We start from the raw sequence: 60304 nt of genomic DNA, 5'->3' as shown, positions 1-60304 counted from the left end.
GAGTTTGACACCTGTGCATTATGCTGTGCTTTTATCTGGAGTGTAGTTTTTCTTTGAACAACATGGATGCTCTGCGTTTGTCTCGTTTTGGTTGTTTAGCTTCATCACTTTTTTTTTCCCCCCATTTTTTTTGCGACTCACTTGTCGAAACTGAATTTCACTGCATGTTACTTGTAAATGTCACAAATACAATATTTGAACTGATTGATATTATTTCATTTCATTTCTGATGAATAGCATTTTAGTATATTTGATGTTATGCTATTTTACTGAATTCTCTGAATAAGTCAAAAGAGGAAATGAGTTTGAAATTCAAATTGAAATTTAAAGTGCGTGAAAAATCACTCCATGATGCTGGGTGTGCTCTTCTCATTTTTACATTAGGTGGTCAAAAAATGTATTTAAAAATTGAAAATGAATTCGAAATTGTTTCATGTAAGAATCAATTGCAATTGTCTTTCAATTCATTTTTTATGAGCTATGCATTTTAATTGAATCGTGAATCATTTTGATTTTCCTATATTACTTTAGCACATTGTCAATGTTCAAACTGTGCAGAATGTTACGATAGTTTACAATGAAATCAAATGTACTTATTATTACATTATAACCACTGTCTTAATTTTGATGAGCAATTAGTGTATTTTAATGTTCGTCGTGATGGGCTCAGCATCTCTCTCTCTGCCCCCTTCCCCCCACCACCCCAGTGGTGCTTGAAATAAAAAGTTCGAGAACCACTGAATTTGTTCAAATAAAGCTGGAGGCTTGCTCTGAAAAGTAAAAAAAAAAAAAAAAAAGAAGAAAACGTGTCACTTTAACGAGCCGTGCTGCTGACTAGTGGCTTTCCCTCCGTCATATATAAAGCGGGCGCCCCCGCCTTTTACCGCAGTCCCCAAAATGAGTTTCGCGGTGGAGAGCCACTTTTTCGGGCCGAGCGGACTCCGCAAGGCTCGGCCCGCCTCGGTGTCGTCCGGCGGCTTCCACTCCCAGCGCCGCCGCCTCGCCTCCAGCCAGCCCTCCTCCGGGGACAGCCTGGACACTCTCAGCGGGAGCGAGAAGGAGATCCTGCGGGCGCTCAACGACCGCTTCGCCGGCTACATCGACAAGGTGCGCAGCCTGGAGATGCGCAACCGCGACCTGGAGGCGGAGGCGGCGGCCCTGCGGCAGCGCCAGAGCGGGCGTGCGTCGCTGGGGGACCGCTACGAGCGGGAGCTGGAGGACCTCCGCGGGATGGTGCGCCGGCTTAGCCGCGACAAGGGTCACGCGGCCGTGGAGTACGAACGCCTGGAGGAGGACATCCAGCGGCTGCGGGCCCGCCTGGAAGAGGAAGCTCGCGGCCGGGAGGAGCTGGACGCGGCCGCGCGGGCTCTGAAGAAGTACGTGGACGAGTGCCAGCTGGGCCGAACGGACCTGGACAGGAAAGTCGGCGCCCTGGACGACGAGGTCGCCTTCCTCAAGAAGAACCACCAGGAGGAAGTGGACGAGCTGCTCGCGCAGATTCAGGGCGCGCAGGTACGCGGCAAGCCACCGGAGCGCAATTCTACTAGTGTACAAGTAGCAGTAATGTGTGACATCTGTGTGCGGTAGTCCAATGACTTGGGTGCACTAATAAATAGAACTTACTTTTTTTTTTTTTTTTCCAACATTACCTTCCAATCCAAGATGACATTTCAGTGCTTTCATAAAACATTTGGGGAAGATTAGTGCAATGAATAAACCAAACTCGTAGAATGAGTCATACTGGTAAAGTATTCTGCGCACTACCATGACAAGGGCACACTGGTAGAACAACTACTGGATGTCTTATTAGTTTTTCCACGACTATATGACATTTCTGATCAAAGGCACATGAGTAGAACTCCAAGTGACGATTTCCCACTACTGCTTTTCCATATTTCTGCGCACTAGTAGAAAACTTGTTTCACTCATGTGTTTGGTTTTCCTCTCTTACCCTCCAATACTGTATGAGATCTCCACAAACTAGTACAATGGCTAAGGTGCACTAGTACAATGGCTGTTTTCTTAATCCACGACAGTTTAATAGCTTACGAGTGAGGGCAAAACGTACTTAACTAGTGCATGGACAATTCAGCACACTAGTAGAGTAACAAATAAATATTAGTACGTCTTTCCATATTTAGATGACTTTTGACCTGCGTGACTCGTCCAAAGTGGACGTCACCGGAGCCTTGCGGGAGATCCGCGCACAGCTGGACCGCCACACCACCAAGAGCGCCATGCAAGCAGAGGACTGGTTCAAAGGTGAGATAAAAGTGCCAGCACACAGCTGATGAACTGCGGTGCTAAACCCATTTTCGAATGACCTTGCATTATTTATTATTTGGTGAGCAGCAAATATGAAATCTGAAGTTACGGAATGTCAATGGCTGTTTGTTGATTTGTGCCTTGCGATTGGTTGGCGACCAGTTCAGGGGCTACCCCGCCTCTTGCCCAAAGATGGGAGTAATGGGCTGCAGCACGTTTGCGACCCTAGTGAGGATAAGCAGCATGGAAAATGGATGAGCAAATGAAGTTGTGGAAAGTTATTCAGCACATTTGATGAAATTAGTGCAACTGCAACCAGTTCAATGTGTAACCCGCCTCCTGCCCGTTGACGGCTGGGATAGGCTCCAGCACTCCCAGCGACGCTCGTGAGGATAACTGGCAAAAGAAAATGGATGGATGGATTTGCTCAAATAATGTCGAGAAAGAAAAAATGAAAAAAAAATGCTTGTTTAAAGTGGGGCGGCACGGTGGAGCAGCTGGTGAAGTGTTGGCCTCACAGTTCTGAGGTCCCGGGTTCAATGCCGGACCCGCCTGTGTGGAGTTTGCATGTTCCCCTCGTGCCTACGTGGGTTTCCTCTCACACCCCAAAAACATGCAACAATAATTGGACATTCTAAATTGCACCTAGGTGTGATTGTAAGTGCGGCTGTTTGTCTCGATGTGCCTTGCGATTGGCTGGCAACCAGATCAGGGTGTACCCCGCCTTCTGCCCGTAGACAGCTGGGATAGGCTCCAGCACCCTTGTGAGGATAAGCGACAAATAAAATGGATGGATGGATTGGTAAAAGTGAAGTAAAGTCAAATTTAAGGAAGTTAAAACAAATTCATTAAATCAGAACCATGAAGTCGGCACATTTATATTTGCATATTTGCTTTAGTGGACCACATAAGATGATGTGGCGGGCCAGATGTAGCCCCTAGGCTTTAGGTTTGCAGTAGCATTGAAACCGATTTTGCATTCTACAGAACGTTGAAATGGCACCGATGCAAACCTGAACCCAAGCAATAAAATAAATGGCCTTCATATGGCAGCACCAGACAAGGATGCAGTGCTGGATTCAGGTTACACACAGAGGCAACAATAAGTAGCAGTTAACAGATGATTTTTATTATTTTTTTTTTTAAACCTAAACCTCAACAAGTACTGTATAAATGCTTCAAGGTTACAGTCAAGGTTGTCTCATGGATCCCTTAGTGTGTGTGTGTGTGTGTGTGTGTGTGTGTGTGTAGGAAGGGGGGGGTGTCTGCGGGTGGGCTATGCCAAGTGACCTTCAGCTTGACCGATGTTGCAATATTCTCTATTTAGAAGGCTGACATCATCAGAATCAAAATCAGTACGATACAAAACCAACACGGTTGGCGCTACGACCTTGTCTATGTGATGTCACGCTGACTGCGGCGGTGAGCGGTGAGGGTCATTCCCATTTCCAAGAGGGAGGCGGGATAGGACGCTGGGTCAGACACGTACAAGCTACGACCTACTAAAATGCGACGCGGCTAGTGTGGGATTGATTTCGTATGCCGTATTTTCCGCACTATAAGACGCACCTAAAAGCCTTTAATTTTCTCAAAAGCCGACGGTGCGCCTTATAATCTGGTGCGCCTTATACATGGATCCATACTGAGCCTTTCGTGCAGCTCCATCTAATGGATGCATAACGTAACTCCAGCCTCTACTGTAGCGTCTATTCTATGCGCCTTATAATGCGGTGCGCCTTATATATGGGGAAAAACGTTATGGAATGAGGAATTCGTTGAGGGTGAGCCTTATAATGCGCTGCGCCTTATAGTGCGGAAAATACGGTACATTGGAAGGGTGTCAAACTCATTTTTCTTGCACCGCATTGTAGTTCTGGCTTCCGATCAGAGGGACGTTGTCACTGTGAAACAATAAAAACATTTCATCCTCTCATCATATTTACAATTTTTGAACTAGTTTTGGAATCAGAAATCAAGGGCAATCTGTTTTTCAATTGGTAACAAAAATGCTTGTAATATCTCAACTTCATCATTTATGATAATGACATTTTAAAATTTTGGTACAGAATCATGAAAATTGACCCTCTATGTTTGGTTCCGCAGGCTATAAAAAAATCATGCGGTGGGCCAAATCTGGCCCCAGGGCTGAGTTTGACACTTGTGGTACATTGTGTGTGTTGCAACCGAACCTCGATCATTGAACTTCGGTTCTCGTAGTGCGCATGGAGCGTCTCGCCGAGGCAGCCAGGTCCAACCAAGACGCCATCCGCGGGACCCAGGAGGAAATCGTGGAATACCGCCGTCAGCTCCAGAGTCGCACCATCGAGCTGGAGACTCTCCGAGGAACCAAGGAGTCCCTGGAGAGGCAGTGCGTGGAGGGCGAAGACAGGCACCAGGATGACCTCGACTCGCTCCAGGCAACACGACCGCAAACGCCGACGTCGCACCGGGGAGGAAACAAGACTTTGGTCTGTTAAATCTGCAGGTCATGTTCTGCTTTTATTCCACAGGACACCATCAGTCATCTGGACTCAGAGCTGAAGAACACCAAATGGGAGATGGCCAGCCAGCTGAAGGACTATCAGGAACTACTGAACGTGAAGATGGCTCTAGATATTGAAATAGCCGCCTACAGGTTGGTGTCCCGATACAATAATTCACGTCGCTCATTCCGCTTCTCAATGCTTCCGTGTCGCCTCCAAAAACAGAAAGCTACTGGAGGGAGAAGAGAGCCGCCTCGTGTCAGGAAGTCCATATTCCTTCTTGGAAAACAGGATTTCGGCACATCTGAAAGTCAAGGAAGACAAAGTGATTGTGGAAGAGCAGACAGACGAGACCCAGGTCACGGAGGTGACAGAGGAGGCCGAGGAGGAGCAACAGGGTGAGGAGTCGAAAGAAGAGGAAGGCGAAAAGGAAGAAGAGGAGGATGACAAAAGAGAGGATGCGGACAAGCCAAAGGAGAAGCCAGAACCGCCAGAGAGAGTTGTGAATTCTCCTCGGGCTAAATCTCCCCCGAAATCACCAGAGAAAGCTTCCAATTCTCCCCAGCCAAAATCACCAGAGTCCAAATCGCCACCGGCCAAATCCCAAACGCCCAAATCCCCTGCACGCTCGCCGAAATCCAAATCCCCTCCAAGCAAGTCCCCAAAGTCAAAATCTCCTCCTCCCAGGACACCTGAACCGGCAGAGGAGGAAGTCAAGCCGGCGCCGGCTCCCAAAGACGACGCCAAGGGCGAGAAAAAGGCCGAGCCTCAGCCTGCTAAAGACGAAAAGAAGGATCCGTCGGCTAAAGAAGATAAGGTGGAACAACCAGTGAAGGAGAAGAACAAGGAGGAAGAAGCAGAGAATAAAAAGGAGGATGACAAACCTGAAGAAAAGAAAGAAAAGCAAGCGTCCGACGTGCCAAAGAAGGGGGAAACTCCAAAAGCTCCAAAGCCTGCTGAGAACAACGCAACGGCCTCCGAAGCCAAAGAGGAGGCTTCTACCCTGGCCGAGGAGCCCTCCGCTCCTAAACTGGCGAAGGCGGAGCCAGAGAAAACCGAGAAGAAGCAGGAAGAGAAACCTGCGCCGAAGTCTGAACCCGTGAAACCGGTAGAGACCAGTAAAGGAGCTGAAAACGACGGGAAGCCGGAGAAAGTGGAGAAGTCTCCTGGCGCCGAGTCCAAAGACACAAAGGAAGAGAAGGCCAAGAAGTGACGCAAGGGTGGACTTTACGGATGAGAGCGGCAAGGATGCAAAAGCATAAGAAAGTTTTTTTTTTTGTTTTTAATTTTGACTGTCCTGCACCTTACGTACGCACCGTACACGCCAATAATGTATGTAGGCGACACTCCTTATCACGCACTTTAAGTGAATGTGGCAGCTGCCATTGGACAAAACAAGTGCGTCGACGTTGTACTTGCGCAGATGCCAAGCTGAACATATTCACCACACATAATACAGGGATGAGAATGACCAATTTGGAAAAACACTCAAAATGTCCGCCTTCGGGGGGAGTTCAAAGGGGGGGTGCGTCCCCCCTAGGGCGCAAAATCTTTTAAATGGTGACCTCTGGTTACGTCTAACAGTGTAAATACAGGGCAATCATAATATTTTCAAAACTTAAAATATGAATCCAACCAACCAATATAATATTGCCAAAACTTCAGACATAAAAATGTGGACTGAGTGAAATTTATATCAAATAGGCTACTGCTCTTACTAGTTGTACTTCAGAAATAAGTACACGAGTAATTTGTTGATATATATTTATGAAATATGAAAGTGAGCGATAAAATGCGTGATCTACAGGGCCAGTGCCACAGTTAGGCCTAATCGTATTAACAGTTGTCAATTATATAATATTTGAGAAATTTACGTCCAACTTACCTTTGTGTTTCCTCGTGTGGTTATTTTTTGCTCATCGGCTTCCATAATTGATCATATCGGAATGCAGAATGCGTAGCACTCTTCCGGGAACGTCCATTTTTTGTACGTGTTCGGTCAGACATGTTGATCCAGTTTTCGTTCCTATCCGCACGGTTACACTTTTTTTACCCCGTGATTTTTATCATTTTCCCTGGCACAATCTTCATCTTTCCGCGACAAGACTTTCGCCATAGTGGCAAACGTGCGGACCGCTCGATAACATATGCATACGTATGTCTATAAGTTATAACTACACCGTAGTAAACAGAACGCTTCTCAATGAAATGTTAACATCGGAGTGAAAATGCCGACGAAATACCGCCAAAAATGGTTGTTGTTATTATAAACACCAAATTCAATGCAAACTGATAGAAATGCCCTGTTCCGCTGAAACTCTTTACGGATTTACACGTATCACAAAAATGACAGATGAAAAATTCTCATCCCTGTATAATATATTTAAATATATACAAATATCTATGGTATATTTATATTAGTAATTAGTAAGACAGACCAGTTCGCTTGCTGTGCACTTTGTTTCTCCTCACAGGTGTGATGTCTCACTCCTCCGGCCTGCGATGCTCTTGACAATATCGACTGTGATCTGTAATAATCTGCTAAACTGAACAATCTGCAGCACATGACAAAAATAAAGAACGGGCGACACCATTTTGTGGCAATCCATCCATCGCGGGCATTTGGTGACGCTTCATCCGAGCCAATGTCAAGTCCGAAAGGTATACGTTGTATGCTGCAAGACTTGTCTGCATTGCAGGGGAAGGAGAAAGGGTGGAGACGCTGCACGCGTCCTCACGTCCCGCAAACCGCGGTCATGTATAAATGAGGAGCAGTGCGGCATACTAGCACGAGTCAATTTCATATTTAGTTGCAGATTTCCATCACATCATTGACACACACGGCAACAACCGCAATGGCGCACACGTCGCTAAGAATCGGCCAATAACGGGAAATCAACTTAGTCGCTCAAGTTAAATCCATCCATCTATCTTCTTTGCCGCTTATCCTCACGAGAGGCGCCGGGAGTACTGGAGCCTATCCCAGTTATCGACGGGCAGGAGGCGGGGTACACCCTGAACTGGTGGACAGCCAATCGCAGGGCACATAGTTGGACTCACAATCACACTTGGGGCAATTAAGAGTCCAATTAATGTTGCATGTTTTTGGGATGTGGGAGGAAACCAGAGTGCCCGGAGGAAACCCACGCAGGCACAGGGAGAACAAGGCAGGTCCGGGATTGAACCCAGGACCTCAGAACTGTGAGGCCAACGCTTTACCAGCTGATCCACCGTGCCGCCTCAAGTCTCAATAAAGCTGGGGTGTCCATTTATGGATCTGCTATTGGCACCGGTGCAATTGACTGACATTGAAACAACGTGTCTCTCTTGTATGCACGATTCATTTTATATACCGTATTTTCCGCATTATAAGGCGCACCTTCAATGATTGACCCATTTTAAAACGTTTTCCCATGTATAAGGTGCACCTGATTATAAGGCGGACTATCAGCTTTTGAGAAAATTAAAGGCTCTTGGGTGCATCTTATAGTGCGGAAAACACGGTATTTGATTGCGATATGTCCTAAACAATAGAATGAAAAACAAAGCCAAAGTGTAACCTGACTGAATGTTCCTCGATACGCGTTTGCAGCTGTACTCAATGAACGTGCGTGACAGTGAAAAATAATCGGCGCGCTCACATTCTATAAATAGAACGGCGGTGAGGTGCAAAGAAAACGGAAAATTTCATCAATTCAGACATGCAAAAACAGCGCAGTCTTTTTTTCCCCCCAAAGAAAACAACATACTGTATTGATTTATTTTCAAATGGTGTCAAATGAAAGATTTTAAGAAAATGTCACCAGTTCATCTAAAAAGCTTCAATTGTCACGATGAGTTAAAATTTGCAACGAGAATCGCAGGCCAACTTTTAGCGATGACTGAAGAGGCCCAGGGGATGGTTGTATTTGAATGGCTTCAGACGATTTGGACCCCTGGGAAAAAAAAACACAAGTCAGATATAAAGGTTCACCAAATAGCGGGAAGTTTTATTCTTTTAAGTACACACTTGACAGTGCGCAGGCACATCTTTTCCCGGGGAAACTCCCGCGGTCCTTCCACGCCGTCGTCTTGTTCTTCAGTCTCCAGGTAGACGTCCAGGCACACGCACAGGCGGGAAATCTGATTGGTCAAGAGCTGGTAGCCTGGACGCGGCCCCTGCAGCTCGTTTTTGAACACGTTCACCTCGCTCTCTATGGCCTAGACTCGAGAAACGCGAGTCAGCTCGTTTTTTTTTTTTGTGTGTGTACAGGACATGAACAGTGATCGCAAAATGCTTTTTACCCGGAGGTTGTCGTCAGTGCGTCCGCTGCGCTCTCCCTTCCAGCTGAGAGCCAGTGAGAAGAGAGGAGAGATTTCTGGGTAACGAGGATTCATCACCACTGCGGCCCGGAGACGAGCTATCCAGAAAAAAAAAAAAATAAATAAAATCAAATAAAGATGGATATTATAAAAGCAAAAAAGTCTTTGAAGCACGCAAGCAAGAAGAAAGGTTACCTGTGCCTCTTTCAATCACTGCAGAAAAGTACATATCGGTCTCTTTCGCGAGACCAGCGTCTGCCACATGACGTGTAAATGGAAAATCCTAAAAGATGAGATACATTTCAAAAGATATTAAGACATGATTGAAAATACAGAATATTCACAACAAGCCCTGAGACACCTCACTGTAGAGACAGAGATGTTGAAAAAAAATATATATTATTATATATATATAATATATATATATATATATAATTTTTTTTTTTAAATAATGCTGTGGCGACCCCTAACGGGACAAGCCGAAAGAAACATCTATTTCCATCCATCCATTTTCTTTGCTGCTTATCCTCACAAGGGTCGCGGGGAGGGCTGGAGCCTATCCCGGCTGTCAATGGGCAGGAGGCGGGGTACACCCTGAATTGGTTGCCAGCCAATCGCAGGGCACATGGAGACAAACAGCCACACTCACAATCACACCAAGGGGCAATTTAGAGTGTCCAATTAATGTTGCGTGTTTTTGGAATGTGAGAGGAAACCGGAGTGCCCGGAGGAAACAAACGCAGGCACGGGGAGAACATGCAAACTCCACGCAGGCGGGTCTGGGATTGAACCCGGGACCTCAGAACTGTGAGGCCAACGTTTCACTAGCTGATCCGCCAGTCTTAAATCATCACCTATTTCTATTTGTTAATATATTTGATGTGGGTCGAGGGCATAGCTCTCAACTTCTTCCACACCAAAGATGACAGAGGGGGAAAAAAAACCATGTCCCAAAAGCTGTTCCCACATGTTAGAATCATAAGATGATCCAAAATGTGTAAATTCCCAAATTAACTCAATACAAACTATGCAGGATCATTTAATCATTAAGGACTCTGAATACTGGATGCACCTAAAAAGCTCCGAAACGGATTAATTACGAGTTTTCCTCAATTTGTCCACATACAGTAGTGTATGGATGATCTTGTGTGTGTATACCATGTACTCTTCATGCGTGATGGTGGTCCACTGCGCCAAGCGGGAAATAATCTTGGCTGGAAAGAGGTGCAGACACTCATTGGTGACAGGGATGATGTTGTGCTCTGTGGAGAAAAGAAACAACCTCAACCACAACCACAACTGAGCGGCTCTTCATTAGCACCACTTAACGTGCGCAATCGATGGTAACTTCACCTAAAGAAGCAAACTGCTTATGCAAAGCCAAGCGGGACAGGACCCGGCCCCGCAGGAGCTTCATGGTGGTTTCCATATGGCTAGCACTCAAAGAACTGCCCAAAAGCACACCCTGGCCAAACAGGTGACGACATTGCATGTCAAGTACTACTTTCTTATTACTAATTCCACAATGAAATGCTAGTCCGACAATCCTGAGAACGCAAGAAACTTGGTTGTTAGAATTGTGTATGCACTCACTTCTGAGGAATCACTTGGAAAATGCAGCCCTCCAAGGCTCTGAACCCACTTGTAGGGATGGCCCAGCTCGTCAACATAGTCAGCGAATGAAACGATTCTGTGGACGTGGAGTGACGTTTGTTCAACGAGACTTCAATGCTTTGTACACACCTTGTGAGCACTGTCACGACCTCCTTACCCAACTTTATCAAACTGATAACGGTTGGCTGGATTGGGCGTTTCTCTTCCGTGATCGTTCGAATACAGACAGCTGATAAGGGTTTCAGATTTGACCAGCTCCCTATAAATCGAGAGTTGGTTATTAGTAGTGGAGAGATGTTGGTTTACTGTATGTCAATACGCACAAGTGCACGTACCCTGCGCTGATGGCTGTGGTGAGGTCTGTGGATGAGGAAATCTTAGCTTTGACCGTCATAATGTTGAGGTTTATCAGGTAGTAGAAGTACAGATTGAGGACGCTGCCATCTGCATAGATAAATAAGACATTTGATACACCTTGGTCCAGGGCTTGTTCCCAGGGTTGTCCCCTGAGCACCCACGAGTGCATCAGAGGACACACGGGTAAACTATAGAGCTCGTGCACGTGACGTCACTATTTTCACAGCGCCATATCGCCGGTCAAAAAGAGCTGCTCGACAGTGTGGGTGGGTGGGTGGGGGGGGGGGGGGCATTGAACCGGAGCAGAATATTCACAATACACGAGACATGTTGTGCTGTTGGTTGTCACAACAGACGAGACAGATATTCAAAAGAGATCATTCCATAGAAATCCATCTGAAAATACCAGAAAAGATCGATAGATTTTGGCAATTAAACGTGATGGATGGGGCCCAACCAAATGCACACGACTGTGTAGCCATCACTTCGCTTCAGGTGGGAAATAATCTTCTCAATCTCAAATTCCCAAGAAGGATTTATAATGCCAAGTTGGCTCATTTGAGAACAATATGTTTAAGAAAAAAAAATAAAATGACAGGGAGTCGTCTTCAACGTGCACGGAAGCGTGGTGCGGCCACACGTTCAACTTCGGTAAACCTCTCCCCGACAGACTATTTTTTTTAATATGCATTGTTCTCAAATGAGTCCAATGCGTACTTAAAAAAAGACAATAAATGTCGGTGATGTTTACGTAGGTTAACATGTGCCCGCAACACGCTTCCATGTACGGGAGCTAAAGCCTATCCCAGCGGTTTATTTGTTTTTTTTAAAATACGCATCGGACTCATTTGAGAACAATGCATATTTAAAACAAAAAACAAACAAAAAAAAAACCCCGTCTGTCACGGAGAAGTTTACCCAAGTCTAAAGTGTGGCCGCAACAAGCTTCCGTGTACAAGGAGCTGACTTGCTGTCTTTTTTTTTTTCCTTCCCCAATCATAGATAATGAGTAATATTGGTATTTGTATTGAAAAAAATCTGAATAGCTCCATCACTATCTGGGATTTATTCTTGATTGAGAACAGATCGAGCAACAAAGTATTTGTATACGTTCAGACTTTGACGCTTTCAAACTCTTCCATGTAAATCTGGATTACTTACTCACCAGGTATGCGTGTAGATCGAATTGTCCAAGACAAGCGGAAGCGGTTTAACAGTCCACTTTCTTATCGGGGAAAACATCGACTTTGGCATTAAATATGGGTCCTCTACGCCAAGTGTCTCTCATTTTTCCACGTACCTTCGTTTATCATCATCTTCTAAATGTTTAACAGTATGGGACAAAACTCTGGGCATCGTGTTATAAGACGTAGTTTCGCGCCGTCTCCAACCGACTTAGCATTGAAGAATTCTTTGCTAGACCGACAGTACGGCCAGTCACGTGACTTCGGTGACGTAGGCGCACAAGCTCTATACCGATGATCCACACAATGTCCTTCGACCGTGTCAAATGATGGGAGAAAATAGGGGGTGGCGGCTGAGCGGAGGAAAGGTGTTAAAAGAGCTCAGCGGTGTTGTCCAAAGAGCGCTCATGAGAAAATGTGCTTGCAGCACCTTGAAACGCTGCAGAAGCACAAAGACGTCTGCACCGCTCTCACCTCTCTCCTCCCCTTTTATGTTTGTGAAGCCTGCATTGCACCTCTCATTGTGTTCCTTTAAGCACCAGCAGGAGAACACAACAATCAAGAGATGTAATAACTAAACTATGATCAAAGCTCACTATACCTGCTTTCTCTCACACACACACAAGAATGTATCCTTGCTTATGGTTGGATTCCTTTCAGTAAATTTCTGATTTACGATGCCGCAGAGTCAGTGTGCGTGTTTGTCCTCAGTCAACATGCAGCAGGCATCTTAAGCAGACTTGGCCTTTCAAGCAGTCAACAACGGGAAATACGTTACCTTTACACGCCAGGTCGAAGGAGAGGGACAGCGGGTGCCTCTTGAGCATCTCTCGCCTTTTGTCATCCAGCTGGCCACCAGCGGTTGGCCGTCTCCTCTTCTGCAAAGTGCAAATTATGGTGCTTTTCACATTGCGGTACAGAAATCACAATTATATACAGGTAACATACAGCATTAGTGACGAATCATCTATTTTTATGGTGAGTGACGTCGTGAAGGCTCCATGTATTTTATGTACAAATAAACAGGTTGGGTTGAACTGACCCAGTCACGCTTGGCAAAAAAATAAACCCAGAATCCCTCAACTGGGATCAATATTTTCTTCTCCGTCACTCAGCTGTCCTAAATGTGACAGTTGAAGCTTCGGGGAGGCTTTGTGTGTCAGTTTGCAGCCGTGGTTGACCTCACAAAAAGTGAAATTAAATTGAGCTTAGACTCACAGTTTTTTCCTGCTCTTCCTCTGCATCAGAGTCACTGTCATCATCTGCGTGATATAAAATGAGTGCTATCAGTACCACGGAAGTGCAGCATGTGTTTGCGTACATGAGAATGGACGTTTGCTGTCATGATGACAAGCACATTTATGCATGTCCTTACCCTGAGAATCCTCCGGAGGTTTAGACATTGCCTTGGCCTCGTCCACATCCCCACTGATAGACACGCTCAGGTTCTTGTCTGAACGAAAACATCAAATCACTCGGAATGAAGCCTTGCACTTAAAACTCCAGGAAAAAACAGAAAAAGTTGGAATGGGCTCCGCAGTGTCCAAGGAAGCTTCCTCACCGCATGCTTGGCCGTATGCGTTGGCTTGAACAAACAGGACATAGAGAGGCGGCGGCAGGTGCTGAGCAATCTCGCTGTGTTTCTGTGTCTGTTCAACAGGCATGGCGAGGTACTCTTGCACTGGGAGAGAGGCCTTCGAAAAGCAAAAAGCAGCAAAAATCCCAATGACACCAAGAATACAAGAACACAATGCACCCAAGCAACCCAGCCTCTCCACCAGGGATGAAATATGGCTTGAATATAAATGGACTATTGCTGTTACTAAAAAGCAAAAATGCCCGCAATGTGAGCTTACACAGGATTTTAACCAAGATACAGAACATTACATTTTCAAAGGAACAAAATGTAAGCTCCCCTGATAGCTTTTCATGTAATTTGTTGCAATTTGATGCCCCCCCATTTTCACCAATTACAGAAGTTATCCATTGCCAGCCAATCGCAGGGAACATAGAGACAAACAGTCGCACTCATAATAACACCTAGGGGGAATTTAGAGTGTCCAATTAACGTTACATCTTTTTGAGACGTGGGAGGAAACCGGAGTGCCCGGAGAAAACCCACGCAGACACGGGGAGAACATGCAAACTCCACACAGGCGGGACCGGGGTTGAACCAGGGTCCCCAGAACTGTGAGGCCAACGCTTTACCAGCTAATCCACTGTGCCGCCAAGTACAGAAGTTATGTTTTTGAAAATTGTAAACAGTTCATAAAGTCGGTGAAATTGCCCATTAAAAGTCCCACTTTGTAAATTAAAAAGAATAACAGACAAAGGCACTGGATGACTCTTAAACCTGCATGATGGCGTTCAGGCCAGGCTGCAAGCTCCTCAGGTGTTCCTTCTTGACCTCAATAGTCTTCTGGATCTTCTCCTTGGTGGCCTGGGACTCTTTGTACTTCTCTGCCAATCTGCATCAATTATTGAATACATTTTTTTGGTACACCGTGCAGGACGGTAACTGAGCTTTTGTGCACAAATGTTTGAGTACCTTTTCCTCTGTTCAAGCTCCCAGTCTAATCGTGCCAGTGTGAGCTGGTGCGGATCGTTTTTGGTGAGTTGCGGCCTGGAAATCTCCTCCGGCGCATCTTTGTAAAAGTCTTCCTCACTCACGAGATCGATATCCTCATGCTTAGACCTGAGACGACAAAAAAGATGCAAATTTGTAATGTGAAAGGCACATGTCAAAAGACAAACAATCAGAAAAGCCAACGAGTCATTCAAAGAATGATCAGGAGGCTTTCCTACCTTGACTATACTTTATGATTTAGTCTGAAATACATTTAAATTTAAGGAGGTATTCAGGACTTACTTAAACTCCAAACATTTGCTGATTTCCTTCTGAAGATGCAGAACTTCATACAGAAGATTCTGCAACTGGAGGTGCAGCACGTCCACTTTCTGCTTTGCCTGTTGGGCAAAATCAAAGCAATGGCAGTTACAGTACATAAACGCAGCCCTTTCAAAATAATTGCCCAATTGCACAGCCTTAAGAGTGTGCATATCATGAATGGTTGGTCTTGTTGGTTTTCTGAGAATCGACTGAACCTACTGGTATCTTTTTTGATATGTAGCAGAAAAAAATATACTGAAAATTCATCTGGTTAGTCACATTGAACTGTTATTATTTTGAAAACTACTGTATGTCAACCCACATGTGCGTAACATTGATCGGCAATAACGTGCAAATCAAAACATACTGAAATACTTGGATGGATGGGCATACCTCATGGGTCTGGTCTCTGCCTCTTTTAAGTCGCATGTGAGCGAGACGGTTGAGTTTTTTCAAAGTCATGAAGTGGCTGCAGCTCTGCAAGCGTCTCCGTTCAATCTCGGCAGACTGCAAGAAACATTGCCAGTGAGTTGCCTTTGTAAGGTTAAACAAGATAAGGAGATTTAAAAAAAAAAAAAAAAAAAAAATCCTGATCAGATTTGTTGAATAACTGAATTTCCTCTAAGAATCAATATTTTCTGTGAAAAACTATATGATAAAAAAACTCTCACAAATGTAGGGAATTATATGCAAATTAGTTGTACACACAACTACACATTTTTTCTGACAAATATTGAGACTATAAGTACACACCAAAGAAACCAGCAAAGTAAAATTTCACAAATTAAAATCGACAAGTCAAAAATAATCAAAGTTCAGAAAATGATTCTCGTGCTTGTTGGGAAAATTAATAAAAAAAAAGCTTGATTTTCAAATGAGGACGTACTTATTTATGTTGAGGATTACAACATATACATGAATCTCAATGCCCTCAAAACACATTTAACCCATTAAGTGCAAGTGCGCATCTCACCCCCTCTTTTGCCCCATTGGCTTTGAGCTTCTGTATTTCACCCATCAGAGCGGCCAACCCTTCACACGATTCTTTAAATTGGAGGAAGTCCCCCTCGTGGTCCCTGCCATCAAGCTCCACCTCCTCGTTGTAGATGCGTACATCCTGGAAACACACATAAAGGGAGTCATTGAGCAAGGAAGAAGCAATGCCCCAAAAGTATGATTCTGAAATGCAAGTCGTAATCATATTTGAACGTGCTTGGAACATTCTTTTCTGTTACTTGGTCATAAAAACAGGAACTTTTTTCAAAATAATCTAACATATCAATTCATGAAGTCAAACATCCAAAAACCTTATTGATACTTTATCGGGACTATGTGTTCAACCTTTTAAAAACAGCCCCTAACTTTTGTCCAAACTCAATTTTCTCAATACAATAGTATTGCATACTGTATGGTAAATTTAACAAATTGTGGTAACATGTCTAATGACTCAATTATTAATCGCGGCATTCTTTTTTTGCTTCTCCCATCTGGTGCGTGATGCAACAGCAAACAAACTTAGAATAAAGACGTTAAACATAGACAACAGGCGACACGTTTTAACTAATTTCCATGATCAAAACCAAAATTGTGGACCAAGGCAAGTTTGTCTATTTTGTCGTGCAAAAAGCAAATGGGTTTGCTGATTTTGGCTTTTGTATTGAAGATAAAACTCATTGCAATGCTTCCTTTGATGTTCTTTATTTTAGCAATATTTTGTTAAAAACTGTAACTTCGATAATTGAACTCGCAACGATCATGGGAAATTTCCATGACATTTTAACTCATTTGCCTGGTTTCAGTGGAACTAAAATGGCTTTGGATGCATCAGTAATCGGATTTTTGTTGTTGTTGTTGTGGAAGAAGAGGACTGGATATACAATTTATTCAACTCATGACATCTAACAGCAAGAAAGAGTTCAATAAAAATTGAGTACTTTTAGTTTTGGCATTCTTACTATTGCTGAATATGATGAGAAATGCAGTCCACAGATTAATTTGATTATCTTAACTAATACTTACAATGAGAGATCTAGACTCTTATACAAGAAGCTAGACCTCCCAGAGTTAACTACAAATATTAAATAACACGAAAATTGCATGTTTACGTGTATCCTAAATGAATTATAACTTTTAAGCACTTAAAGCTAGTCTCAGTTACCTGGTGGTCTACGTCACCTCTTCCTCGTTTCACCTCAGGAGTTCCGGCTTCGTTACGAAGAACTTTAGCCTTTCGCTTTTTCAGTGCGTCAGAAGACATTTGTGCCTGGTGGTATTATGCTGGTGCGGGAAATACAAATATTTAGCAATACTTCACAAAAAATGTGACACGGATATTCCTTCATCTTTGCTAAACAATGGCGCTAACCTAGCTAGCACACTGACAATCTTTTGAGGACAAGCTAACCCGCTAAATAGAGCCTTCTCCAATATAAAAACAAAAAAACCGCAAACACGTGTCATATTTGAAACTTCTAGGCACACCCTTACGTACCTTTACGACGTGGAAAAATATGTAGAGGTGAAATTCTCACATTAAAAATTGTTGGCCGCGGACAGCGCACCGGATGCAGACGGAAGCCGCTGAGTGCCGATAGTTCGGATACTATGAATTTATCGCCACCTACAGGAGAATCATTCGCAGTAAACTACAAAATGCTGTACAGATCTTCTGATTTAAATACAAATTCCTTTTCTTTTCTTTTTTTTTTTAAATCCATATACCAGTTGTTGGTTGTGAGGTTTAGCGGCTTTGAAAATGGATGGATAGATATTCACTTTACAGTTTGTATAAACTAAAATAATGGCAAAACTAAATATATATATACAGTATATACATAAAAAGCATTTATTTGTAATTCTAAATATATTTTTTTGAAAGTGTACAAACATTGTGATGCTACTTGGTGGAATTACACAAAAAGAGAACATTTATTCCGCACCGCTTCATTTTTACATGAGCAGCAGGCCTATTCATAATCACTTAGCCATATCTATCAGACTCTGGAGAGATGTGGGAACCCACGTCTTCTCCCCTTGCACAAATACGACCCCCCTGTCTATGTAGATGACTATACGCCCAAACGTGTACAGCTGTTTGCCTTCATGGCGTTTTGCCACTATGGGCATGAACACGATATTGTTCTCCTCTGCCTTGGTCTGGATGAGATCTTTAAAGTTTGTGGGCACGGTGGCGGTGGCCCCCCTGTGAGCAACACTTTCGGCGTCCCTGCGCTCTTGCATGGCCTCGTAGTGGATGTCCTTTCTTCTCTCCGTCTGCGTGAGGTAGGCAATGTTTTCTCTTGCACCGGGTTGCATGTATCCACCTGTTGGTAAACACAGAGAGCACATTGTAATGTTTTCCCACTCTTAACTATATAACTGGAAGAAATGCTGACGTGAACTTGTATCGCTATTTATTTCCTGAAACACACCCATTCCTGAAGATACCGCACGGTTCATGATGTCCAGCGCTTCGTTGAACTTTTCTTTTATCAGTGTCTGTGACAACAAGGCGTCACTGAACATGGTTTTCCAACCGAGGTACCACTTGGTAATTTCCTCATAATTAGGATTGTTGCTCAACCATGAACACAGGACCTACAACGACACATAAAACAAATGATTAGTGTTGGTCTGTCAGGTGCACACATTCTTTGATTGTGAAATGTCCTTACCTGCAGCCATTTTGGAAAGAAGTTTTTGTCCAGCAGGGAGACCAGGCTGGAGGGGGAAAGCATGCCGTCCCAGTCCATCACCCAGTGAAAGGGTTCCATTTGCTGCTGGTGAGGATTTATAACCAGCTCCTCCAGACACAGAGCTGAGGGAGAAATAGAAGCAATCATATTTCAATGACGGTAGAGGACAAAAACGTAGAATGAACAGCAAGAAGTAAGATTACCTAGTTTAGGGATGATGTTTTTCACCATGAAGGCCTCCCAAGCACCCGGAGTAAAGACATCTTTCCACGGTTGCAGGATGAGGCGTGCCGAGGCGTCGCTGGGGTGCCATCGCTGCAAAGCATTGGCTAATTTGCTCCTGATGGGCGCGTAAAGAGGCTCGAGACGTGATTGGAGCAGAGGCAGCCAGGGGTGGATCCAAGAGTGGATGGGCACTGTGTCAGTTAAGGGGTTCCAGGTATCCACCTGTTAATCCCAAAACAAGGTTTCAAAAATGGTACACATACAAGGTAGACCGATTTAAAATCACTCTGGTATTATATAATAAACATCAATGTGCTTTGCCTCTCGCTGCAGCCGAGGTAAAATAAGATGCTCGAGCAAGTGATCCGAGATCCAAAGCGGAAGAAGAGGAGACCACAAGTCAACACAGTCCACCATTGGCCCGACCATGCGAGGCTGCCATCCGGACAAAGAGGACCGCATCACTGGGACCCAAACTTCCCAAAGCAGCCTGGGAAAAATATACACAAATATAATCAAAACAGGTTCAGGGGAAATCAATGAGGATGTTCAACATGTCTGCTATTACCTGTGGTAAGGGTCCATCTTTGAATCTTGCCCACCGGTGATAAGGTTTCTCGATTCGAGAATTGCCCTCCACCTGCCAACCTCTTCCAGGCAATAAGAAGAGTCCTGAAACAAACAAAAGCAGTCTTGCAGGGGTTAACTAAATGACTACTACCAGGCTGCATTATAAAGAGTGAAAGGGACACAGACCTTCAATGGATCCCAGCAGAAGAGTTTCTCTTTGAGTAATGGATGAACAACAGCTGCCGCCAAGTCAGCCAAACCCATCGTATTATATTCTTCATAATAGTCCGTCTGCAAAGTCTCAAAGATGTGGGCGCACTCCTGAAGGACGTCAAATTAATCGTTTTCAATCACAGAAAACAAACAAATTGCTTGTAACTGCCCATAAAAATATCGAGTAAATGTTTTCATACCTGCAAAGTGGGTCCCTCCCCTGGCGCCGTCTCGCCGCATGGGAAACGGTCGACTAAAGCCAGCACCGCTTCCATTCTGTGGATGGCGTCTTCCTCTTCGTCCAGCCTGCTCTGCAGCGCCTTCGACTCGTGGCTCAGCGACACAACCACATCCTTTTCGTGCTGCAGCCGGCGGGCCGACTACACAATTTGTGGTGAGACCGCAAAACATAATGTTGGTGTGCAATGGAGTTCAAGACTGGCCACGGCTGAAAATATTTGGTGGTCTTCATTGTTCCCAAGTAAACACTTCGCCCCAAGAACTGTACGAAAATCTGCTTTAGATAGTAGTAGGGTTAAAGGGAATCTTACACTTTGACACCGTCTACACTGCACCACACTCATCAATATCAGATAGGTCCCGTCATTGGTACTGCAACTTTAAAATAAAGATTTTCATCAGATATCATTTAAGGTTGTTTATATCGGCAATTTTGAATGCTCCCGGTCACTGACAGTTTGGCGAGTCACATGACCTACGTGCGCAGATGTGACATGTCATGTGCTCAACCTGAGGGACGGTTACGTTCCTTCACAGTTATGGCCCGCGCTGATTTCTCGGATTTATCCTCATCTGATGAAGAAATGGAAGTATCGGTTGTCCGGGAAGACGGAGGAATACGTCCATACAGATTGGAAACGGTGCCTGTCAATAATGTTGAATATTGGGATGGTTCTTCGGACGGCAACGACGTGGAGTCTGACTACTCGGGGGCCTACGCGTGGGACATAAATGCGGAAACAAAGGGCCCGGGAGCTCCGGTGTGACGGTCTGAACGCTCTCCCATGCTGAAAAGTCTCCTTGTGATTAATGTGCATGCGTTACTAACAGGGGAATTCTCGGTACGTAGTGGACACTTACTGAGAAATCCCCTGGTCTGATAGTTCCCCTTCTTCTACACAGAGGGAGCTAACATACGTTATAACCTAACCCTAACCTTAAAACAAAAGTTGATAAAAAGATATACACATATATGTACGTTTGCTGCGTTCGTCTTTCTGAGACATCCATAGTGAACATGAACACTCGGTGAGAAGTTGTTGAATGGCACATGTTGAAGCATGGATGGGGATCTTTCAGACTGGCTGTAAATTTACAAAATATATGAGCAAGCGCATTAATATACGCTCATGCGCGTTAATCACAAACAGACTTTTCAGCACCGGGAGCTCTCAGACCATCACAACGGCAGCCGGCCACGAGCTCGCTCGTTCCAGGAGCCTTTGTTTCCGCACTTATGTCCCCCACGTAGGTCTCCGAGTAGTTAGACTCTGCGTCGTTCCCGTCCAAAGAACCATCCGAATATTCATTATTGATAGCCACAGGTTCAAATCTATATGGACGTATTCCTCCGTCTTCCCGATCGACCGATACTTCTATTTCTTCATCAGATGAGGATAAGTCCGAGAAATCAGTGCTGACAATAACAGTGTAGGAAGGTATCCCAGTCTCAGGTTGAGCACATGACACGTCGCATCCGCGCACGTAGGTCATGTGACTCTCCAAACTGTCAGCGACCGGCAACATTCAAAATTGCCGGTATAAACAACCTTAAATATCTGATGAAAATCTTTATTTTAAAGTTACAGTACCAATGACATGACCTATCTGATACGTTGTTATTTTTCAATGAGTGGCCTTCCCCCATAATGCCTTGTTTCAGTGCAGCCCTTAAGGGAGACTTTCCCTGCCTTGGCGGATGTGCCGACTTTAGGAGTTTTGTGTTTTTAATCAGTGGTGGTAGCAGCAGAAATCCAATGAATTGTCTGTCAAGAACCGATCCTGTTTCTGAAAAACGTCATCGATAGTGTAAAATGCCCTACACGTTGGTGCCGTGTGAAGGCCATAAAGCTTCGTAAACTGGAGCTGAATTGCAGATTTGGACACAAATTTGCAATACCACGTGATTTTCCAATGTCGATTGGTGACGCTTGGGCCAAGTAATGATATAATTACAAAAACTGCAACGCATAAGCTATCAAATTTCGATAACCTCGCATCTTTCCAAATGATACATGAAATAAATACAAAAAAACCCGATGTGTATAGTGCCTTTTGGCATCTAGATCTTATTAGGGTTGTAAGATTTTACCCCATACGCTGGCCAAGTTTGGTTTTAGTGTTTATCTGTAAGAAGTTTAGTCGTACCTGCAATATGTCTTGTTCCGTAAGGTCAATCAATAGTTGGAGGTTATGTTCAAGTTCAGGAAGTGCAAAGCCGGATCCTTTCTGATCTCGCGCGGACATGCTTGGTGGACCCTCTTCAGGCATACTGTGCTTGTTGGACATCTGACTGTAACTAGAATATACCTTTTGCTCTCTTCCAGTCATATCAATTACCTGCACATGGGAAGATATTGAATCAATGAAACTAGGAATGAACGTTTCTGCACACCGCATTTATTTACAATCGGCAGAGGTGCTTTCCAACATATCATTCAGTCGATATTACAGCAAGTCGTAAAAATAAAAAAAGAAGCAGTTTACCTTGACTTGCGCCAGCTCACCAGCAGATACTCCTGTGCTGCGCCCGGCAAGTTTGCCTTTAGCCTTCAGTTCCTCGACAGTTTTGTAGCTATACTTTGGTTTCTTCTTCGCTCCAGTGGCAGCCGGATCTTTACGCCATTGACCGAGTTCCTTCTGAAACTCCTAACAAAACACGTGATTTAGAATATCACTACATACAAAGTCAAGAAGTAAATGCCACGACTATTTTCACATTACCTTTTCCTCCTCCTCCTCCGAGTCGACCACAGGAAAATCCTGAATACTCTGTTGGGTTCGTTCATTGCCATATGCACCCACAGCTCCCTTTCCTTTGCGAACCTTCGCCTCGATAGGATTGATAATACCTGGCGCATCAAAGAGGGAAATGGTCAAGAAATTGCGGACTGTAATCACCCATAACCCAAAAGTAATTACCCATAATTGTGTATACCTTGAGCATTCTTGCCCAAGCCTCGGCCCGGTTGATAGCCCATTTTCTGCAGCAGCTTTTGCCCAATTCCCTTCGTGTGTTTCTCCCAGGAGCCAATTCCTTGTCCAGCCTGGATACCACCTGCAAACCTCTGAGACTGGTTTCCTCGTAAATTACCCTGAAAAAAAGTGTTTTCCCCCACAAATCAAACCAATGAATCCTGTTGGAATACACCGCAGCGAATAACAAACTGTAACTTACCTTCTGAGGCTTCTTTAATATTGAAACTCGAGGAGGTAGTGGTGTCGAAGGAGTGTCATCATCTGAATTATCAGAGTCGTCTTCTTCTTCCCTTTGCTGTTTTTCATCAGATGCGTTTTTTCTTAATCCTGCACTCACAAAATTGACTGGCGCAGTGTAGTCTTTAGATCTAGAAAAACAAACACTTGCTTTAATGTGTTACCGGTGCCCCCTTGGAATGATTATGGTTAAAGTTTGTTTACACAAAGCCGTGGCTTACCTCTTTCCTCCAAAACTGGGTCTCTCATCATCAGAGTCCCCTTCTGCCCAGATGCCATAAGTCATTTGCTCCTTGGTCTGTCTGTGTCTCCGGCGGTCTGGGTTGAACTCATTGGCCAAATCCCAATCTGTGATCTCGAAATTTTCAATCTCTACGCCTTCCTCCTCCGCCTCCCTCCGTCCGTACAGGTGTGACATCGACATTCTGGAGCGAATAATGTTGAAACATTTCACAGCCAGATAAATAACAAACACAATCAAGTTTATCAACATTATAAATGTAACAAATGCTTAAAAGCATACCAATGAAAATACATTACAGACATATGTTTAGTAGTTTGAATTAATAATAAAATCAATAATCACGTATTGTTTTGTATCATCCATACAGTCCAACGTCGTAACGTGTAGAAAGTGATGGAAAAATAAGCACGTGTTTTGATGTACGTAATAGTAGTAATACGTGATATAAGTAAATAAAAAAACGATTTACATTACCTTTTTTTTTCAAAGATCAGACAAGATTATCATGTTGTTCTTGTAGCAGTAAATATGGTTCGATAGCTAACATTAGCAAGGTTCTTCACGTACTGCACCGTATACCGGAAAACATTGAAGACTTCCGGGAGAAAAAGCACTTCTTATGTTGACTCTTTTTTTTTTTTTTAATAAAATGATATGTTTACCCGTGTAGGAATAAATACCACTCATAATGGATTTCTGATGGTTATATATGAATCCAAACAAAAAAAAAAAACATGATGAATATTACTAGCCCTTGAGCCGGAAATCACTCCAGAAGGAGAAATCTGGTGTCACACAAAAACATTCCCCCGCGACACGCTAATTCTAAGTACTAAAAGCCACAGATTCACTAAGTTTTGGCTTTTAATCAATAAAAAATAATATAACACTTTAATTCCCTAAGATGTCTGACACGGGTGGTGAGTGGCAGGTTGCACGTCGACGGAAAGGCGTATCCAGGAATTTGAAGCCATTGCAAATGTCTTTAGCACACTGCAATGAGCCACTTGATGTTGGGAAAACTCTTAAAAGGATAAGGGAAACAGTGTAAGACATGCAGCAATTAATGAAACTGAACAAAAAATGTTTTGTTGAAATTATTTCGTACGCACATGTTAACTTTCCGTTATTCCCTGCAGGGCTGAAATGAGATATGAAAGCTTTTGGAAAGAATGGAAAGGTAAGTTTAGACAATGCTTTAAGTTGTTTATGTAGCACACAAATGGAATAAGTTGCCAACAGCAGTAATCTCAGCCCCAAGTTTTAATGTTTTTAAGTCCAGGTTAAAAGCTCTTCTTTTTTTTTTTTTTTTTTTGTACTGCTTTTAGAATACTTCCAATTGTAAATTAAATTTCTTGCACTGTGCGCAGTTATAATTTTTTAAAAAATCTTTCTCTTTTTTTAAACGTTTAAGCATTTTATCCCCTTTGTTTTTAAAGTCTTTAAATCATGTAAAGAACATTGAGTTACTTTATGCACTAAATATTTAAATTTGCTTCGCTTCTGAATCATACCTGTCAACTTTTCGGAGCGCCAACCTGTATAAACTACAAAAAAAAACCTTAGAGAGAGCAAAAAATCCATATAACACATCGAAGAAAATTATATGTCAAAATAACAGGGAAAAAAAACCCACAAAGTTTTTCAATGATTTTTATTGTAGATCTCCACAATGATAATATCTGAAGTTAATGTCTAATTATCAATGTCTCTATAGTGGCATTACTGTGTTCAGAATTGTATTCATGTGTAACTTTTTTCACCAACTCTAAATGGTGACCCTTCGGCTCGAAATTACAGCATCCATCCATATTGACTTTGCATTGCAATAATGAAAAAAATGGTGACAAAATCCATATGATTTGTGATATATACGACCGTATACGTAAGATTCACCAGAAAATCTGTATGAACTACGGCTAAACCGTACGTGTTGACAGGTATGCCGAATATTTGTTCTACTCAGAAGGTGAAACAACAGATTCGGTGACCATTGTCGTTTCCTGTCTTCTCCCCAGAGCAGATGCTGGTGGCAGCATCATTCAACCAAAAAGACACGGAGGTCTCATCAGGCCAGCTGCAAGAGACTTCATACCCCAAAATATGTCCACTGGAGTGTGTGTGTTATGGCCTGGGCACCTTTTCCACATGCGTTTCCGCTCGGTACCAGCTTGCCGTTATGCTCCTGCTCCTGGATGCGGCAAAGGTGTGTGATGCTATGGCGTGTCTAAACATTTATACTAACATAACTTCATGTGCCTGTTCTAGATTCCATTAAAAGACTGTTTTGTTTATGACCCCGCATTCTCCTCTGGAGAAAAAGATGTACTCCGAGAGTTGGGTCTGACTGTGCTCACGGACAATGAGGTCGGTATGCTGAGGCGCACATAGTTGCGTATATTTACCTTCCATTTCACTGCTTTTTCTTTCTCCCCTTATCACGTGCAGGAGGGGAAGCGACTGGCCACCAGGCCTACGCTGTTTTACCTCGTGCATTGTGGGAAAGCGCTGTACAACAACCTCTTGTGGAAGAACTGGGATCCAAAATGTCTACCACTTGTGGCGATAATTGGAAACAGCTTCAGTGGCATGAGGGAGAGGTTTGTAAAATACATTTCGTATTCGAAATAATCTTGTAATGTGATATTTATTTTCTGTTGTTGTCTGGACAGAATGATCGAGAGAGAATTTAAGCGGGACTACGGCTACATCAGCCAGGCAGTGACTGTGTGCGAGGAGATGCAATTGAGCTGTCCGTCTCATCTGACTGACGTCTTCAGCGACACTGCACTCATCACTTTTAATTGGAGAAACCTCAACAGTCTCAACCAGTCTACCTGGACAGAGCCGCCTGAACCACAATATCAGCACTGCTCTGATTTGGAGATAATACAAAGAGAATCTCTGAATGGAGAAAGGACATGAACTACTTGACCAACCCTTTCAGAAGGGCAGGGTCGTGCTGATGCCAACCTCCTGTCCCTGCTACACAGGACCAGGCCTTCAAATCCATTCACAATTCAATTCTTAAAGCTCCAATGTCATGAAATGCATGATTTTTAGTATGTTATTTATGAAAAAACAGCAGCCAGTATGTACCCATCAGTTTTTTTCACCACAAAACATGATTTTCACAAATATGGCTTTTTGTAACTCCCGCCATGAAAATCCTCTCGAAGGATTTGTTTTCGAGAAGAAGCAGGATGTGACGTACAGGGCAGTTGCGCACTCAAGCGGTCTCCTCTGTTTCTACTACTTTTACCTGATGGAACGTAGCTCGTTGTTCCTTCGTGTTAGCCAAAATGCCGGCTCGTTGTATTGCTGGATATTGCTCCAACACTCGGGAGGATGGATTCGCCTTTTATACTTTTCCAAAAGACCCGGTTCGTCGTGAAAAATGGATTGCACGGGTGCAAAGGACGAGAGCTTTGTGGGTTCCAAATGACAGCTAGGTGTGTATACAGCTACTAAAAAAAATAATAGTTGGGGGGGTGACGTAATCTGTAAGTCAGGGGTGCTAAATGTGTCGATGTGCCACCCCGGCCGAAGCCGTGATCGGCGGATGCGGCTGCAGCATGTAGGTGGATCGAACGGGGAGCCAGTTTGGTCGTGGCATCGTCGTCGGTCGGGGGCGGTGTAATTCATCGCCGCCGCAGAGGTGGATCGGGCGATCGGGGAGGTGGTTAGGCCGCATGCGGTTCGGCCTTAATCCGCATATCATCTAAATATGGGTCGAAACGATCACGTCACTCGGTTGTGAGATGTTCTCTTCTTCGAAAAGAGCTTCCGTGTCAGAACGGGCATGTTCGTCTCCCACAGTAGGGCCCACAGCGTGTTTTCAATGGCGAATGTCCTGGTGTTCCGTCACGGACAGAAGATGCAGCCAATATGGCGACCACTTGGACGTCGAATGAGACTTCTGCAACTTTGCGCACGGATGACACGTTCTCCACTCATTTTTTTTTTTTTTGTATTCACATTGAAGTGAATAATGTTATATGTATTTTTCATTACAATATCTGTTTTAGAATGTTCATAGCCATGACACTTGACCTTTAATTCATCATTTTAACTAGGTTTATTACTTTGTGTCGCTTCTCTATATTTGTAAATCCTTTTTGCTTGGACTTTGAAAAGAGCTGTATGAATAAAATGTATTTTGGTAATTATGAATGACAAGGTGGTTAGCCTGAAAAAATATGCATTAATTGGAGACTAAATTGCCCCTAGGTGTGACTGCGAGTGAGACTGTCGTCTGTCTCTATGCGCCCTGTGATTGGCTGGCAGGTTAGGGTTAGGGTTAGCCAGTTTAGGGTGTACCCCGCCTCATGCCTGTTGACAGCTGGGATAGTCTCCAGCACTCACGTGACACTTGTAAGGATAAGCGGCTCAGAAAGTGGATTGAAGCATGGTTAATATGAATAACAAGACAGTTAGCACATCTCTCCTTGCTGTCGTGAGGATTGGGGTTTAAATCCCCCCCTGTTTAGACTTTGCATGTCCTCTCTGTGGCTGTCTGGGTTTTTCCCGTGTACTCTGGTTTCCTCCCACATCCCAAAAAACATGCAGGGTAAATTACCTGTAGGTGTGAATATGAATGGTTATGTGCCCTGTGATTGGCTGGCGACCAGTTCAAGTTCCCACTCTTGGCTGAAGATAGCTACGCCTGCGACCCTAGTGAGGATAAGCGGAATGGAAGGTAAATCAATGATAATTTAAAAAGTTCTCTGCCCAAAAGCAGCGCACGGAAGGAGAATAGATGGTTAAGTACATGAACACTATTAATCCTATGATTACATGCAGCTACACAGAGAACGTACATATTTCTTGCCAGGAAAGGGCAATTAAGTTAAACGCCCATTCATGCATTTCTGAGTATGACGAAATAAATACAACTGTTAAAACTACCGGCAGCCGTTCCAGTTGCACCTCCCTTGTTGTGCGTTGGCATTTCTGGCATCGTGCAAGAAGGTGCGGTTTCATCTGCGTTCCTGTTTTCTTTGACGGGAGTTGGACAAAAGAGGGTGTGTTGGCACCAGTAGATTACAGTTGATCGCAAAAATTTGCCGCACAATTTGGAGTGTGCAGTATTTGAAAAAGAATAGAAAATGGACTGCAAATTGGTGATCTCTCCTTATGCATATACATGTTTTATATGTGTATGTGGTTAATTAAATTCAACTATGCTTGTCCTCATTAGGGTCACGGGTGAGGTCAAGCCCATCCCCACTAACTTTGGGCGGGAAGCAGGTTACACCCTGGACTGGTTCCAGAGCTAAAACCAGGACCAGGACAGATTACCATCGCACTCACATTCTCATCTCTGAGCAATTAGAAGTCTTTCGTTAGCATGAACTTTTGTGGGTTGTGGGAGGAAGCCAGAGAGTACCCAGAAAGATCCCACGTAAGCACGACAAGAAGTTTGAATACTCCGCGCGGGAAATAAATAATTTTACCTCAGAAAGTGAGGCAGACGTACTAGGTCCTCAGAACTGCGAGGCCAACGCAACAACAACAGACAGTTATCTTCAAATGATTTCCTGAGCGATGATTTTGTAAAAGTGTTGAAAAGATGAAAATTCAAACAGGAGTAAGCACCATGGTAAAAAGTTTATTTTTTTTTTAAAAGAAAAGTAGCGCTGGAGCATAGCAGACATCTCGTAGTGAAGCTCGTTATGTCTCCGTGTATTTTACAGTGGGCTGCTACGTTAATTTCTAATGTGTGATATTTTTACACTTGATCTGTTCCATTGACTGCGACGCCCTCGAAACCGTTGCTTCCCGTCTCAGCAGCCGCTGCCATGTTTGAGACGACGTCTGCCCACGTTCCCTTACTCTTCGGGCTCCCAGTAACGTCGTCTGATTTCTTCTCATCAGGTGTTCGGTCGCAATGAGTCTCTTCAGTGGCCTCGACGCCATTTGGTGCACTTGAGTCCCCGTGAGCAAAATCCTCCATTTTGGCTTCAGCGTCGAAAACCACACTTTGGCCGGGCTCCGGCTGGCCTCCGTCCGCTTCTGTTTTCTCCTCTCCCACGTGAGCGTTCGCCGAGGTTTCCTCCGCTTGCTGACTATCCCTCGTTTCCTCCAGCGTCAGACTTCCTCCGTTCGGAACTTCCTCGCCCGCGCCGCTTCCTGTTTCTTGGGCTGGCTCCTCGTGCCCGTTCATAACCTCGAAGAGCTCTTTTGCTGCTTTACTCATCAACTCTTTTGTCACGGCTGCCTTCAGTTCTTTATGTTTCCGCTTGTACTCCTGGTACCTGTCACTAGAGGGAAAAAAAAAAAGCACTTTAGATTATTGAATAGCTTTGAGGATGGATGTTTTCTTCATATGGATGAGTATAAAAATGGTTTTAACTAGCATGTGCTAGCACAATAATAACATCAAGTAAGTCACCATCACATATACTGTATAGTGCTCGTGCATGTGACGTCACCATTTTCACGGCGCCATATTGCCGGTCAAACAGAGCTGCGCCACATTGTGGGAGACATTGAACCAGAGGAGAGTATTCACAATACCCGAGACCTGTCGTGCTGGAGGTTGTCACAACAGACGAGACGGATATTCAAAGAGATCATTCTATGGAATACCAGCTGAAAAGACCAGAAAATATAGATGGATTTCGGCAATTAAAGGTGATGGATGGTGCCCAACCAAAATACACAGACGCCTGTGTAACGATCACTTCATTTCAGGTAGGAATTATTCTTCTCAAATTACCAAAAAGTATTTATAATGCCAAATTGGCTTATTTGAGAGCAATGCGTGTTTAAAAAAAAAAAAAAAAAAAAGGTCTGTCACAGTGGTTTACGGAGGTTAATGTGTGGCTGCAATCGCTTCCGTGTACGATTCATGGAGACGACTCAGTCCTTTTTTTTTTGTCCTCAATCGTAGGTAATGAATGAAAGTTTGTGTAAAGCCAGGGGTAATTTATTTAAATATTGGTATTTGTATTGAATACCAGCGGAAAAGATCGATGGATTCCGGGAAAGGTCAACGTGTCGCCGGACACACTTCCGCGTTCACCAGCCGTCAACCGTTGTCTTTTTTTTTTCCCAATCATAGTTAATGAATGCGAGTTTGTGTAAAACCAGAGGTCATTTATTTAAATATTGGTATTTGTATTGAATACCAGCGGAAAGGAAAGGATCGATGGATTCCAGCAAAGGTCGTGTCGCCGGACACACTTCCGCGTTTACAAGCCGTCAAAACCTCTCACTATGTGGAATTTATTCCTGATGAGAACAAATCCAGCAACAAAGTACAGACTTTTATACGCGTTAAAACTTTTCTGTTTAAATCTCGACGATTTACTCACCAGATCCTTGTGTAGATCCAGATGTCAAAGACAAGCGGAAACAGTCCGATTGCTTATTGGCGAAAACATCGATTTCGGCATTAAATACAGGTCGTCTATGCCGAGTTTATCAAATTTTTCCACATACCGTCGTTTATTTTCACCTTCTAAATGTCTGACGGTATCGGACAAGACTCCGGGCGTCGTGCTATAATACATATTTCCGTGTCGTCTCCAACCGACCTAGCATTAGCAATGCTTAGCTTGACCGGCAATATGGTGACGTAAACAAAACTCATGTGATTTTATGACGTAGGTGCACCACCCCTATAATTTTTTCATCACAGTAATCATTCACCTGATAGCAATCGTCTTGATCCCAGAGACCAAAACCATCTGCTCCAGAACGGTCTCACTTGTCGGGGACAGGCACTAAAGAGCAGTGTGCACAAAGAGATTAAAAGACCGTCCCCTGCGACGTTTAAAGAAGTTGTTTCTTACCTCCACCGCGTGTTCTGTAGCATTGGCTCCGGCCTTTCTGAGGGAGCGTTCCACCTGCACGGCCTGCTTGGTGATTGTGCACAGAAACTCTTTGCTGCATCGTGCCTGAGGGTGATCCTCATCAAACTGTGGAGGAGAAAAGATGAAAGGTTAAATCCAATTCATTCTAATTGAGTTTGGTGAGAAAATCCTGCTGACCAAGGTGGTGAAAGCAGCGAGGGCCTCTTTTTCGTGATTCATAGCCCCTCGGTAGTCGCCTTTGCTGCACAGCCACTGGGACACCAGATGCTGACTGCACAGAAAAGTGGAAAAAAATATATAGAAAAGTGATGATGTTGGAAATATGGCCAAATAATGGGATTGCGGAAACAAAATCTTACGTGAGGGCAGTGTGCACATTTGTTGGGCCAAAGAAGGAATTATTGAGTCTGAGGGCATTTTTGAAGTATTTCCCTGCTTGGTCCCCTGTTAACAGCAGGCCAAGACAACTCTGCAAGGATAATAATGTAAGGAATATTTACAATGGGGATATGTTAATTATAAGAACAATGCTTTGATTTCCTACATCTAGCCTGGCAATGTACGGGTGGTCTTCTCCGTGGATGGTCAGCAGAAGCAGACGTGCTCTGAGCAAACACTTCTGGGCCAGGTTGGTCTCCCCGCCGGCAAAAACATAGATAGCTAAGAGTGCCTACACAAACAAAACCATAAAAACAAATAAATAAAGATTAGAGCCTTATGAAACAGCGTTGCCTCTTTAGAAATATGTCAATATATTATTTGCATTCAACTTCAGAATGACAGAAAACCTTTAGCTTGGTTAAAAAAAAAAAAAAAAATAGTGATGGGTGAAAAATAATTTTTCTTTCTTTTAAAACTTACATATTGGTGGATAGTGTTGTGGTGATCAAACCCGAGCACCCTCTCACTGATGATCACGGCTCTCAACTGGACACTGCGGGCCTTCGGAGCAAAACAAGATGTTTGATAATAATGCCACATTACGTTAGTTACGAATAGCTACAACTGCCGATACTGTCGTTACACGTTAATAAACTAAATCAGACATTCAAATGTAAAAAAAAAAAACATCTACTTCATGACACAAAAAAATTCTCTCGCTTCAACTTTTTACACAGACATAACTTAATATTGTGTCACAAATTTAAAGTGTTCTTCTATTTATACAAGTATAACAAATTGCATTTTCAGACTCTAGGCGTGAAACAAAATTAGATTTTTAAAATTGTACTTATGAGCTCATTTCTTTTCTGATATTTAATAGTGCTGCTAATAATAAAAGCACAATTACAGATAGTAAAATGACCAGATATTAAATGCAAGTGTGTATAAAATTAAACATAAACCTTATCCATACATTTTGCTGGTAACCAACACTTAAAATACTGAAAAGATTGTTTTTTTTTTAAATAATGTTTTTTGTTGTTGTTGCTAGACAAACAAAGTCATTATGATAACAGAGTAAAAGTACAGGGTATATTTTACAAAAATAGATTTAGAAAAAAAAAAAAGTAATTGTACAAAATTGTAGCCATAGATTTGGCCAATAAACAGGTTTAAAATAAAGTTTTCCTCATTTGGAAATAAAGATTTAAGCATTTATGAATTTGTGGATACAGGAAAATGGATTCAATAAACAGATGTTTCCCTCTCCAACTTGATGACAGCTAATAGTTTACTCCTGCGCCAATGCATAAACAAAAACATAGCGCTTAATAAATAAAGTGGAGAAAAAGTGAAGAAAATATAAACAAATCTTTCCTTTTTTTGTTCCTATTTTTCATGATTTGAAGTCAACAGAGGGCAGTCAAAGGCACACCTGTGCAATAATCATCCTGTGACGTGGACGGATTATCCCAGCAAAAGAGAAGCGCTCAGATTTAGACAGATTTGTGCACAATATTTGTGCAAAATAGGCTTTTGTGTTAATAAAAAAGGTTTTCGATCTTTCAAGTCGCAACCTACCTCAGCAGCTTTCCCCTGCAGGAACGCTAACTTGGCTAGCAGGCTGTGGCAAAAACAAGCCTCGGGATGGAGATCGTCACAGACTCTACCGAACAGATATGCGGCTTCTTTTATCTGTTCGTAGGCCTGATCCAACAGACCTGCCGCCGGGGACAAACGTTCATTTTGAGGTTGAAGGTCAAGGTGTCAAACAAACACCTCAGTTCGTGGGTTTCCTTTGACCGCCCCACCTTTCTGAAGGTAGTTCTGCGCAGCACGGAATGCCTTCGACGCATCTGAAGTGGGGGTCTGAATGTGTTTGACAATGGGGAAGAGGTTGATGATGTCGTCTGGTCCGATGGGAGCTTTGCTGTGGCTGTCGAAGAAGTAGTCCCTCAATCGCAGCTGGTGGAGACGCAGAAGAAAAAATGAACAGACGTCTGGATCACGCTTTGGTTAAGATCAAGTTTATGAAAGATTACGTTTGGGGAGTTTGAATTACACAAAACAGATTTACGGTGAAGAAAATAAGTATTTGAACACCTTGCTATTGAGAGTTCTCCCACTCAGAAATCATGGAGGGGTCTAAAATTTTCATCGTAGGTGCAATGTCCACTGTGAGGGAGATAATCTAAAAAGAAAAATCCATTCATCACAATGTATGATCTTTTTAACGATTTATTTGTGTGATACAGCTGCAAATACGTATTTGAACACCTGAGAAAACCAACGTTAATATTTGGTACAGTAGCCTTTCTTTGCGATTGCAGAGGTCAAAGGTTTCCTGTAGTTGTTCACCAGTTTTGCACACACTGCAGGAGGGATTTTGGCCCACTCCTCCACACAGATCTTCTCTAGATCAGACAGGTTTCTGGGCTGTCGCTGAGTGAGTTTCAGTTCCCTCCAAAGATTTTCTATTGGGTTTAGGTCTGGAGACTGGCTGAACCTTGATATGCTTCTTACGGAGCCACTCCTTGGTTTTCCTGACTGTGTGCTTCGGGTCATTGTCATGTTGAAAGACCCAGCCGCGACCCATCTTCAATGCTCTGACTGAGGGAAAGAGGTTGTTCCCCAAAATCTTACAATACATGGCCTCTCCTAAAATAGTGCAGTCGTCCTGTCCCATGTGCAGAAAAACACCCTCAAAGCATGATGCTACCACCCCCATGGTTCACAGTAGGGATGGTGTTCTTGGAATGGAACTCATCATTCGTCTTCCTCCAAACACGGTTAGTGGAATTATGACCAACAAGTTACTGATTGTATGGGGTGGACAGGTGTCTTCATGCAGATAACGACCTCACACAGGTGCATCTGATTCAGGACCATGGAGGTGAACTTTTAAAGGCAGACTAACAGGTCTTTGAGGGTCAGAATTTTAGCTGATAGACAGGCGTTCAAATACTTATTTGCAGCTGTATCACACAAATAAATCGTTTAAAAAAAAAAAAAAAAAAAACCATACATTGTGATTTCTGGATTTTTCTTTTTAGATTATCTCTCTCTCACAGTGGACATGCACCTACAATGAAAATTTCAGGCCCCTCCATGATTTCCAACTTGCAATAGAACAGGCTGTTCAAATACTTATTTTCTTCACTGTATATCCATCAAAACTTGGTACGAATAGGCGCTTACTCTTGTGCTTTTTGTGATACCTGTACTCCCGTTTTCAAACAGAACTCTCTAAGCAGTGAGATCTTCTGAAGCCCGTAGCGTTCAACCAGTTGGTTCAGACCAGGACTGTCAAAGAGGGGGGGGGGAAGGCAGTTGATGTAAAACTAACAACGGTTTGTATTCCAAACGAACTAATCCAGAGCAAAATAAACAAATAAATGACAGCCTTACCCAAGGCTGTCAGACTGGCCGTATGTTTCGACAGCATCGTGGGAGAGCTGGTTCCATAGCTCAGTGGCGGTGAGCGTGCTCCAGGGCGTGCTCTCGGATGCCCCGGGACCTCGGCCGCGGCGCCGTGACTTCTTTTTTGTCTCCTCTCCCAGTGTGGTGACTGTGAAGTGAGGGACCAGCAGGCAGCACAAGAAGTGACTGATCGCCGCGGCTAAACACGGCATGTCGACTCCCTGCGGAGACGAACGTTCAACACGCATTTCACGATGTATTCAGGATGTGGGATTCCACAGAGAACCAATTAAAGGTACCTGGAGGAAGCTGTTGAAGACTCTCTTTGCCGAGCGCATTAATATTTCACACCTGACTATTCTCTGGTGAAGACAAGGAAAGTCAATACATTTTGCAGTTATATTAAAGCTAGTTTAACTGAATTTCGCTGGCCGAACACACCATTAAATGTCTTAGTTGCTCTTTGTGTTTGGACTGGTTGATTGTTTTGATAACATGGCCGAGATAGCGTAAGTTGATGCCCCTCTCGTGTAGCGCTTCCTTTAGGGAAGCTCCATCCATTGGAGTGTCACTGCTTTGCAGGCAACACTGCACCTGCAAATGTGCAGATATACAAACTGTTTATTTGCCATTTATAGAAGGTATTCTGTAAGTCTCAAACGATGGAGGTTTTATAAAGTAGTAATTACATAAATCAAATGGATGTACGTACAAAGGCTGGTATCTGGTGGCTGACGACGAAAGCCGCGGCTTCTCGCAGTAACTTTTCTTGGATCCGTAGCGATTCACTTTCGCCACTGGGGAATGATACTCCTGAATGAACAGAACAAAAACAAAAAATGTGTGAAGTTTTACTTGCGCAAATTGACTGCGTCTATTCGAAGACTAGTTTCTCTCGGTACCTGGAGAGAAGACATTGGGGCAAAACCGCATCTCAAAGATGATTTCACTCAGAGAGCCCACTTCTCGACAAGCAGCTCGCACTGCCTCCGTGGCTCGAGAGTCACCTGCAAAGAGAAATATGTATGGAAACGAGGTCAACTTTCCGCAGTATGCGCCAGCTGTTACGCAATCTGTCACACTTACAAGCTGTCGCACATTCTTCGAAGCCTCCGTTGTTGTCCAACTTCTCTCTGACGAGCTGCGTGAACTGGGTGTGTCTAATGCAACCACAATACTTTAATGGACTGCAAAGAAGCAAAATTTTTCACGAGAACCAGTTCAACTCACTTGTGCTGGATGAAGGCCTGCATCAACTCTGGCCTCAGCCTGCACAGGCTGTGGGGAAAACTCTTCGGAAGGCCAAAGTCTTTTCGGTAATTTAGTGGCCAGCCTTCTTTTGCACCGGTGCTCTTCTCCCCAGCTCCTTTGCAGCTTTCTTTCTGCTTCTCTTCTCCACTTAGTGTCTCACCACTGACGTCCGGACAGTAGTTGGCATCAGATGGGAAAGTCCGAAACACATCCAATATGTAGAACCGCCCGTCGGCCCCCAGCAGTCCTTGCGCGTCCACTGATGTGAACAGCGGTACCCGGTGACCGTTGGCCGCTAAGACGACGTGTTTCTGGAGAGAAAGCGCTTTGGAGGCGTGAGCCAGGAGTTCCAGTAGGCGTCTGCGATGTGGGGACTCCTGCAGTCCAGCATTCACTCCGTAGAGTAACCCCCTAAACCAAAAACAAATTGACTTACCCATTCAATTAAATAGAATGAGAATTTCACTGAGGCATAAACATTGTCCCCTATGCAATCAGTAATTGAACGTAAATGATCTATAGTTAAATTTTAATATCACAAATGAGGTCAATATTTCCTTGATACATCGTGTTTCTTTAGGATCCGAAGAAACACTGTTTTTAAAAAGTTGTATTGCACAATAAATTGGAACCTGATCTGGTGAGCCATAAATATCTGGTATGGTGCCCCTAAAGCAGGGGCTTCAAACTTGTTTCTATCGTGGGCCACGTTGTAGTTACGGTTTCTGCTGCAGGGACATTATGGCTGAAACCATGAAAATCTTTCATTGACCCATCGGATTTACACATCAAAATTTACCAACTAGTTTTGGAATCAGAAATCAAGGGTCATGGTTTTTTCAACTATTGCTGATGTTTGGTAACACAAAAAAATGCTTGCAATATTTCAATGCCATCATTTATGTTATGCCGATTTGAAATTTTGGTCTAGATTCTACAAAAATCCTGAAAGTTGATACACACGATTTGCCTTCGCGGGCCACATAAAATCATGTGGTGGGCCACATCTGACCCCCGGGCCTTGAGTTTACCACATGTGCCCTTAGTGTTTAAAAAAAAAAAAAAAAAAAAAAAAAAAAAAGCTGGACTGGTGACCAGTAATCGCACAAAAATCGACACCAATGAATACAATCTGAGGCCGATTGAACCGTGCTCTTAAAAAAGGAGTGTACCGTGACCCGGGAGCGGTTCCCTCATCCTGCTCCGTGCCTTCCAAGCCGGGAGCCAAACCTTGGGCTGACAGCCGCACTCCTCTGTAGTCCACAATGGCCGTAGGTAGAGTGTGCAAACCCTGCAGCCCCTGTAAGTCACTGTAAGCCTGCACCCCTTTCAGCTCCAGTCTCTGAGCGGCCCTGCAATTACACAATGTGGAATCACTTAAGAGTAATAAATCAAATTGAAACAGTACGCCAAAAAAAAAAAACACATTCAGGGGCTGTGACATACTACAGTAATTCCAGGTGTGACGGTCTGAGCGCTCCCCCCGTGCTGAAAAGTCCCCTTGGGATTAATGCGCATAGAATTTTTGGAATTTTTCTACTTTTTCTACTTCCGTGCCAGTCTGAAACTTCCCCATTCATGCTTCTTCCGCGTGTTCATTTTCACTCTGCGTGCATTTCGCTATGGATGTCTCACAAAGCCGAACACAGCGACAATATAATGTAATTTCAGCACGTGAAAATGATATGACACTTACTTTCATTATCCAAAATGTAATTTAAATCTAACCCTAACCTTAATGACTGAGCCCGAACAATCCTCTTGTTGATTCTTGTTCAATGCTGGAACGTGCTTTCCAATTGATGAATAAACTATACGTTCACATTTGTTTCTGTATTCTTTCATTCGCTGTGTTCGGCTTTGTGAGACGTCCATAGCGAAATGCACGCAGAGCGAAAATGAACGCGCGTAAGAAGCATGGATGGGGACATTTCAGACTGGCACAGATGTAGAAAAATTAAAAAAAAAATTCTACGTGCATGCGCATGAACTTGAAGAAGACCTTTCAGCACTGGGAGCGCTCAGACTGTCACACCGGCCTACAGAGCGCACCTGGTTATAAGCCTCAGTACACAGAAAGAGTTTAACTCTAGCGTGGCGCTAGCGTTAGCTCGGCGCTAGCATCGGCTTGGAGCTTGCGTTAGCACCACATCACCGCACAAACCGCAGGGTTGAAAGCGTGTGAAAAAAGTCGCGGCTTTTAGGCCGGAAATTACGATATATAGTATATAACAGTATTTAGTATTCTGTATTTTGCCCTTACCTGCGTCCCCTCTCTCCACCAAACACAGCACTAGCTGCCCCTTGGCTCATGAACAGGCCCCCAAACAAGAAAGCTGGATCCTCGGGGTTACCATTGACCGGCTCAACAAAGCCTTCCACCACAGTCTCTGCCCCCTGGGACACGGTCCTCACAAATGCACTATTTAGCTGGGAAGGTAGTATTGCCGTGTAAGTGCGTGTCGAGACCTTCGGATGACAACTGATTTCTTTTTTTTTTAAGGTTACCTGCAAGAGAGCTCGCTCCCTCTGCAATCTCTCTTCCAGGCTTGTTTGTGGACGATCTCTGGCTGCTTGCAGCTCCTCATTCCAGTCTGGAGGCTAAACAGCAGGACTCAGTGTTACTATTTTGATAATAACTCATTAATTACCACTGTTATGACTAACCTGGTTTGCCGGTTGATCATCTACCCCCAGCCTGCTGAAGGTGTTTTTGTGGGTGCGTGTCGCACAGGGAGGGCCGAGCCAGCACAGCGTTTGGTAAGGAGTGGGCATCATATTCACCTGCGATATCTGATGCCTTACAAAAGCGGAGAAAAAAAAAGAAGACCAATCTCATTGCAAACAATTTTTTTTAAATGATCATTTTGTTAAAATTCACCTGGTTTTGGATCATATTGAATCAACTTTGGTGAGATTCTGGGAGCGTATATATTAGTCAGTTACTTCGGAAAAGTGTGAATTTGTGTGTGATGGATTGTATTAATTGCTGTTGGGTGATTACATAAAAACTGCACAACCAATTTACTTATTGCACAAGAAATTATTACAATTTGGAGATATTCAAGTAAGTAAAAAAAAAATGCACTCTCCTATTTAGTTAAAAAAAAAATAATTCCCTTTATCACACAATAAACACTGAAAATTTTTTTTTATAGACACATAGAGACAAACAGCCGTGCTCAGAATCACACCTAGGGGCAATTTAGAGCGTCCAATTAATGTTGCATGTTTTTGGGATGTGGGAGGGAACCAGAGTGCCTGGAGGAAACCCACGCAGGCACGGGGAGAACATGCAAATTCCACACAGGTGAGGCCGGGATTGAACCCGGGACCTCAGAACTGTGAGGCCAATGCTTTAACAGCTGATCCACCGTGCCGCCCCACAGTGTTGTGTGTTATGAAATTGTATTGTAGCGTTACCTGCTTTTAGTAAAAGCTTGTTTGAAGGCAGGACTAATGTGACACAGCAAGTCAGTGAAGCAGTGGCACACCGGTGATGATTGGGAAGGACGGTGGTCAAACACTTCTGCTGTGGATCTGAAATGTATTAAGACATTAAGCGTTAAAGATATAATCTATGATAATCAAAGTATAAGAATTCAAGATAATGTTGAATTGTTACCTATTAACAAAGAAGCCTTTTGGGCAAGATGTGACGTCACAGCTTTGTCCCTCCATCGTCACCACAGTAATGTACAGGTAGTCTCCTTGCAACTTCCTGTGACCTGGAGGAGGGTCCCAAGAGCTAAGAGACAAGTCCCGAAGGTAGCTTGACACCTGGTGGCAGCAAAATTAAAAAAAATATATTAAAGACAGCCTTTTTTTTTCCCCTATCAGATTGTACAGTATCCACCTCTGGCTGGGAGCTATGTGGAAGTAGTGCCATCAGTGGTCTGTCTGAGGAACCAGGAAGGAGGTACTCAGGGGGTGTCGCATCATTGTTGGATGTTTCTGCTTTGGGGTTGCTTGCGGAGCGTTTCAGGCTTTTTCCGTTTGGTACGTTTGTTTCTGAAGCAGCAAAAATGTACAAGTGTATCACTGCAATGACCTTCTGTCATAAATAAACAGTTCAAGGTATGTGTGCCCACCTGGCGCGTGTGCGTGCGTAAGCGTTTCCAGTAAGCTCGGCGAACGTCCTTCTCTCAACGCATCCTGGGGTCCGGATGCCCTCAACAGCTCTAGGACGCGAGCCAAATGGTGCCTTGCTGATCGGGCGGTGAAAGGCTCTGGAGAGACATTCGCAGTTAGCGTAAAGGTCGCAATAACCTTTGTGGAGGAGGGGGGGGGGGGGGGAATCACCATTATGGAGTGGGCAAGTCTACATTTCAGTGTGAGCAAATTAAAACTGTAACCCCGACTGTAAATTTATTTCTGACAGTATGAGTTAATTTGGTTAGCATTTCAGAAGTTGGAGTACTATAAATCGGGTAGGTAAAGCGGCTGTACTCGGCACTAAGCACTAACACTCTATATTACGGAAAGAAATTCCAGCTCATTAGAAATTACTGGTAGAAACAGAGCGTTGTACCCTCAACCAAACGCAGGACGGCTCCAGGTTTAAGTCCCTTGACGTTTTGCAATCCTGCGAGGGGGTCGAGTGTCGCGCCAGCGAAGGCCAGGGACAGGTTGGAGCGGGGGGCCACCTCATCTCTTGACAGCAAAGTGGAGAGCGCATCTTGAACCAGCCAAAATCTAAGAATCTTTGCGCACAATGTACAACAGACGAGAATCGTCACCCATTTACTGCATATACCTGCACAGTATATAACTAGTGGTTGCACCATTAGGTACAACTGCAAGTGACATACAGCTAAACTATCATCTCTTTATATAAAAGAAACTCGCATGGGGAGTAAAAGTGTCTTTAATGTTCATCATAATTGGCTGCGTGAAATAAAAGTTCCTGAATCAGCGCAGTCGAGTTCCTTACCCCTCCAAAGTACTGCATACCACAACAATACGTGCATTTTCAATTAACACCTCTCTTGACAGAGCCTTTCAAAACTAAGAATTATCCTTGTAAAGCAAAACACACGCTCTTTTTTTAACCCTCAAAAGTTATAATATTAAGTACACTTGCACAATCTAATGAGATTTGACAGAAAAACAAGCGTACGAGCCGTGTTCTGCAAATATTACACTGAATAAATATGAATGCTAAAAAGTACATTTATATATGCATACACACACAACCATCCATCCATTTTCTTTGCCGCTTATCCTCACGAGGACCGGGGTTCGATCCCGACCCCGCCTGTGAGGAGTTTGCATGTCCTCCCCGTGCCTGCGTGGGTTTTCTCTGGTTTCCTCCCACATCCCAAAAACATGCAACACTAATTGGACACTCCAAATTGCCCCAAGGTGTGATTGTGAGTGCAGTTGTTTGTCTCAATGTGCCCTGCGATTGGCTGGCAACCATTTCAGGGTGTACCCTGCCTCCTGCCCGTTGACAGCTGGGATAGGCTCCTGCACTCCCCGCGACCCTCGTGAGGATAAGCGGCAAAAGATACTGGATGGATATGTATAATTTTTTAAGTGTGCTGAAGCTGTTGTGATGTACCTGAAACTCGAACGGCTCCACTCCAGCTCCCTGGATCTTGACGGGGAACGATGAGTCATCTTCGTGCTTGATAGCAGGAGCATCTTTTCTATGAGCAACACTGGTAACATCTGTTTGGAGGGAGAAACCAGAGCTCCACATCTGTCTTCGTACTGCTCATTATATGCTGAACATTCAATTGAATTTACACAATTGAATACAGAGAAAATGAACAAATCAATTAACCGATTGAGGAGTGTTGTGGTACACACGCCTGCCTTTGGTGCGGGCAGCGTGGGATTGAATCCCGCTCAGTGAAGGTGTCGATATCTGCCCTGTGACTGACTGGCGACCAGTTCAGGGTGTAAGTCCGCCTTTCGCCCGAAGCTAGCTGGGATAGGCTCCAGCTTTGCTGCAACTCTTGTGAGGATAAGCGGCTTGGATAATGACATGACACTAACCGATTGTTATCTTTATATAATGGCGTGAGAAAATCTCTTTGAATGAATGAATGAGAGCTCCTGTTTCAATCCCAATGTAGCGATGAGCAACATAAAACTTTGGAGGAATTTTCTCGTTGTGGAGGTCTGTATCGATGTGGTTGCTCGTCTCCAACCTTTTTCAACTTCTTCTTCTTTTCCTTTCGGCTTGTCCCGATTAGGGGTCGCCACAGCATTTCATCTTTTTCCATCTACGTTCATCTTCCTCTCGAACACCCACTGTCCTCATGTCTTCCCTCAACTGTTCATTAGAAAACAAACTAGATATGAGACTGAATCAATAGCGCCTCTGCAGGTTAAATCCTAGTGGTGCACTCCACTTTTCCTCCATCGCTTCAAAGGCAGCGTTACTCAACAAGCAATTTAAGAACTGAATTCTCAATCCACCGATTGTTTATTAGCGCTTTCATGGGTTTAACGATCGACTGCAGTCAATGAAGAAATGAACAAGTAGTAAATATGACTCGTGGTTTCCGCCCGAAGATGGAGAATGATTGGAAGGTGAAATTGAATTCAGGCAAATTAAAAAAAAAGGTGTGTCTTTACACATGCACACGCATACCCTCACACACAGGGGGGAGCAGGACCTTGCATGCATAACCTACATTGTGACTAAACCTGTTGAATTTGCCCATCAGCCTTCATGTCATCGAGAGCTGGAGGGACAACCACACCCAGCAGTGGCATGCGTGCTGCACACTGCAAAGTGCTCAAACACAAACCAAGCACAGCTTTAAGCCTCACGGTGAAGCCTACACACAACGCTTGTGCATTCTACTACACTTTCTCCAAGTGCTGCACAAACTCCTTTCGGAGGAATGTGGCCATTCTACAATAAAAAAAAACAAAACAAAACAAAACAAAAAAAAAAAAAACGCCTGCTTGTCAGCGTGGGAGTCCACCTCTGGAAAGCACCCAAAGAACAGTTTCTTTCTTCACCATCGGTTGGCGGAAGCTTGCTCCTCTTTTCTGGCATTCGGCCACCCGCCTTTTCTTTATTGGAGGTGACTTACTACTGCAGAATCCTGCATCGTTGACAAGTTTATTTTGGTGCCCACACTAAACATGTTGAAAGCTTATTTACTGAAAGGTCACGAGCTCTTGGAGATCGCATCAGTTTTTGAATGCTGTGCCCAAAAAGCCCCCTGCATTTATAAAGGGAGTAGGAACGCCTTAGGGTACTCTCACCTGCAGACACGCCAGCACACATTCAATCGTAACCACTCCATCCTGTCTAAAAGGGAGTGTCAAAGGTATGAAAGTTGTAACAGAAAGAAAACTCCTTTATTTTTAGATAGCAGGTTTCGCCTCTTTAAGTATTGTCACTATGAATTAAAAAAAAAAAAAAAAAGCAACAAACAAACATACTCTCATAGCAGCAGAAACATGTTGAATGTCCCACCCCTTCTCACCTTCCACAGGGAGGATCCAAAGAAAAAAGGAGGAAAAGAAAGCAAAAGGAAAAGACAAAGCTTATTTGTATTACTCACCATTTGTCTTGGCTTGAGTTCTTCCTCCTGCTCCTTTCCTCACTTTGTCCTTCATGTCTGTCTCTTGATTCCCCTTTTTATTTCTTCCTTTTTTTTTTTTTTCTTTTTTTTTTTTGCTTGACTATGTTGGAAACCGCTGCAGTCTTGCTCCGAGCTGGAATGCAACAAGAGTTTCCCTGAAAATGTGCAGCTGGACGGCTTGTAAACCCCGCAGTGAAAGTAAATGACTGCGCTGGACTGTGACTCCTGCCCCTTCTGCTCTGCAAACTCAACTTATCTGTTCTGTGTGTGTATTTAAAAAAAAAAAAAAAAAAAAAAAAGCCCCACCCTCTTGTTGCTCCACACAGTCAAATCTACTCTGCGTGTCTCCCACACGTTGGCTTGGGTGTGTCCACGCATTCTATCTGTACTCACTCTTCCTACTCCAGGCATGTTTCACTCCCTATCAGCCCTGCAGGAGAAGTGAAAACTTGAGTAGACATTTTGATTGGTAGAGATGAGACCTCAGTCCTCCAATGAATCACGCATTTGGAAATACAGTGCCAGCAACCTTAGCTGACATGCATGACTAAGTGGTGGAGTCATATTTAAATGAAACTACTACAAGGAAATTGTTGCCCTTTTTTTTTTTTTTTTGCACAAATGTTCCCTGTGACGTGGTTACTCGCGGATCTACACCAAGCAAGACGGACTGACATCGTTTTAAAATGGAACAGGATTCCATCAACATACAGTTTCAGAGGAACGACAGAGAAGTCACCGAGTAAAGTCAACTCAATTCCTCAGAAATGCTCTATTCATATTTAGAAAAGAGAGATGGATGAAGACTAAACCCCACGATTGTGAAATATAATCGCCAGTTGTTTGCAGTACTGTACTCACCGTGGAGTCAGAAAGAAAAACGTTTCGCTCCCGTGACGTGTTCGTTTTATTTGGGGGTGGTGGCGAATGGTGCCTTCATGTACTCATCGTAAATACAACTTCTACAATATCTGTTAAATTAGTTTGTACAGCAGGTTGCTGGGTAAACACGCCGGTACCACAATTTTACACCCAAAATTATTTCACTCAGCAATAATACAAATAATGTATTTTCTATCGATAACAGATCACATTTACTTGTCAAATTCACATTTAATTTTAAAATTACACAGACTACCTAAAGGCAGCACCACTGACAGTACTGTACTGTAGTCCGTCCTTGGCTAATGGCTAAGCTAACTCGCGCATGCTAGCAAAATATCAAGTACAAAGGCTGTTCTGTTTGGCTTTTTTGGACGGTGTCGGTGAGTTAAAGTCCAGCTTTTCTGTTGAACCCATTTAAAAAACAAACAAACAGGATGTGAGACCCTTGAAACTTCGCGGTCCGTATCGCTACCTAAACCGAGCTAGATTATATACACAAACATTCTGCCTTAAAACTGTAATGGTGGACTAATAATATTTTGTTAAAATGTGTTTTAAATGCTATAAATGTTACGACCCGTGTGATCTATGGCCAACTGTTAGGTCACATTACATAGTATAGTAGTTGGTGTCCTTTATCCCATGCTCGTGTCAATGTAAACTATTTGTGAACCTCTAATCGTGGAGATTGACAGATAAGAATGTGTTTATGTTCCCCACCCCCAGGTTACGGCATCAGATTTATCCCAAGACTGAATTAATGTCCCTCAGTCCTGCTGACCAGGGGGGTCTATCTCGGACTGCCTCCCCCACCGGAGATGAAGACCAGCTGAACAGCTCTGATCAGGCTGGGACTGCAGGGAAAACTACTCATGTGGACCAGGTGAGTCCATATTTCATGTTATGCAGCCTACCATGAGTACTGTGTTGATTTTCACATTGGTCAGGCTCAAGTAAGAGTGGGAGGGTGTTGAGGAGTTATTTTTATTTTTATTTTTTAAATGGATTGAACACATTGATTGACTGAGGCTTTTATCAAGAGTTACAAACTCCGGCCTGGATTGTGGTTGTTGGTCCAGACTGATTGTGGCAGCTGGCCTATCTTTACTGACGTGCATTATCAATCCTTTAGCTCACATAAACTTCAATCAGTTATAACGCTGTTTTAAAATCAAATTCAGTTTTGTGGTCCGTTTTTCCATTTAGTTTTTTGTCTTGATAAAATTTAGATATTAAATATTTGCTTTGGGGTTAGTGTAAAAAAAACAACAACATAATCAACAAAATAAACAGTGACATTTACCTCTTTGGTTCCTCTACTGTACCAAGTGGTTTGCACATGTGCCTCACAGTTCTGAGGTTCGGCATTCGAGCCTCAGCTCCAGCCTTCCCGAATGGAGTTTGCATCGTTTCCCCAGTGGGGTTTCACAGGTACTCTCGTTTCCGCCCACATTCCACAAATTGAAGATTCTAAATCGTTCAAAGATGGGAATGTGGTTGTGAATAATTGTTTTTACTGGACAATCCCTGCAATTGCCTTTTCCGATGGCGATCTTAAGCTCCACCCCCTTAGCCATGTCCCACAAGCTTTCAAAATGGCGATTGAACAGAACATGTTTGAAGTCGATTCTCTGTCGCGTATTGCAGTTAATATTGGGGTATGTTTTTTTGCCAAATCCGTCAGATTTGTCCAAGAGAGTTCTACAGAGAGGTCTCAACTATTTTACGCAAGGATACTTACACGGAATTAAGATTTTGGACGGAACAGAATGGAATGTCAGAGTTACAGCGAAATGTTGGTGATCGATGCAAAAATGTTGATGCCTCACAAACTTCATATTGAAATCCAACTGGATCAAATAGTGGAATCGTACTGTGCATATAAGGCAGCGTGAGTACTTTTTACTTGGAAAGATCACGAGCAATATCATGGTAGCCTTTACAAGTGCGTAGTGGGTGTATTCATTTGACTTGGCTTGTCATGGAACCCAGTGCTCTGTCTTAAATCTCCGATGTGATACGAATAGGCAAATAGACATTTCTCTTGCATGACATTTCGCATTTACGTATCCCTAACCCGAATCTTCGGCATAAAACATGACACATTTCGTTCAGCAGGTCAGTGATACGCTAACAAAGTGAAAATTGTTCTCCTGCAATGTGTGAAGCACTGATAATAACTAAATCAAACTCAGAGAAGATACTTCTCTCTCACTTACCTTCGAACATACAGCCTCGTGTTTGTTGATATTCTCCACATTTAGTTGTACGCGCGGTCTTCCGCGAGCCTTAATACATCGTAGACACTTCGTCCAGTGGGTTTTAGGCTTTGGAAAATGAATCAATCTCGCCGAATATCTTTCATCAGAATTGCACGTTCCCCAAGCACATCTGAGGGCCATTTTCTTCGTAACATTAAGTTTTCCAAGCGCATGCTACTGGCAACCGGCATTGCTTGTAGGACAATACGCCGAGAGGGGCGTGTCAAGACAATGCGGCTATCTGATTGGCTGTTATAGTACGAGTCATTGACAGGTCGGAAAGGTCCATTGCCTGGCGACCGTTCCATGGTGTACAACGCTTCTTGCCAAAAGTCAACTGGCATTATTGGCTCTTGCTTACCCATGGCAGCAATCAAGCTAAGCAGTTAAAAAGAGCTCATTAGAAAATGGATGGATGGAAATATGTACATTTATGTTGCATTTCCAAGTATTTCATAATCTGCCCGTAAGGCTGTGGCTGGTTTAATGACAGTATGTCAACATTAATTTGTGAAATGCATATTAGAAGTGAAGTAACCCACTAGCGAGAGTGCAGCAATCCCTGAACATTCAATAAAAAGAACAATGTGCCTCTCCGCAACAAATCCCGACACCTTGCACAACTCCCGAGTCCGTGCCAGGCAGGACTGAAATAGTGTATTGACTCAGCATTGTCACAATTCACACCACTCGAGGCCCCGTCAATCTCGCTGCTCGGTAATTCTTATTTACTGCGAGAGTTGGTTTGTGCTCCTGTTCTAATGGACAAATATAGCTGCTAAATTCTTTACTCACTGGGCGACAGAATGAAGACACTGCCCTTGTGTCTCAAGAAAGAATAGTTTGGCTATACAAGGAAGTCACATACTGCTCCTTTTTTATGGTTTGACGTATTTAGTGACACGGTATTGCATCTACTGAGCCACTGGAACTTTAATTACTGTGAGGAAAGCACGTATTCCCTAATTCTTAATCATCTTTCTGTAAATGTCAACACCCTCTTGACTTGTACACTGACTTGGCAATTTTGTGACGAAGCTGTTGTGTCAAGCCACGGAAGGCGCCGGATGTCTGGAAACAGAGCAGTACACAAGATGTAACTGTGTCACTCGTACAAACGAGGGAATGCTGGATTAGAGGAGGGCAAAATAGAACAGAGATTCATCTGCCTGACCAAGCGGAGACCAAGTCCGCCTGAGCCGTTCCTGTCCGCTGTTCTTTACTTTGGCGGCTGGTCTTATGTTTCTTTTTCAAAACAGACAGAGCTCAGATTTTTGGAATTTACTGTGGAGGTAAAACACAGTTGAACATTGTGTTTGTGAATGTGATTTTCTTTTTCTGACTTGCATAGTTATCCTTTTGGCTTTTTCGTTTTTGTACTTTTTTGGTTTACAGGTGTTGCCACTTGTGGATGAAAGCTCTCCCGGTTCGACGTCTTCCTTCGAAATGCTCGACGTGGAGCCTGTCCGGCCTCCTTACCAAAAAGTGCAGCCTCATTGGTTCTTCTACAAACAGAGCGATGACAATGTACTCTGGCTCCCTTTTAGCAAAGAAGACTCCGACAAATTAGAGACTGCCGACAACGCAAGTAAGCGTGCACTGACTCTCTCTAGCTATACCATTACTCACTAAAATACTAATTACTGCTGCTGACAAATTCAAATTTAATATCAACATATTTGAACACAAATTCTCTCTTTTTCAGAGCTATGATTTACATATGTAAACATAGTGTATTGATTAGAAACTTACAAAAATTGTTCCATTGATACTGAATGCGGCGGTACGCTGGTAAAGTGTTGGCCTCACAGGTCTGAGGATACGGGTTCGATCCCGGCCCCGCCTGTGTGGAGATTGCATGTTCTCCCCGTGCCTGCGTGGGTTTTCTCCGGGCACTCCGGTTTCCTCCCACATCCCAAAAACATGCAACATTAATTGGAGACTCTAAATTGCCCCTAGGTGTGATTGGTTGTTTGTCTCTATGTGCCCTGCGATTGGCTGGCAACCAGTTCAGGGTGTAACCCCACCTCCTGACCGTTGACAGCTGGGATAGGCTCCGGCACTCCCCCCAACCCTTGTGAGGATAAGCGGGTAAAAAAATGGATGGATGGATGGATGATACTGAATGCATCAATTAATTCACTAAACTCCATTTTATTAACTCATTTTTAATAATGATGCTGCATCCAAAGATATTGGAACCTTTAAAATACATTTTCAGGACTCAGCTCCAACTTCTGAAACAAGTAGGGAAAAAAAGAATATGAAAATGTTGAAGAGTCAAATTATCCATCCATCCATCCATCCATCCATCCATCCATCCATTTTCTTAACCACTTATCCTCACAAGGGTCTCGGGGAGTGCCGGAGCCTATCCCAGCTGTCAACGGGGAGGAGGCGGGGTACACCCTGAACTGGTCGGCAGCCAATCGCAGGGCACATAGAGACAAACAGCCGCTCTCACAATCACACCTAGGTGCAATTTAGAGTGTCCAATTAATGTTGCATGTTTTTGGGATGTGGGAGGAAACCGGAGTGCACGGAGAAAACCCACGCAGGCACAGGGAGAACATACAAACTCCACGCAGGCAGGTCCGGGATCGAACTTGGAACCTCAGAACTGTGAGGCCAACACTTTACCATCTGCTCCACCGTGCCGCTCCTTGAAATATTACAACATATATACTAAACAGAATGAAAAGATTACCGATATATTGTGACCATAAAAAAAGTGTGTAAAAATGTGTAATAGGTAATTTCATTTCTGAAATAGTACATTTCTTGTTTTAATTTTTAGAAGTAATTATAACCAACCACTTATATCATAAAATAAGACATTGTTGAATCTTTTTATTTATGTAATCTTTTTCTATTGTATAATTTAGGATAATCAAATTATGCAATAAGACAGATCTATGAAAAATGGAAATAAAATTAAATGAAAACTGTATTGTTAACCAATTTTGTGGGGGGAAAATAACACCAAGAGTAATGCAACAAATGTATTGGGACCCTTGATCATGTAAATGTTGTTTTCGCTCACCCCTTGTCTTACGTGAATATTACTTGGTTATCAGGAGGAAACGAGGAGGTGGTTGTTGCTGTGGAGGGTGAGCGCTATGACGTACATGTCAAGGAGAGGAAGTGCTATCCCGTATACTGGGAACAAGCTCCCTTCGAAGTTCGCCGCTGCACGTGGTTCTACAAGGGAGATAAAGACATCAGGTTCATGCCATACTCGGAAGACTTCAGCAACAGTCTGGAGGTAATCTGAGACGACTGAAGCTTGTTCAAATATCACCCGTTCCTCAGTACGAAATAGCCAAATTGCTGAAAATGAACTTGACAGGATGCCTACATGATCGCCGTCACATTAGATGAGTGGAAAAGGAAGCTGGACTTTCCCACGGGAGAGACGGTCATTTTGCACAATCCCAAGGTGAAACCTGCACCTCAATGGCCATCACAATTACATGAAAAACAAAGCTGCAGTCTTCATTTTTAAATACTGTATTCTTCTCTTCTGCTCCTCTTTCAGCTGATAATGCACTACCAGCCATTTGGATTTCAGGAAGACTGGGTCTCCTCGCCATCCGAGAACACCCGTCCTAGAACAGTCAAACGTGGCATAAACAACATCCCTGTAGAAATACCTGATGGTATGTTGTTTTTTTTTAAATTATACAATAAAGCCTCAGTTCTTGTCCCTGTTTTTGAAAATTTTGAGAACTCAACCCCCCCCCCCGACAAAACCTGGAAATAACATATTGCGTGCGGCCAGACCAGCTGACCCACGACGCGCTTTGTTGTGCATTCCCACGGCGCCGAAAAAAACGGGAAATAATGTAATGCACGCGGCGCAAGCAGCTGACCCACCCACGACGTGCTTTATTGTCAATTCGAAAGCCCCCCGAAAAAACTCCAAAATAACATAATTTGCACGGTGCAAGCAGTTGACCCACCTATGACGCGCTTTGTTGTTGTCAATTCGAACGCCACCCCCCGAAAAAACAAAACGGGAATCACGTGACGCGCGCGGTGCATCCAGCGCACTTTGTTATTCTGTGTACAAAGACGTGTCCCGGTAGTGACTGTTGTTTTCTTCTGACAGAGGATTACGGTATTAACCCCCAATCATGGCTCCAAAGAAGCCAAGTTGCTTGTTTAAAGTTATTCTGCACTTTTGTTAATAAAAAAAGTTTACAAGGGGACCAAGTTCATACAGATACGGCAATGCACTCCCAGCCTAGCATACTCTACTACTAAAGCATACATTTTAAGCAAAAAATAACCATTATATCTATTTCTTAAATTATTTTATTATATAAAGTATTTAAACTATACATGTTTCTATTATGCAATTTATCATCAGGAAAAGCTAAAAAAAATGCTTTAAAAAGCCCAATTTTTTTCGGTTTGGAACGCATTATTTCTTTTTCGATTCCTTGTAATGGGAAACATCAATTCGGTTTTCGAACAAATCACTTCTCGAACCGTATTCTGGAACGGTTTGTGGTCGAGAACCCAGGCATCGATGTAGTGGAATATTAACACACTGGCCACTTTATTAGATACACCACTTTAAGAACTGTATCAACAAATCTTCGATCCATCTATTTTCCATACCGCTTATACTCACAAGGATTGCAGAGGTGCTGGAGCCTATCTCAGCTGACTCTGGGTGAGAGGTGGGGTACACCTTGAACTGATCACCAACCAATTATAGGGCACATACTATATAAACAAACATATATTCACATTCACACCTACGGGCTTTTTCGTCTCCAATTAAATCCACACAGGTGAGGCCAGATTTGAACCCGGGACCTGAGAACTCTGTGGCAGATGAATTATGAATTATCCATTGTTCCCAAATATTTTCTTTTTTTTCATAATGTATTTATTTCAAGGTGAACCAGAAAAGGTGGACCATCTTGTTTTTATGGTCCACGGCATCGGTCCTGCATGTGACTTGCGCTTCAGATCCATTATACAGTGTGGTAGGTAATGCTTTTTTTTTTCCGCGTGTGCATTTTCTTATACTGCTTGGAAATATATTTATCATTCCTAATCTCGCCTTCTCCTTCCAGTGAATGACTTCCGCAGTGTGGCGCTGTCTTTGTTGTCTTCTCATTACAAAAATGCTCAGTCTGAGGGCAAGGTTGGAAAAGTGGAGTTCCTCCCGGTGAACTGGCACAGCGCTTTACATGGAGATGCCACTGGCGTGGATGAGTAAGTCCGTAGAAAGACCGAGTATGCACACACACACAAACAATTCACGCAATTCCTTCCTCCTCTTTGCGCAGCCTCTTCTATTAATTCGGACCCGCTAGATTTTGTTCCTTTTCTCTTCCTACTTCCCAGGGACATCCATCGGATCACTCTGCCCAGCATCAGCAGACTGAGACACTTCACCAACGACACCCTGCTGGACTTGTTTTTCTATAACAGTCCCACGTACTGCCAGACCATCGTGGACACAGTCGCCTCGGAGATTAACAGGCTGCACGCGCTCTTTAAAAAGAGACACCCCAAGTTCGAGGGAGAGATTTCTGTCGTGGGTCATAGCCTCGGTTAGTGACATTCACACATTATTATAGACTTTAGTCACCTTGAACAATATCGAACAAAACTCTGTGACCTCTCTTTCAATAGGTTCATTGATACTGTTTGATATGCTAACCAACCAGAGAACTGGTTCAGAATCTGCAAGAGAAAAGGTACAATTTTGATTATTGTGTTCTGAAGAGGTATAGTGAAATGGTCAAAAACAAATTTTAAAAAAATCTGTATGCTAAAGGTACTGTCTGATGACCTTTGTGATCCGGAAAATGATACACTAGAACAGATTCTCACCCGACTGGGGCTGCAGCAATACACACCCACATTCAAAGCAGAAAATCTGGACCTGGAGTCACTGGTAACAAGCAAACACAGAAATGCAAATTATGCACTGCATCGTGTAAGTGTTCATAATGCACCGTTTGTCTTCCTTTAGGCTCTTTGCCAAGAAAATGATCTCAAAGATTTAGGAATTCCTCTTGGACCACGGAAGAAGATCCTGAAATATGTCAGGAGAAAATGTCTTTCAGAGGTCAGACACAGACACTTTTTTTGAGCTACAATGCATCCTTAGTACTCAAAAAGACTCTGGGGTGTAATTGTTGACAAATATGAAGTATTCAGTAAAGGCATGCGATATCTTCCTTTTTAAATGTTGATAAATTGCAAAAATCTAAAAAAAAAAAAAAACAACCCAAAAATCACATTGATGGGGTGTTGTGTGTACTATTTTGAGGAAAGACAATTTTCTGTAGTTAGAAGTCAGGATATAACAACAAAACATTTACTGTATGTTTAATGATGGCGCCAATTTTTTTTTTGTAGAATAATGTAATATGTATCATGTTTGATTAGGATAACAAAGCTGAAGGTTTGGCTTCAGTGCTCCAAGGTTCACTTGGCAGTGGGGACAACGGTAACCAGTCTGCAGGATCCGCAGTCAAAAAGGGCCAGTTCCACAGAACAGAGTCCATCACCAGCGCTGTAGATTATGAATATTTCAACATGGGTGTCGGACAGGTACCACGCATGCTTGCATGGAAAGGGTTATCTTTGCCTCCAGCCTTTGTGCATCACGCTCCTGCTTCTCTCCCGCCTGCTTGCCCGGACAGACCAGTGGAAGCATAGCCAAGGGACAGGTTTGTCTCAAGTGGTGTCCACATGCACACAACACAATATAGTCCAGGGCTCACCAACGTCACGCTCAGGGCCGTCACGTTGCCCCGAAGGCCCACATGAGGAGCTCGTGGGACTGTTGTAAAAATCGCTCAGCAATGATAGGATGTTGCAATTTCCTAGGAATGTTGGAGAAGTGATCATTTGGAAATGTTGAGGTGATAAATGGTGAGAAATCTTTAAGATGATCACTGTCTTCACATAGATGAATACCGTAATTTCCAGTCTACAGACCGCACCTGATTATAAGCCTCACCCAGTACATTTCTAAAGGAAATACCATTTGGTATATACATAAGCCGCAAATGCCCACATTGAAACCCACATTGAAACACGAGATATTTACAAAGAAAGATGGTACACAAAGTTTTAAGTTCTTAATTTAGCTTAACATACCAACAACACAATAACATGAACAGGACCGGTTAAAAAAATCATACCTAAATCACTGAGACGCAGCAGTAACACAGCAGCAACACGCTAGCGTGGCACTAACACGAGCGTGGCGCTAACAGGGGGAGTTAAAAAAAAACATCGGTAAAAATCACTGAGACACAGCAGTAATACAACAGCAACACACTAGCACAGGGCTAACAGGGCCGGTTAAAAAAAAAAAAAAAACATACCGGTAAAAGTCACTTCCTCGGCACATATATTCCACCGGTCTCACTCTTACCTTTTCCGCTCAAGTGCCCCCTTGCGGCCCTTAGAAAAATGCACAAATTACCTGCATCACCGCATAATCCGCCGGGTCGAAAGCGTGTGGAAAAAAAGTTGAAGCTTATAGGCCAGAAATTACGGTATACAGTAATTGATTACTGTATTTTCCGCAATATAAGGCGCACCTAAAAGCCTTTAATTTTCTCAAAAGCCGACGATGCGCCTTATAATCTGGTGCGCCTTATATATGGATCAATATCGGGCCTTTAGTGCAGCTCCATCTAATGGATGCATAACGTTAACCCCAAGCTCTACTGTAGCGTCTATTCTATGGGCCTTATAATGCAGTGCACCTTATATATATAAAAAAAAAAGTTTTAAAATGGGCCATTCATTGAAGGTGCACCTTGTAGTGCGGAAAATACGGTATTATCAAAAACATAAATCGAGGTCATTTGAGCAAATTGGTTTCAAACTGGTTGGCCTTCAATCAGTACCCGAAAAGGTGCACTTTGTTTAAAAAAAAAAAAAAGATTGGTGACCCCTGGCATAGTCGTTTATGATCAATATTATCTTATTGGCCATAACGGCCTGTGGAACCCAAAGATTTTCTGTTCTCCTCCCGTCCTGCATGAGTGGCCAGCTCTCCTTCTTGCGTGCTCTCATTCTCTCTCGAAGTTGTCTCCATGTTTTGAAAGGATTTTGGCATTATTGCGGCCTGTTTGTGTTGAGGGTGTGCAAAGCAAGACCACCGCCTCAGCCCTAAGCATTTAAGCGGTTCCATAAGACTGTTTAAACCCTCTCTCTGCAGGTATCCATCGACTACCCGCAGCTAGCGTTCCAGCCGCAGACCTTTTTTGCGTTTGGATCCCCCATTGGAATGTTCCTAACTGTCCGTGGACTGAAACGAATCGATGTCAACTACAGCTTCCCGACCTGCAAGAGATTTTATAACATCTATCACCCGGTGCTTTTATCCGACGCTCGATCTATAAATGCGGTTCGTTGATTTAAGCGTAAAAATCGTCTCACGCGTGCCTCGTCTTTCGTTGTGCAGTTTGATCCTGTAGCTTACCGGATTGAACCCATGATTGTTCCAGATGTTGATCTGGAACCAATGCTAATTCCACACCACAAAGGCCGTAAGAGGATGCACTTGGGTATAGATTCTTTGTCGAGATCAAATACTATTATGGTTTGAGCGTTTCCTTCGAAATCCTAACGATAATGTATTTTTTTGGCCTCCAAGAACTGAAGGACAGCTTCACCCGCATGAGCATTGATTTGAAAAATAATGTCCTGGGATCCTTGCGGACAGCTTGGCTGTCACTTTCCAGACTACCGGTGGCTGCGCTGCCCCCGGTGGATGAAGGAAAAACTACAACAGAGGGAACTCTTCAGGAGACACGAGGTAGATTTTCTGTTTTTTTTTTCTCTCCAAGTTATGTCATATAAAAATGTGCTGCGTGTGTGTCTAACCCTCCCTGTTTTCCCACTCCACACTCTCTGCTTGCTAACATGCTGCTTGTTTGCATCTAATTCCGTCTGGTGCTCACGCCTGCCTCCCCGCACCCTTTCGCGCTTTACTGTGAACTTCAGCGTTGGCTGGAGTCTGTGCTTCTGCTCAGAGGGAAGAAAAAAGTGGTGACTTTTGGACAAAAATATTGGAGTGGCCCAGGGCCCTTCATAGGCAATACTTCCAAGGTAAGCCTGGGTAGTCACAATTTGAAATTGTTGCCTCCTTTATGAATACAAAACGACGATAGCTATAGCAAAACCTCCAATGTTCAACAGCAATTTTACAATTTGGGTCGCCCAACATGTTTTGAAACAATTTAAAATGTAACGAGTTCAAAGTCTTACAATGCTCATCATGCACGACATTACAAGAGAAGTTAGAAAATCTCCTTGAGCATCCATTATTACAGTAAAACATATACAATTGTTTGTGTTGTAACACTTCCTGCTTAATCACAGTTCGGTACAAATGTTGGTTTTAAGTTCACAGTTTGGTTCACATTTGGTGCAGTAAAAAAACATTTGATTGTATTTTATATGAACACAGGCATATTGAATAACATTTAAAATGAAACATCAGACAAGTACGTTTGTAACAGTTTAATGAGTCAGAATTATTAGGATATAAAAACACTAATATTGGCATTTGTTGTTTCGGTAATAGCAAAAAACAAAAAAAAAAACCAATCTTTTAACAGAACTGACCAAAAAAAGCAACCACAAACCCCCCAAAATACTATCTTGCTGTACTAGGCTTTATTAATTTCTGCAATACCTCTAAAATGCCACTAAGTGACAGTAACCTCATAACAAACAAATCTTCCTATGACCTTGCCATTGCTTGTCAGCGAAGTGTCGAGAAACCCAAGTTTAGTTTTGTTATTGACTCATTATTAACATTTCTTATATTTGTATGACACTTGAAATTGTCATGAAAATGGAAGTAAATATGTGCCACCAGGATTTGAATTTGAAATATAAAGTGATCACATTTTCAATAGTTGTATTTCAGTGGAACTTTTCAACGTTAACAATTCAACTGGCTCCAATTCGCTGTCTAAAATTCACCGTCTGTGCCACAAGGCAGGGTTACTTCAGGTCAGAACCGAACACCCAGCCAATCCCAGTTATGTGTTCTGAGTCACATGATGTCACATACTAAGAAAGCATAACTGGATTGGCTGGCTGTTTGGACTGACAACAATGGTTTTATGAAGGCAAATTTACGCTAAATAATTTTGAAGTCAACAAGGGTCAGAGGACGGCCTGAATTTTAGATTCTGTTGGTTCTGCTTTTGAACAGAATTGTTTACAGATAAGTTTCATTTCTTTGGTTCACCACATTATTTCTGTCACAGAGTGTTAAAATATTATGTAATGCAACTGTTGGCTGCTGCAGGCCCCCTCCTCCTCCTAACCCGTACCTGACCTCTCACTTCCCACTTAGGGCCGCTGATGTGGCGACACCTACGTAGGTGTCATGTACTGTGTATGCGTTTATGTACTGTACGCTTCAATGTTGTGCTGTGCATTTTGTACATTGGCCTTCAGTACTGACTTATTCCACCTCACTACTATTACTTTGCGATGATTAAAAACCATCAATTTATACAAAAATGAAAATAAAATGCACCTTATTCACCAGAGATGCTGATTATTAAATGTATTGATTTGCTCTTATCAGGACAGACTTTTTTTTTTCCTCGTCGAAGTTTGATGTATCAAATTTTGCCCTGATGAACCAATCAGTGGACAGGAAAAATGCTGTCGTCATCAAAAACGGATGAATTTGAACTTGGGTACAGAAACCGTTCCATTGCTGCTACTTATTCTAAAGGCCCAGAGGAGACAAAGAAATATGACATCCATACACAAAGTCAAGAGAAACACTCCAAAAGACTGTTGGAAATAAATTGATGCAATTTCATGGAACATTTAATGGAATTTAGGTCATAATTGTCGAGTAAATCGCTGCTTCTAATAGTGTTTAGGGCATGATGGTTGATTGTTATTGTTCTATATCTGTCTGAATGTTTTCCCCCCCATAATGCATAATATCCAAGCTCGAGGTGATGCAATACAAACAATTAATTCAAAGTCCCCATTGAACGTAACATAATGTGCATTTGTTATTTGGAACATCCTATGAGGCCGCACATACTCTCTTCCACTTTTTAAACCATTAAGAGTTTGACCTGATTTACAGATTCCAGTGCCTTTTTTTTTTTGCTATCAAAAATACGAATCTGTACAAGAAGAGATCTGATAAATCTTGTTTTATTCCCGCAGGCGAGAGCGAGGAGGCGGAATCGTCAGTATCGACGGAGCAGCGGGAGCAGGCCGAGCAAGGGCAAATAAAAGTGGGCATGTTAAATGAAGGGCGGCGGATCGACTACGTGCTTCAGGAAAAACCTATAGAAAGCTTCAACGAATATTTGTTTGCCATTCAATCCCATCTTTGCTATTGGTAAGTCAGGCACCTCCGTTCATTCTTTCCTTTTCCCCCGCAAGAATTTTTATTTCCGACTTTTGTGCGTCAGGGAATCCGAGGATGCTGCCCTGCTGCTGCTGAAGGAGATCTACGACAAACTGGATGTGCCCTTGGATTAGACCCAACTGTAATTTCATTTTTCTCAATAAACCCCACTTCGGTAACCCGAGAGCAGGAACACGAAGGACAAAGTTACACAAGGTCGCGAAATCCTCCTCTGCCTCTGAGAGTTAAGTCTCTTTTGGTCACGTGATCTCTGATCAGTCAATATTCCGTTTTGTGTCACGACTCGGGTCGGTGTCCACGTATTGATTCCCCTGTCATGTTACACGTTGCACTTTTCTCGCCTGTTTTGCTTACCGTGCACTTTCACTCTTAGCATATCATGCGCACAACTGTTTCAAAATATTCTGTAAGATTTTATATTATAATGACTACAGGTTCAGTATAAAAAAAAAACAAAACGCTTGTTTGTTGTTGCTTAAACGGGATTTATAAAAGGAGTTCCAGGTAGCGCTCCCTGTTGCTATTAGCTTTTTACAAAGCAATTAATTTTGTTCTGACTGACTGAAATGCATTTTTGTGTATTCGGCAAGGTGCAGGGTTGCTGTGTCTGTTCCAGAATTCTCTTTCCGCTCACCAAAGAAACCAAAAGCTGCTGTATTTTTAATGTGCAATTTCGTAAAAAAAAAAAAAAAAAAAGCAGAAGTATCCTGATTTTCATTTGTTTATTCTTTTATTTTAATTTATTGATATTCACACGTGTATGTGCCCTTAACATATAACAGTATATAATATCAAGAGTGGCGTACAAATTTGCTAAACTCAGTTTGATCATGTCGAGGGCCAAATTGTTTTTCTGCTGTCCTTTGTATCAAGGGATTTAAAAAAAAAAAAGAATTTTCCTCTGTGTATTCAATTTACAGAACTGTTACATTTGAGCATCTCAACGTTACACTTGCAATTTACAAACGTTTCACAAATATGTGCAGGTGTCGCCAGAAAAATGTAGATATAGATGAGTTTAACACTGTAAGCAGAATTTTATGATGATTAAAAGTGTGTTTTTATTCATATCCAGAAGTTCTTGTTCATCCTCTACCAACCACCTTATTAACTAAGCTTTTTATTTTAACCATATTGGTGAAACGTTTATCTCGAGAGTGTTCATCTATTTGTGTTAAACAATATTCTGCACTCTCCAAAGATGCACTGGTCATGGATTATGTTATATGATATACAATGCATACTTGATGACAATGTGGTGATGCGCACAAAAATATTGGCTCATTATACCTCTATTGTTTGGCACAATAAAACAATGTCTTGTATTCCACAGATATGTCAGCGTTTTTATTGGATGAAAATGAAAATACTAAAATGAAATGAGATTACATCATCTGCACCAGATGTAATCCAGTTGCGTGTTTCTCCCTCCGCTCTTTTAGGTCAACCGTGATCCTGCCTCTCGTGGAAGAAAATGTTCACAACAGCCATTTCGATCAGGTTTGAATTTTGAATGAATCACTTTATTGAAATGTTTTAAAAATGGCTGTCGTACTTTCTCATGTTTTGGTCGTGAACGTGGAGATGTGATCCAGCCCCTGCTCCGTGCAGAGACGGATCTATTTTAGTAGGATAGAGGCCAGCGGGCCACCTAAAAATCCAGAAACATTCTCAGCCATTTGCCTTCACACCTTGAATGAATTGTATGTGGTCACGGATGACAAAGTTGTTGATGCATTTCAGTAAGTTGTTATTTTTTTTAATTTTTTTTTTTTTTTTAAATCGCAAGCAATAACAGGTGGCACGGTGGATCATCTGG

The 60304-nt window shown here is 43.1% G+C and overlaps 6 protein-coding genes across 11 annotated transcripts; 3 read left to right on the top strand and 3 right to left on the bottom strand.

Moving 5' to 3' along the window:
* Nucleotides 1–788: 788 nt before the first annotated feature.
* On the top strand, nucleotides 789–8086 carry LOC133499974 (neurofilament medium polypeptide-like). The gene is made up of 5 exons (XM_061818468.1): nucleotides 789–1512; nucleotides 2142–2262; nucleotides 4483–4682; nucleotides 4776–4900; nucleotides 4974–8086. Exons 1-5 carry the CDS (start codon nucleotides 898–900, stop codon nucleotides 5959–5961), a joined length of 2049 nt encoding a protein of 682 aa, XP_061674452.1. The 5' UTR covers nucleotides 789–897; the 3' UTR covers nucleotides 5962–8086.
* A 390-nt stretch (nucleotides 8087–8476) lies between these two features.
* Nucleotides 8477–17734, bottom strand: thoc5 (THO complex 5). Of its 2 annotated transcripts, none has more exons than XM_061818445.1 (20): nucleotides 17587–17734; nucleotides 17254–17372; nucleotides 16069–16212; nucleotides 15489–15602; nucleotides 15075–15172; nucleotides 14754–14900; nucleotides 14559–14673; nucleotides 13767–13899; nucleotides 13581–13658; nucleotides 13424–13467; nucleotides 12984–13083; nucleotides 11000–11108; nucleotides 10822–10923; nucleotides 10644–10740; nucleotides 10404–10515; nucleotides 10209–10312; nucleotides 9246–9333; nucleotides 9033–9148; nucleotides 8758–8948; nucleotides 8477–8683 (listed from the first exon to the last, which is right to left on the bottom strand). In XM_061818445.1, exons 2-20 carry the CDS (start codon nucleotides 17350–17352, stop codon nucleotides 8620–8622), a joined length of 2055 nt encoding a protein of 684 aa, XP_061674429.1. In that variant the 5' UTR covers nucleotides 17353–17372; nucleotides 17587–17734; the 3' UTR covers nucleotides 8477–8619. The 2 variants fall into 2 exon arrangements, with proteins under 2 accessions (XP_061674429.1, XP_061674430.1); XM_061818446.1 differs by having other exon boundaries at nucleotides 17627–17731.
* A 183-nt stretch (nucleotides 17735–17917) lies between these two features.
* tfip11 (tuftelin interacting protein 11) lies at nucleotides 17918–24103 on the bottom strand. The gene is made up of 15 exons (XM_061818438.1): nucleotides 23974–24103; nucleotides 23476–23681; nucleotides 23217–23385; nucleotides 22977–23133; nucleotides 22763–22890; nucleotides 22526–22687; nucleotides 22187–22378; nucleotides 19999–20178; nucleotides 19772–19906; nucleotides 19584–19687; nucleotides 19337–19505; nucleotides 18994–19237; nucleotides 18770–18912; nucleotides 18527–18692; nucleotides 17918–18418 (listed from the first exon to the last, which is right to left on the bottom strand). The coding sequence occupies exons 2-15, from the start codon at nucleotides 23676–23678 to the stop codon at nucleotides 18072–18074; spliced, it is 2499 nt and encodes an 832-aa protein (XP_061674422.1). The 5' UTR covers nucleotides 23679–23681; nucleotides 23974–24103; the 3' UTR covers nucleotides 17918–18071.
* A 182-nt stretch (nucleotides 24104–24285) lies between these two features.
* On the top strand, nucleotides 24286–28977 carry srrd (SRR1 domain containing). Of its 2 annotated transcripts, none has more exons than XM_061818463.1 (6): nucleotides 24286–24545; nucleotides 24638–24678; nucleotides 25517–25704; nucleotides 25767–25865; nucleotides 25947–26098; nucleotides 26171–28977. In XM_061818463.1, exons 1-6 carry the CDS (start codon nucleotides 24403–24405, stop codon nucleotides 26421–26423), a joined length of 876 nt encoding a protein of 291 aa, XP_061674447.1. In that variant the 5' UTR covers nucleotides 24286–24402; the 3' UTR covers nucleotides 26424–28977. The 2 variants fall into 2 exon arrangements, with proteins under 2 accessions (XP_061674447.1, XP_061674449.1); XM_061818465.1 differs by having other exon boundaries at nucleotides 24407–24545; nucleotides 25522–25704.
* Nucleotides 28978–29094: 117 nt separating this feature from the next.
* On the bottom strand, nucleotides 29095–44861 carry si:ch211-166a6.5 (clustered mitochondria protein homolog). Of its 2 annotated transcripts, XM_061818437.1 has the most exons (29): nucleotides 44788–44861; nucleotides 43906–44059; nucleotides 41937–42046; nucleotides 40905–41076; nucleotides 40465–40602; nucleotides 40230–40384; nucleotides 39999–40153; nucleotides 39797–39913; nucleotides 39041–39173; nucleotides 38882–38974; nucleotides 38637–38803; nucleotides 37546–37725; nucleotides 36353–36784; nucleotides 36209–36282; nucleotides 36025–36129; nucleotides 35835–35935; nucleotides 35564–35716; nucleotides 35422–35484; nucleotides 35111–35343; nucleotides 34921–35005; nucleotides 33514–33667; nucleotides 33284–33423; nucleotides 32180–32260; nucleotides 31863–31988; nucleotides 31678–31787; nucleotides 31496–31589; nucleotides 31298–31423; nucleotides 31155–31228; nucleotides 29095–29761 (listed from the first exon to the last, which is right to left on the bottom strand). In XM_061818437.1, the coding sequence occupies exons 2-29, from the start codon at nucleotides 43958–43960 to the stop codon at nucleotides 29230–29232; spliced, it is 4158 nt and encodes a 1385-aa protein (XP_061674421.1). In that variant the 5' UTR covers nucleotides 43961–44059; nucleotides 44788–44861; the 3' UTR covers nucleotides 29095–29229. The 2 variants fall into 2 exon arrangements, with proteins under 2 accessions (XP_061674421.1, XP_061674420.1); XM_061818436.1 differs by lacking the exon at nucleotides 44788–44861 and having other exon boundaries at nucleotides 43906–44196.
* On the top strand, nucleotides 44252–59817 carry ddhd2 (DDHD domain containing 2). Of its 3 annotated transcripts, XM_061818439.1 has the most exons (20): nucleotides 44252–44668; nucleotides 45538–45694; nucleotides 48468–48660; nucleotides 50150–50337; nucleotides 50422–50511; nucleotides 50611–50731; nucleotides 51983–52072; nucleotides 52163–52304; nucleotides 52437–52645; nucleotides 52728–52792; nucleotides 52873–52992; nucleotides 53071–53166; nucleotides 53490–53654; nucleotides 53747–53773; nucleotides 55282–55437; nucleotides 55528–55630; nucleotides 55720–55881; nucleotides 56070–56174; nucleotides 58278–58455; nucleotides 58529–59817. In XM_061818439.1, the coding sequence occupies exons 1-20, from the start codon at nucleotides 44613–44615 to the stop codon at nucleotides 58596–58598; spliced, it is 2493 nt and encodes an 830-aa protein (XP_061674423.1). In that variant the 5' UTR covers nucleotides 44252–44612; the 3' UTR covers nucleotides 58599–59817. The 3 variants fall into 3 exon arrangements, with proteins under 3 accessions (XP_061674423.1, XP_061674424.1, XP_061674426.1); XM_061818440.1 differs by lacking the exon at nucleotides 56070–56174 and having other exon boundaries at nucleotides 44253–44668; XM_061818442.1 differs by lacking the exons at nucleotides 53747–53773; nucleotides 56070–56174 and having other exon boundaries at nucleotides 44254–44668.
* The last annotated feature ends 487 nt before the right edge of the window (nucleotides 59818–60304 follow it).

Source organism: Syngnathoides biaculeatus, chromosome 4 (assembly GCF_019802595.1).
Source record: "Syngnathoides biaculeatus isolate LvHL_M chromosome 4, ASM1980259v1, whole genome shotgun sequence".
NCBI classification, from domain to species: Eukaryota; Metazoa; Chordata; class Actinopteri; order Syngnathiformes; family Syngnathidae; genus Syngnathoides; species Syngnathoides biaculeatus.
Note: the sequence above shows the minus strand (reverse complement) of the source record. Positions and strands in the feature narration are given on the sequence as shown.

Bases quoted from the DNA above. Each gene is read 5' to 3' on its own strand.
- LOC133499974 (XM_061818468.1), top strand. From the start codon at position 898: ATGAGTTTCGCGGTGGAGAGCCACTTTTTCGGGCCGAGCGGACTCCGC. The intron at 1,513-2,141 runs GTACGCGGCAAG...TTCCATATTTAG, and splicing joins CGCAGATTCAGGGCGCGCAG to ATGACTTTTGACCTGCGTGA. The intron at 2,263-4,482 runs GTGAGATAAAAG...CGGTTCTCGTAG, and splicing joins AGCAGAGGACTGGTTCAAAG to TGCGCATGGAGCGTCTCGCC.
- srrd (XM_061818463.1), top strand. From the start codon at position 24,403: ATGTCTGACACGGGTGGTGAGTGGCAGGTTGCACGTCGACGGAAAGGC. The intron at 24,546-24,637 runs GTAAGACATGCA...TATTCCCTGCAG, and splicing joins AAAAGGATAAGGGAAACAGT to GGCTGAAATGAGATATGAAA. The intron at 26,099-26,170 runs GTTTGTAAAATA...TTGTCTGGACAG, and splicing joins TTCAGTGGCATGAGGGAGAG to AATGATCGAGAGAGAATTTA.
- ddhd2 (XM_061818439.1), top strand. From the start codon at position 44,613: ATGGAACAGGATTCCATCAACATACAGTTTCAGAGGAACGACAGAGAA. The intron at 55,438-55,527 runs GTGCTTTTATCC...TTCGTTGTGCAG, and splicing joins TTTATAACATCTATCACCCG to TTTGATCCTGTAGCTTACCG. The intron at 55,631-55,719 runs GTATAGATTCTT...TTGGCCTCCAAG, and splicing joins CCGTAAGAGGATGCACTTGG to AACTGAAGGACAGCTTCACC.
- thoc5 (XM_061818445.1), bottom strand. From the start codon at position 17,352: ATGTCTTCTGACGCACTGAAAAAGCGAAAGGCTAAAGTTCTTCGTAAC. The intron at 16,213-17,253 runs GTAACTGAGACT...GTGTGTTTCCAG, and splicing joins GAGGTGACGTAGACCACCAG to GATGTACGCATCTACAACGA. The intron at 13,900-14,558 runs GTTTAAGAGTCA...TGCTTTTCGAAG, and splicing joins GCCTGAACGCCATCATGCAG to GCCTCTCTCCCAGTGCAAGA.
- tfip11 (XM_061818438.1), bottom strand. From the start codon at position 23,678: ATGTCGATGTCACACCTGTACGGACGGAGGGAGGCGGAGGAGGAAGGC. The intron at 23,386-23,475 runs GTAAGCCACGGC...TTGTTTTTCTAG, and splicing joins CCCAGTTTTGGAGGAAAGAG to ATCTAAAGACTACACTGCGC. The intron at 19,907-19,998 runs GTATGAAAACAT...GACGTCCTTCAG, and splicing joins GGGAGGGACCCACTTTGCAG to GAGTGCGCCCACATCTTTGA.
- si:ch211-166a6.5 (XM_061818437.1), bottom strand. From the start codon at position 43,960: ATGAAGGACAAAGTGAGGAAAGGAGCAGGAGGAAGAACTCAAGCCAAG. The intron at 40,154-40,229 runs GTGGATACTGTA...TGCTGCCACCAG, and splicing joins CACATAGCTCCCAGCCAGAG to GTGTCAAGCTACCTTCGGGA. The intron at 35,717-35,834 runs GTACGTACATCC...GCACATTTGCAG, and splicing joins GCCACCAGATACCAGCCTTT to GTGCAGTGTTGCCTGCAAAG.